General features: G+C 42.6%; 5 protein-coding genes across 9 annotated transcripts in view; 3 read left to right on the forward strand and 2 right to left on the reverse strand.

Moving 5' to 3' along the window:
- Nucleotides 1-1,903: 1,903 nt before the first annotated feature.
- LOC120064603 (translocator protein-like) lies at nt 1,904-3,674 on the forward strand. The gene is made up of 3 exons (XM_039015204.1): nt 1,904-2,079; nt 3,125-3,263; nt 3,495-3,674. Exons 1-3 carry the CDS (start codon nt 1,904-1,906, stop codon nt 3,672-3,674), a joined length of 495 nt encoding a protein of 164 aa, XP_038871132.1.
- A 2,393-nt stretch (nt 3,675-6,067) lies between these two features.
- LOC120064604 (ubiquinol-cytochrome-c reductase complex assembly factor 2-like) lies at nt 6,068-14,247 on the reverse strand. Its single transcript, XM_039015205.1, has 4 exons — nt 13,908-14,247; nt 13,312-13,386; nt 11,748-11,817; nt 6,068-6,303 (listed from the first exon to the last, which is right to left on the reverse strand). The coding sequence occupies exons 1-4, from the start codon at nt 14,043-14,045 to the stop codon at nt 6,194-6,196; spliced, it is 393 nt and encodes a 130-aa protein (XP_038871133.1). The 5' UTR covers nt 14,046-14,247; the 3' UTR covers nt 6,068-6,193.
- Nucleotides 14,248-24,171: 9,924 nt separating this feature from the next.
- Nucleotides 24,172-25,871, forward strand: c20h1orf74 (chromosome 20 C1orf74 homolog). The gene is made up of 2 exons (XM_039015207.1): nt 24,172-24,210; nt 24,525-25,871. The coding sequence occupies exon 2, from the start codon at nt 24,534-24,536 to the stop codon at nt 25,338-25,340; it is 807 nt and encodes a 268-aa protein (XP_038871135.1). The 5' UTR covers nt 24,172-24,210; nt 24,525-24,533; the 3' UTR covers nt 25,341-25,871.
- An 18,010-nt stretch (nt 25,872-43,881) lies between these two features.
- On the reverse strand, nt 43,882-61,327 carry sfi1 (SFI1 centrin binding protein). Of its 4 annotated transcripts, none has more exons than XM_039016199.1 (29): nt 60,911-61,327; nt 59,473-59,544; nt 58,988-59,098; nt 55,818-55,912; nt 55,564-55,681; nt 55,241-55,343; nt 54,273-54,429; nt 53,867-54,028; nt 53,638-53,708; nt 53,228-53,320; nt 52,992-53,089; nt 52,743-52,809; nt 52,525-52,655; nt 49,637-49,718; nt 49,342-49,520; nt 48,748-48,823; nt 48,536-48,631; nt 48,258-48,334; nt 48,041-48,143; nt 47,835-47,931; nt 47,515-47,675; nt 47,330-47,404; nt 46,996-47,070; nt 46,397-46,573; nt 46,049-46,278; nt 45,532-45,832; nt 45,241-45,368; nt 45,037-45,139; nt 43,882-44,458 (listed from the first exon to the last, which is right to left on the reverse strand). In XM_039016199.1, the coding sequence occupies exons 1-29, from the start codon at nt 61,042-61,044 to the stop codon at nt 44,273-44,275; spliced, it is 3,558 nt and encodes a 1,185-aa protein (XP_038872127.1). In that variant the 5' UTR covers nt 61,045-61,327; the 3' UTR covers nt 43,882-44,272. The 4 variants fall into 4 exon arrangements, with proteins under 4 accessions (XP_038872127.1, XP_038872125.1, XP_038872126.1 ...); XM_039016197.1 differs by having other exon boundaries at nt 45,241-45,446; XM_039016198.1 differs by lacking the exon at nt 59,473-59,544 and having other exon boundaries at nt 45,241-45,446.
- A 3,270-nt stretch (nt 61,328-64,597) lies between these two features.
- The window catches only part of LOC120065308 (eukaryotic translation initiation factor 4E transporter-like), a 22,878-nt gene continuing 16,590 nt past the window's right edge, over nt 64,598-70,885 (forward strand). The window contains exons 1-10 of one of the 2 annotated variants that reach the window (XM_039016201.1): nt 64,598-64,889; nt 65,808-65,959; nt 66,049-66,122; nt 66,247-66,371; nt 66,601-66,866; nt 67,127-67,319; nt 67,682-67,875; nt 68,442-68,580; nt 68,971-69,150; nt 69,352-69,662. In XM_039016201.1, coding sequence (XP_038872129.1) covers nt 65,867-65,959; nt 66,049-66,122; nt 66,247-66,371; nt 66,601-66,866; nt 67,127-67,319; nt 67,682-67,875; nt 68,442-68,580; nt 68,971-69,150; nt 69,352-69,662 — 1,575 coding nt within the window. In that variant the 5' untranslated portion in view covers nt 64,598-64,889; nt 65,808-65,866. The remainder of the gene's footprint in view (nt 64,890-65,807; nt 65,960-66,048; nt 66,123-66,246; nt 66,372-66,600; nt 66,867-67,126; nt 67,320-67,681; nt 67,876-68,441; nt 68,581-68,970; nt 69,151-69,351; nt 69,663-70,885) is intronic. The other variant, XM_039016202.1, reaches the window with a different exon arrangement.

The following is a 70,885-nucleotide window of genomic DNA, read 5'->3' on the forward strand; positions in this document are numbered from 1 at the left end:
CAACAAGTCAGTTTGTCAAATGTGTGCCCTGCTTGAGCTGCCCCCGTCAACTGTAAGTGCTGTTGTATTAAAATGGAAACGTTCATGGTTTCCATGGCCAAGCAGCCACACACAAGCCTAAGAACACCATGGGCAATGTCAAGCGTTGGCTGGAGTGGTGTTAACCTTGCCGCCATTGAACTCTGAAAACGCGTTCTCTAGAATGATGAATCACGCTTCACCATCTGGCAGTTCGACGGACGAATCTGGGTTTGGTGGATGCCAAGAGAACGCTACCTGCCTGCCCAAAGGCATCGTGCCAAATGTAAAGTTTGGTGGAGGAGGAATAATGGTCTGGGGCTGTTTTTCATGGTTCGGGTTAGGCCCCTTAGTTCCAGTGAAGGGAAATCTTAATGCTACAGCATACAACGACATTCTAGGTGATTCTGTGCTTTCAACTTTGTGGCAACAGTTTGGGGAAGGCCTTTTCCTGTTTCAGCATGACAATGCCCCCGTACACAAAGCAAGATCCATACAGAAATGGTTTGTCGAGATCGGTGTGGAAGAATTTGACTGGCCTGCACAGAGCCCTGACCTCAACCCCATCAAACACCTTTGGGATGAATTAGAACGCCGACTGCAAGCCAGGCCTAATCGCCCAACATCAGTGCCCGACCTCACTCATTTTCAAAACAAATAAATTTAAACTAGGCAAGTCAGTTAAGAACAAATTCTTATTTACAATAACGGCCCACCAAAAGGCCTCCTGTGGGGACGGGGGCTGGGATTAAAAATAATAAAATAAAAATATAGGACAAAACACACATCATGACAAGAGAGACATCACAACACTACATAAAGATAGGCCTAAGACAATAGCAAGGCAGCAACACATGACAACAACATGGTAGCAACACAACATGGTAGCATTACAAAACATGGTACAAACATTATTGGGCACAGACAACAGCACAAAGGGCAAGAAGGTAGACAACAATACATCACGCAAAGCAGTCACAACTGTCAGTAAGAGTGTCCATGATTGAGTCTTTGAATGAAGAAATTGAGATAAAACTGTCCAGTTTGTTTGTTGCAGCTCGTTCCAGTCGCTAGCTGCAGCGAACTGAAAAGACGAGCGACCCAGGGATGTGTGTCCTTTGGGGACCTTTAACAGAATGTGACTGGCAGAACGGGTGTTGTATGTGGAGAATGAGGGTTGCAGTAGATATCTCAGATGGGGGGAGTGATCCCTAAGAGGGTTTTATAAATAAGCATCAACCAGTGGGTCTTGCGACGGGTATACAGAAACTACCAGTTTACAGAGGAGTAAGCAAGTCCCCACAGCAATGTTCCAACATCTAGTGGAAAGCCTTCCGAGAAGAGTATAGGCTGTTATAGCAACAAAGGGGGGACCAACTCCATACTAATGCCCATGATTTTGGAATAAGATGTTAGACGAGCAGGTGTCCACATACTTTTCACCATGTAGAGTATGTGAAATGGCATTAAACCAATTATGAAGTTTAACAATATTGAAGTTTCCCTTGAAGTTGCAATAATAGACATCAAATTATAGCCTACTTTTGCAAGTGTAATACATTTTACAAAATAATAATTAACAGGTTTAACCAGTATATAATTAAGCAATAAGGCCCGGGGGGGTGTGGCTGTTTATAAGCATGACGCAACGCAACCTGGATAGAGCCCTTAGCCGTAATATATTGGCCATACACCACAAACCCCTGAGGTGCCTTATTGCTATTATAAACTGGTTACCAATGTAATTACAGAAGTAAAAATATATTTTGTCATACCCGCGGTGTACGGTCTGATATACCATGGCTGTCAGCCAATCAAAATTCAGGGCTCGAACCACCCAGTTTATAATGAACTAATCATTAACAGCTCCCTCGCTTCTCCAGACATGTCGTGGCTGCCTATGCTTTGCCTGACTGCCCTGCCTCATCTAGGAGGTCTCTATGGAGGTTACATCACACGCAAGCAGGTGAAGACTTGGTACCCCACTCTCAACAAGCCGCCATGGCGTCCACACAATTCTGCTTTCCCTATAGTGTGGACTACCATCTACACAGGCATGGAGTGAGTGTCAGACAACATACTCTGCTAGGTTGAAAACAATCACCTAAGCCCCTTCTGTGTTATCACATTGTAATTACTGTAAGTCAACCAATATGGTTCAGTAAATCTACACTGATCGATACTGAACAAAAATATAAACGCAACAATTTCAACGACTTTACTGAGTTACAGTTCATATCAGGAAATCAGTAAATTGAAATAAATTAATTAGGCTCTAATCTATGGATTTCACATGATTGGGCAGGGGCACACCCACTTGGGAGCCAGGCCCACCCACTGGGGAGCCAGGTTCAACCAATCAGAATGAGTTTTTCCCCACAAAAGGGCTTTATTACAGACAGAAATACTCCTGAGTTTCATCAGCTGTCCGGGTGCCTGGTCTCAGACGATCCCGCAGGGAAAGAAGCCGGATGTGGAGGTCCTAGGCTGGCGTGGTAACATGTGGTCTGCGGTTGTGAGGCTGGTTGGACGTACTGCCAAATTCTCTAAAACGATATGGTAGAGAAATTAACATTCAATTCTCTGGCAACAGCTCTGGTGGACATTCCTGCAGTCAGCATGCCAATTGCACACTCCCTCAAAACTTGAGACATCTGTGGCATTGTGTTTTGACAAAACTGCACATTTTAGAGTGGCCTTTTATTGTCCCCAGTACAAGTTGCACCTGTGTAATGACCATGCTGTTTAATCAGCTTCTTGATATGCCACACTTCTCAGGTGGATGGCTTATCTTGACAAAGGAGAAATGCTCACTAATAGGGATGTAAACAAATTTGTGCACAAAATGAGAAACAAGATTTTTGTGCGTACGGAACATTTCTGGGATATTTTATTTCAGCTCATGAAACATGGGACCAATCTTTACTTGTTGCGTTTATTTTTGTTCAGGATAGATTCTAGAAAATGTATTTTGTTTCCCAACTGAATCTGTTGGAAATCTGCTCCACGCACTTCATTCAGAAAAACATGTTCCCACTTGTTTTATTAAACGGATCATGAAATATGGAACTGACTTGCATCTTATTTTTGATGATCACCATGATAGGTATGGATCCTACCTGGTGTGGAAGGAGTGTGGGGGGTTCACTGAGGATGCTGTGGCACCTTTGGGACTCTACGCGTTGCAGCTGGCTCTCAACTGGGCCTGGACTCCCATCTTCTTTGGTGCACACAAGTTGAAAATGGTGAGCTCTCAGATAATGCAAAGGTTGTGGGCTCATGGCTTCAGGTTTTGGGATAATGGGGAGTTGATGAATAAAAACAAAAAAAGAGCAGTACACTCAATGAGAATTTTCTATGAATATAATTTTTCCAATAGGTGATCCATAGACACAGTCCATTGTAAAAACCACCTCCATTCTGCTACAGTGAGTGTAACATGACATATGAGCCATTTTGTGTTGTCTCTACCCCAGGCCCTCATCAAGATAGTGATGCTGACTGGTGCTGTTGGAGCCACCATGGCATCCTGGTATCCGGTCAATCGCACTGCCAGCCTGCTCCTGACACACTACCTGGCATGGCTGTGCTTGGCCACCTCCCTCAACTACTGCATCTGGAGAGAGAACCCGGATGAGGATGGAAAGGAGGAGTAGGCAACACTGTATGTGCCGTACTTGGTTTCTCCCAGGTTCTGAAAGATCTCTATTCCTGTTGAAATAACTATGTCAGTTGATATTGGCACCAAAATGTGGTCTTACTGGTTGCATTTATATTAAGATTTTTTGCACTAAAAAAAATGGCTATACTATGTAGTTGTGCCTACAATAGTATGAGGCAACAATGCTCAACATCAGTAATATGATCTTAATTCATTACATTGCAAAATGTTATTGATAATAAAACAATTGTTCAGAAATTGCCATAATACCCCATAAACATCTACCATCATTCCTATACGGTTATCAAAAACTCTTTATATTGCATAGCCTTTGTATTGACAGCTCCAAGGTCTAAACAATTAAGCCATTCGTATGCTACTGCGTTTTGTTTTTTTACATAAAGGTTTATCCCATAAACGAATCTCCATTGAAGAAATTGGTGCTTGGTTTTTGCAAGATTTCAGAAACCATCTTCATTCTTAAATGTATTCCAATATTTCTGTCGAAGCTTACCATGGCTTTGCAGAGAACTGATTTATTGTGCCAACTCTTATTACAAGGAAAGTACATGCCAGCAAAGCCTTAAGTACATCAGATTTGAATTACAATTGCCTGTTGTTAAAAATATATGTTTTATTTGTCCTGAAGATGGATTCTTGAATTTATGAGAAGTCCGCTACACCGCAAACACTGATTTCTATGATTGAACGTATGCTCTCTCTTTGCACTGGTTTGTTTACTTTGCTTTGTTCCAATAAACATATTTACATAAACCTATGTCTGATTTTATAATATGCACTACTTGTAACTCATATCACCTTAAACTCAACCTAGACGTTAATCTACCCAATGCTAGGGCATTTGAGCAACGTCTGCTCCATGTAAAAGGCTGTGTTTGAATAGTATTTAAAAGGCCCAGAGCAGTCAGTGACTTTCCTGTGTATATTTATACATATTCTCAGAGAGGTTGGAATAATACTGTGGATTTGTTAAAATGATAAGGCCAATAAGAAAAGAGTTCCAAACCACTCTGCCAAGAACAGTTTTCCTTTTCCCCCCTCCCCACTCAGACCACTCGGACAGTCCTAGCAAAATTATTGCTTGAGAAATTGCTCTTTGACCATTTTAATTGAAAACCATCACAGTAAGATACCTTACTGTAACCCAGAAATGATTTGATATTGAAATAAAAACTGCTGCATTGAACCTTTTAAAAGGAGCAAACTGAAAAGATTTGGCATGGGTCCTGAGATCCTCAAAAGGTTCTACAGCTGCAACATCGAGAGCATCCTGACTGGTTGCATCACTGCCTGGTACGGCAATTGCTCGGCCTCTGACCACAAAGCACTACAGAGGGTAGTGCGTATAGCCCAGTACATCACTGGGGCTAAGCTGCCTGCCATCCAGGACCTCTACACCAGGCGGTGTCAGAGGAAGGCCCTAAAAATTGTCAAAGACCCCAGCCACAGACTGTTCTCTCTACTACCGCAAGGCAAGCAGTACCGGAGTGCGAAGTCTAGGACAAAAAGGTCAGGTAATCAAATGGCTACCCGGACTATTTGCATTGTGTGCCCCCCCCCACCCCTCTTTTTACGCTGCTGCTACTCTCTTTTTATCATATATGCATAGTCACTTTAACTATACATTCGTGTACATACTACCTCAATTGGGCCGACCAACCAGTGCTCCCGCATATTGGCTAACCGGGCTATCTGCATTGTGTCCCACCCACCACCCGCCAACCCCTCTTTTACGCTACTGCTACTCTCTGTTCATCATATATGCATAGTCACTTTAACCATATTTACAAATACATACTACCTCAATCAGCCTGACTAACCGGTGTCTGTATGTAGCCTCGCTACTTTTATAGCCCCGCTACTGTATATAGCCTGTCTTTTTACTGTTGTTTTATTTCTTTACCTACCTATTGTTCACCTAATACCTTTTTTGCACTATTGGTTAAAGCCTGTAAGTAAGCACTTCACTGTAAGGTCTACTACACCTGTTGTATTCAGTGCACGTGACAAATAAACTTTGATTTGATCAGTTAGTACATCCATTTTTGGACTTATAAATTGATATTGATTCTTGAAGAATATAACTTCTAAATGCCTCATGAGCTTGGTTCAACTGTTGTACCCCATCAGAACCTAAAATATAAGCTTGTCTTACTCAATTTTTGTAAACAAACACTATATAGCCTCAAAACAAGGTTAACTATAAGTTTGATATCATGAATGGTCAGTCCTTGCATCCATAGCTCTGTCTATGAATTTGAGTATAGTTACAGTTCTCCAGCCCCATCCCTCAGCTTTTTACCGGAACAGGGGAGTCCGCTTAATTTTTTCTACCGCTGATTGCCACTTTAAACATTTCAGTCAGACTTTCTGTGTTCAGTAATTTATTCTGTATGTTACAATGGCCCTGCTAAAATGACAAGATAAAACATTATTCTTATTTATTTGGTTATTTCTAAAGTGGCTGAAGGGGAAAGAAAACATACAGAAGTGCTACTTGTTCTCAGGAGCCTTCTCAGGGGTGACATCTTGTTTGGTGGAGAATCGCTCCGTGAGAGTTTTCCACAAGCCCTTCTTCTCCTCATCCATCTTCTGCATGTTACCTGAGGTGGAAGAGTTGAGGGGTTAGAGAGACATCAGAACCAACCATGCATGTTCAGAACAACACCCTGTGGAGTTCCTTTAGCCTGGGTGCCAGCCTCCTGCTGAAAGAGTGCAAAGGGGCCTCTTGTAGAAAAAAAGCTTCTCTGAACATGTTGGTATCCTCAAAGTCCACTAGATGGTGGTATGAGTCAGATTAACACTTCAGGTGTCTAAAACTGACAGAAGCAGACATGAAACATTTTAATACACTATATACACACAAAAGTATGTGGACACCCCTTCAAATTAGTGGATTCAGCTATTTGAGACACATCCGTTGCTGACAGGTGTTTAAAATTGAGCACACAGCTATACAATCTCCATAGACAAACATTAGCAGTAGAATGGCCTTACTGAAGAGCTCAGTGACATTCAACGTGGCACCATCATAGGATGCCACCTTTCAAACAAGTCAGTAGGTAAAATTTCTGCCCTGCTAGACCTGCCCTGGTCAACTGTAAGTGCGGTTATTGTGAAGTGGAAACGTCTAGGAGCAACAACGGCTCAGCCACAAAGTGGTAGGCCACACAAGCTCACCAATCAGGATCGCCGAGTGCTGAAGCATGTAGTGAAGAGTGTAGTCCTTGGTTGCAACACTCACTACCGAGTTGCAAACTGCCCCTGCAAGCAACATCAGCACAAGAACTGTTAATCTGGAGCTTCATGAAATGGGTTTCCATGGCCGAACTGCAGCACACAAGCCTAAGATCACCATGCGCAAGCGTGGACTGGAGTGGTATAAAGCTCACCGCCATTGGACTCTGGAGCAGTGGAAACGTGTTCTCTGGAGTGATGAATCACGCTTCACCATCTGGCAGTCCGACAGACTAATCTGGGTTTGGCGGATGCCAGGAGACCACTACTTGCCCCAATGCATAGTGCCAACTGTAAAGTTTGGTGGAGGAGGAATAATGGTCTGGGGCTGTATTTCATGTTTCGTGCTAGGCCCCTTAGTTCCAGTGAAGGGAAATCTTAATGCTACAGCATACAATCACATTCTAGACAACTCTGTGCTTCCAACTTTGTGGCAACAGTTTGGGGAATGCCCTTTCCTGTTTCAGCATGACAATGCCCCCATGCACAAAGCGAGGTTCATAAACAAATGGTTTATCAAATCAAATTTTATTGGTCACATACACATTTAGCAGATGTTAATGCAAGTGTAGCGAAATGCTTGTGCTTCTAGTTCCGACAGTGCAGTAATATTTATCCAGTAATCTAACAATTCCCCAACAAGTACCTAATACACACAAATCTAAAGGGGTGAATGAGAACATGTACATATAAGTATATGGATGAGCGATGGCCGAGCGGCATAGGCAAGGTGCAGTAGATTGTATAACATACATGTGATATGAGTAATGTAAGATATGTAAACATTATTAAAGTGCCATTGTTTCTACTGTGTAGTGATCCATTTATTAAAGTGTCTAGTGATTGGGTCTCAATGTAGGCAGCAGCCTCTCTATGTTAGTGATGGCTGTTTAGCAGTCTGATAGCCTTGAGATTGAAAAACAACTTCTGTCTCTCTGTCTCAGCTTTGATGCACCTGTACTGACCTCGCCTTCTGTATGATAGCGGCTGTGTGAACAGGCAATGGCTCGGGTGGTTATTGTCCTTGATGATCTTTTTGGCCTTCCTGTGACATCAGGTGCTGTAGGTCATGGAGGGCAGGTAGTTTGCCCCCGGTGACGCGTAATGCAGACCACACCACCCTCTGGAGAGCCTTGTGGTTGTGCAGTGTGACGGCAGTACCAGGCTGTGATACAGCCCAAAAGGATGCTCTCGATTGTGCATCTGTAAAAGTTTGTCAGGGTTTTGGGTGACAAGCCAAATTTCTTCAGCCTCCTGAAGTTGAAGAGGTGCTGTTGCTGTTCACACAGCCGCTAGGTGCTGTTGCACCTTCTTCAACACACTGTCTGTGTGGGTGGACCATTTCAGTTTGTCTGTGATGTGTATGCCCTGGAACTTAAAACTTTCCACATTCTCCACTGCTGTCCCTTCGAGATCGGTGTGGAAGAATTTGACTGGCCTGACCTCAACCCTTATCGGACACCTTTGGGATGAATTGGAACACCGACTGTGAGCCAGGCCTAATCGCCCAACATCAGCGCCCGACCTCACTAATGCTTTTCTGGCTGAATGGAAGCAATTCCCAGCAGCGATGTTCCAACATTTAGTGGAAAGCTTTCCCAGAAAAGTGGAGGCTGTTATAGCAGCAAAGGGGGACCAACTCCATATTAATGCCCATGATTTCTGAATGAGATGTTCGACAACCATGTGTCCACATACTTTTGGTCATGTAGTAGAAGATCTGGTATTATTGAAGAGAAATAGGGAAGTGTGTATGTCCTGAAATGTAATAGCATTTTGATTTGGGTTGGTTAATTTATTGCAATAAAACTAGACCTATTATGTTATATTCATTTAGCTCAGAGATGGGCAGTGATGGGGGCCACAAAATCTGAACTCATCATGAGAGGCCGCAGTGGCTTGCGGGTCTAATTATCCATACCCACATGCAGTCACAGCTGGCCCTAGCATTTGGGGGCCCGAAGTAAAATTTTGTTGGGGGTCTCCAACACCCCTCTTCACAGTGTGGGGATAATTTTTTTAAATAGTTAATTTCCTGCAGTTCTACTACTTTTGCCATAGGGTGGAGAATTTGTCTGCAGTTTTGAACATGATATCTGAGTGAGAGTGACTAACAAAATCAACGCCCTGGTCTGTAATTTGACCATGACTACTACAACTTTAGATTGCTGGCTAGACTAACTTACCAATCTTAAAAATGTTAGCTAATTGAGTGAGTCAGAAACCACGATTCCATCCACAGTTTTTATGCAAGTAAAGTCATACCATATAAAATCAAATAACGACAGAAGGGATGGAAACAGGAAGTTTTGGTACAATTTCATAAATGCCGATAGATAATTTGTTCGTTCAACATGGCGGGATCTTTTTGTGTTGGTAAAATTAATTATGTGAGAAATGGCAATGGAAACGGCTTCATGCGCAAATATTTATATACAGTGGCTTGCGAAAGTATTCACCCCTTGGCATTTTTCCTATTTAGTTGCCTTACAACCTGGAATTAAAATTGATTTTTGGGGGGTTTGTATCATTTGATTTACACAACATACCTACCACTTTGAAGATGCTAAATCTTTTTTATTGTGAAACAAACAAGAAATAAGACAACAAAAAATTGAAAACTTGAGCATGCATAAATATTCACCCCCCCAAAGTCAATACTTTGTAGAGCCACTTTTTGCAGCAATTACAGTTGCAAGTCTCTTGGGGTATGTCTCTATAAGCTTGGCACATCTAGCCAATGGATTGTTGCCCATTCTTCAAGGCAAAACTGCTCCATCTCCTTCTAGTCGGATGGGTTCTGCTGGTGTACAGCAATTTTTAAGTCATACCACAGATTCTCAATTGGATTGAGGTCTGGGCTTTGACTAGGCCATTCCAAGACATTTAAATGTTTCCCCTTCAACCACTCGAGTGTTGCTTTAGCAGTATGCTTAGGGTCATTGTCCTGCTGGAAGGTGAACCTCCGTCCCAGTCTCAAATCTCTGGAAGACAAAAACAGGTTTCCCAAAGAATTTCCCTGTATTTAGCGCCATCCATCATTCCTTCAATTCTGACCAGTTTCCCAGTCCCTGCCAATGAAAAACATCCCCACAGCATGATACTGCCACCACCATGCTTCATTGTGGGAATGGTGTTCTCTGGCTGATGAGAGGTGTTGGGTTTGCACCAAACATAGCATTTTTCTTGATGGCCCAAAAGCTCAATTTTAGTCTCATCTGACCAGAGTTGCTTCTTCCATATTTTTGGGGAGTCTCCCACATGGCTTTTTGCGAACACCAAACATGTTCGCTTATTTTTCTCTTCAAGCAATGGCTTTTTTTCTGGCCACTCTTCCATAAAGCCTAGCTCTGTGGAGTGTACGGCTTAAAGTGGTCCTATGGACAGATACTCCAATCTCCACTGTGGAGCTTTGCAGCTCCTTCAGGGTTATCTTTGGTCTCTTTCATACCTCTCTGATTAATACCATCCTTGCCTGGTCCGTGAGTTTTGGTGGGTGGCCCTCTCTTGACAGGTTTGTTGTGATGCCATATTCTTTCCATTTTTTAATAATGGATTTAATGGTGCTCCATGGTATGTTCAAAGTTTCTGGTATTTTTTTATAACCCAAACCTGATCTGTACTTCTCCACAACTTTGTCCCTGACCTGTTTGGAGAGCTCCTTGGTCTTCATGGTGCCACTTGCTTGGTGGTGCCCCTTGCTTAGTGGTGTTGCAGACTGAGGCCTTTCAGAATAGGTATATATATATATATACAGTATACACATACATACATACTGAGATGACGTGACAGATCATGTGACACTTAAATAAAGTCCACCTGTGTGAAATCTAACTAATTATGTGACTACTGAAGGTAATTGGTTGCACCAGATCTTATTTAGAGGCTTCATAGCAAAGGGGGTGCATACATATGCATGCACCACTTTTCAATTTTTTTTAATTTTTGAAACAAGTAAATGTTTCCATTTCACTCCACCAACTTAAACTATTTTGTGAATGTCCATTACATTAAATCTAAATAAAAATCTATTTAAATTACAGGTTGTAATGCAACAAAATAGGAAAAACACCAAGGCGATTAATACTTTTGCAAGGCACTGTAATAACCATCATATAGAAGTAAACATGTTGCCCATCCCACTACGACTCGGGAAACCTTGTAGTTTATTAGGCTACAGATTAAATAACTTATGAACTTCACTGGGTGGTGATCAGTGCACGGTGATCTTGATGCTTTTTTCAACAAATATTGAGGGTCTGATTCTGGTGACAATTGATGCTTGATTACCGTTTGAAAAAATATATATATTCTTGCTCATTCATAATAACCTCATTATGTAGACTACCCTACACGCACTGTATCTGCGAGCTGATGGCTAGAGCACATGTGCTATGACCAGAGTAGGCACATTTGCTACTACCGACAGTGTGACAGAACTGTCGGTAGAGTTGAAAATATGATGGAAACACATTGAACATTAGATTTTTATTCAGTACATGAAAACTTAAGAGAAAAAGTAGTTTGTGTGCATAACATCATCAGGGACTGATTTGGACGTGCAAGAGGTCGGTTTGGTGGAAAGACCACTGGCGGAAAAATGCGCATATTTTCTTTATTCAGATTTGAGAATATTCGCATGAAAATCTGTCGCCAATTGGATGGAATCCTAGCAAGTGACTGACATAAGAGAAACTGCTTGTGAATTGATCTGCGGAACTACAAAAGCGCAGGCCACCAGTTGCCCATCCCTAATGTATCTGCATGCATAAATAATGAATGTGATGTACTTGGGACTATGTGTCCATACCTGTTGCTAATAGCATTCTACATTCTTCCACTGTGACACCTGTAAAACTGGTATCTCTTGTGCGGGGGAACTGTGAACAGATATTACAGGAGTTAGAGGCAACGATAACCCTCATTGACACACAACTTCATCAATTGGCTTTCTCCAAGATCTTTCATAGCTGCTGCAACTAGCAAATGCACGTGTAATGAACAGACATCGCTCTGTGTATGGTCATTGCTGTGGACTATAGCTCTTGAAAACCTTTCAGCCATTACATTCCCCCACATTTGGCTCTGTTAAACTACAATTCCGACGTTCTGTTTAACGTTTAGAAACGTCAATAATCATCGCTTTCTAAATGGTTTTCAAAAAGTGCTGATTTGCCTCTTATCGTACATGTCAGCGAGAAAGAATCTTTCAGATAAAAAAAATATATATATTTACTCTAGCTGTTTTGCAAAGATCCATACACGTTGTGCCTCCAGTTGATGAACTACACTTCCTATCCAGTTAGCTTACACACAGGTGTTCGGAGCACACTAGATAGCTAATTAGCACAGGTGGCAGCCTATGTCTTTACTCTGTCTATATGAAAGATACGTTCCCATAGTAAGGTGCTGCAGCACCCCCTGAAAAATCTGAATTTAAAAAATATATTTATAAAATTACTGCACTGGGCCTTTACTAGTATTAGCGAACCGATATAAACGTCTGTAGCACAGGCCCCCAAAAAAATTCCGCATCTCCACTTTGGCAAAAAAGGCAGTTGTATATAACAGTATCTTGCAGGAATAAATAGTTGGAATTGTAAGTGTTGTTGCCCTGACACTTTCTCTGCGATTCTGGATACCATTAGAATGACAAAGCACAAACCCCTGTCCTCAAACATTTATATCAAAAGGTGTTATGGGCAAAGACACAAATCACCCCATCAAATTAAATATTTGTCTTGATCAAATAACAAGGAAAACAACCACTTTTTATGCAGTATTAATTTACCATCCTTACAAACCACAATGTAAATGTACATTACTGTATTGTACATAGGTTGGTCATCTAGGTTTGTACCTATAGACTTGCCATCACCATGAAGAAAAACAATGCACAATACAGTAATTCAGTACATTGAGATGTCAAGTGGTCTGTGATGTGGCTCAGTTGGTAGAGCATGGCGCTTGCAATGCTAGGATTGTGGGTTCGATTCCCAGTATGAAAAAGTATGAAATTGTATGCACTCACTACTGTAAATTGCTCTGGAAAAGAGTGTCTACTAAAATGGAAGAAATTAATAGACCATTTCAGTTCATATAGAAATAACTTGCATTTGCTAAGTATTTCAAGAAACTGTAAAACATATCAAGCAAGTACTTTTATATTCCACAAGTACTTTGAGTTTAACGGTTTTGTAAAGAATTATCAGACTGAAGTTACACATGCTGATAAACACTCAAATACATTTAGTTAAAAATAAATTGCACTGGGCCTTTACTAGTCCTGTATTAGCAGACCGATATACACTTCTTCAGCTGAGCAAATGTTTATTTTAATTTGGGGGGGGGATGCAGTATAAGTGAATACTTACTCTTTCTCGGTATACATTAGTGTTGATTCGGGCCAAGCTTTCATATATTTGATCACACTTCTCTGGATCAGAGAGCTGTCAAGAAAGATCAGATCAGTTCATAGGGGGTCCATACAATATAATCTAGAAACTATCCAAATACAGATACTGTTATATGGGATTGTTTTTAAGATTTAGAGGCTCAATCTGTAAAATGACCTGCAATTTCAAAATAAGTGTTTTTGCAAAGGAATAATGCCTTGTTTCAAAATACGTCTAAACCCATCATGTTGATCATAGGTTAGGCTGCATTTCCTCCTCAGTCTCATTCGTCAATTTACCAAACAGTAGCGGGGGTATGATTTTCAAATTAGTTCTGTTTTTGTAAGTGAACCACCCCTCTGTGCTGCTGGCCTCACTGCATGATTGTCGTGTCTCACCACAACTCAATTACATCTCTTGACTATAGCTCTATACTTTGATTTACATTGCTAAACATGTTTGTTTTGCATGCAACTGCAAGGTCGATATGGACGGGTGCCCCATCATCCTAGCTAAAGATAGCTAGCCACATTGGTTGACGTTCTCGTGCGACATTGTAAGTGGATTAGCTCTACCTGTGTGTTTTCACCTTCACGAAAGGCATGGGTTACTCTCTGCCGTAGAAACGTTCCTAAATCACGGCCTTTCTTTGATTCGTCCCGTGGCCATTCTTCGCAGAGTTTCAAGAACCGACGGTACCGTGCTGCAGACATGTTCTGTTATGCAACGCTAAAAACAACACGAATAGATAAAGATATGAATGAGCAACCTGAGTATGGCCTTTATCGGCGACCGTCGTTTTTTTATGCCTGTTGTTAATGCTATCTCACATCCTTGGGACGTTCTTAACCCCTACCCTAAGCATAATTTATCCTTCCCTAACCTTTGCCCTTAACCATTTGAAATGTCGACTTCAATGGGGGGTAGGGACGTCCCAACGATCCCAGATAGCATGGAACCTGGTGTCTTTCGGTGATGGTGTTACATGTCAATTCTTCCCCAAATTGGAAAAACTATAATTTAGCATGAAGGCAAGCGCTCACATTAAACATTTAAGATGAGCGCAGCTGGGAGAAAGGCTATCGGGGCACCGGTTTATGGTGTCGTGGAATGGATCAGTACCGCATGTCGATTTGCTACAGATAGAAATGATTTCAGAAGGTATGGGCCATATGGCTAAACATTCCTATTTCAAATGCAACGTGTTTCACGTATCATGCAGTTGGAGTTTGGGTTGCCAGGAATCTCTCAGATTTTGACCTGATGTCCCCTCAACCAATCACCTAGTGCAAGAACAGGATGGATATCGTGAGAGGTACAGGGCAGGCCATTAACCTCACACCAGAATTCATGTTTGATTACTATTGGTATTACTGTGTAAATGACTTGTATTCTTTCTGTAAAATGTGTAATATTGGTTGTTGCCAGTTGAATGTGGAATTAACAGAAGAATCAATTTATCTCATATTTTATTTTCAGGTGTCTCGGACCAAAATGTCAGTCATAAGGGACAAGATATTGGGCTTGTTTGACATTGCAGGTGACTGCCGACTGACTGATCTGCAAAAGACTTTGCATCATAAATAACATCATGTTATTTTATTTGTAGGTCAGTCAGGTCAATTTACCTATGATACATTAGGGTTTTGGTCCTCTCGAACGTGGCCATTTACTTTATATTTACTGTGTTGGCACAAAATCATTTTTGGTGATAGTCTGGAAACTGGTGTGCCTGCGTATTACATTATTAAAACTGTATGACATTGCTTTCAGTATCTCAACATTGTATGTACTTGTTAACGTAACGCAATAAATAACCATGTAAATAAGTGCTTTGACATTATTTGTATCTTAAAAGTACTAGAGAGAACTTAAACTGAGCTAGGTATGAATTTTTAAAATCATATTGCAATTCTTCTGAATGAATCAGTCAGGACACGCCCACTCAACCATGGTCAAGCAAAGGGTGTGCGCCATGCTCCAGCTGCTGGTATCAACCAATGATGTATATAAACCCTGGATTGCTGATGCTCTGTATTGGCCAATGAGAGCCTTCAAAGCCACCGGTTGGTCATATGGCACTCCCAGAAGGAGCAGTCCTCCAAAGGAATTAATGGAATTCTACAGTATTTCAATTAAATGTTTCATGGACAAAATTACATGAATTTTAAGTATTTTGTTGTTGTGGTATGGAGGTAAGATAATGACATATTTTACATGCTTGTACACTTACACTACCGTTCAAAAGTTTGGGGTCACTTAGAAATGTACTTGTTTTTGAAAGAAAAGCACATGTCTTGTCCATTAAAATAACATCAAATTGATCAGAAATACAGTGTAGACATTAATGTTGTAAATGACTATAGTAGCTGGAAACGGCTGATTTTTTTATCGAATATTACAGAAGCCCATAATCAGCAACCATCACTCCTGTGTTCCAATGGCACGTTATGTTAGCTAATCCAAGTTTATCATTTTAAAAGGCTAATTGATCATTAGAAAACCCTTTGGCAATTATGTTAGCACAGCTGAAAACTGTTGTTCTGATTAAGCAATAGAACTGGCCTTCTTTAGACTAGTTGAGTATCTGGAGCATCAGCATTTGTGGGTTTGTTTACAAGCTCAAAATGGCCAGAAACAAAAAAACTTTCTTCTGAAACTCGTCAGTCTATTCTTGTTCTGAGAAATGAAGGCTATTTCATGCGAGAAATTGCCAAGAAACTTTAGATCTCGTACAACGCTGTGTACTTCTCCCTTCACAGAACAGCGCAAACTGTCTCTAACCAGAATATAAAGAGTGGGAGGCCCCGGTGCACAACTGAGCAAGAGGATAGATACATTAGAGTGTCTAGTTTGAGAAACAGACGCCTCACAAGTCCTCAACTGGCAGCTTCATTAAATAGTATCCGTAAAACACCAGTCTCAACATCAACAGTGAAGAGGTGACTCCGGGATGCTGGCCTTCTAGGCAGCGTTCCTCTGTCCAGTGTCTTCTTTTGCCCATCTTAATCTTTTCTTTTTATTGGCCAGTCTGAGATATGGCTATTTCTTTGAAACTCTGCCTAGAAGGCCAGCATCCCGGAGTCTCCTCGTCACTGTTGAAGGGAGTGGTACACAGCGTTGTACGAGATCTTCAGTTTCTTGGCAATTTCTCGCATGGGATAACCTTCATTTCTCAGAACAAGAATAGACTGACTATTTCAGAAGACAGTCCTTTGTTTCTGGCCATTTTGAGCCTGTAATTGAACCCACAAATGCTGATGCTCCAGATACTCAACTAGTCTAAAGAAAGCCAGTTCTATTGCTTAATCAGAACAACAGTTTTCAGCTGTGCTAACATAATTGCTAAGGGTTGTCTAATGATCAATTAGCCTTTTAAAATGATAAACTAGGGTTAGCTAACACAACGTGCCATTGGAACACAGGATGGCGCCGGAGAAGAAGGCTGACGTTTTACGTGTCCCCAAACGATTGTGTTTTTTTGTTTGTTTATTTGCGTTGTTTGTAACTTATTCTTTTACTTATTTTGTACATAATGTTGCCACTACCGTCTCTTATGACCGAAAATAACTTCTGGACATCAGGACTGCGATTACTCACCACGGACTGGCAGAATACTTTTTTTCATTTAACGAGTCTGACGAGCATGACGCAAATTATATACTGCTTTCTCGGGAACAGGCCCAGATCCCCGTGATTTGCGTGAAGAGGAGGCAGAGAAAAAGGGGCCAGAGGGCGGGCTGCCTAATGAGAATTCGTAGGGGAATAAACCTCCACTTCCTTCCATTCTGCTAGCAAACGTGCAATCTTTAGAGAATAAAATAGATAACATACGCGGAAGATTAAACTACAAACGGGACATTCAAAACTGTAATATTTTATGCTTCACTGAGTCGTGGCTGAACGATGACACTATCAACATACAGCTGGCTGGTTATACGCTGTAAAGGCAGGATAGAACAGCGGCGTCTGGTAAGACAAGGGGCGGCGGACTATGTATTTTTGTAAATAACAGCTGGTGCACGATATCTAAGGAAGTATCACCTGAGGCAAAGTATCTCATGATAAGCTGTAGACCACACTATCTACCTAGAGAGTTTATCTGTATTTTTTGTAGCTGTTTACATACCACCACAGACTGAGGCTGGCACTAAGACAGCATTGAATGAGCAGTTTTCCGCCATAAGCAAACAAGAAAACGCTCACCCAGAGGCGGCGCTCCTAGTAGCCGGGGACTTTAATGCAGGGAAACTTAAATCCATTTCACCAAATTTCTATCAGCATGTTATATGTGCAACCAGACGGGAAAAAAACTCTGTACCGCCTTTACTCCACACACAGAGACGCATACAAAGCTCTCCCTTGACCTCCATTTGCCAAATCTGACCATAATTCTATCCTCCTGATTCCTGCTTACAAGCAAAAATTGAAGCAGGAAACACCAGTGACAAGATCAATAAAAAAGCTACAGGACTGTTTTGCTAGCACAGACTGGAATATGTTCCGAGATTCCTCCGATGGCATTGAGGAGTACACCACATCAGTCATTGGCTTCATCAATAAGTGCATCGATGACGTCGTCCCCACAGTGACAGTATGTAAACTCAGCGAAAAAGAAACTTCCCTTTATCAGGACCCTGTCTTTCAAAGATAATTCGTAAAAATCCAAATAACTTCACAGATCTTCATTGTAAAGGGTTTAAACACTGTTTCCCATGCTTGTTCAATGAACCATAAACAATTAATGAACACGCACCTGTGGAACGGCCGTTAAGACACTAACAGCTTACAGACGGTAGGCAATTAAGGTCACAGTTATGAAAATGTAGGACACTAAAGAGGCCTCTCTACTAACTGAAAAACACCAAAAGAAAGATGCCCAGGGTCCCTGCTCATCTGCATGAACGTGCCTTAAGCATGCTGCAAGGAGGCATGAGGACTGCAGATGTGGCCAAGGCAATAAATTGCAATGTCCGTACTGTGAGACGCCTAAGGCAGAGCTACAGGGAGACAGGACGGACAGCTGATCATCCTCACAGTGGCAGACCACGTGTAACAACACCTGCACAGGATTGGTACATCCGAACAGGTACAGGGTCGCAACAACAACTGCCCGAGTTACACCAGGAACGCACAATCCCTCCATCAGTGCTCAGACTGTCCGCAATAGGCGGAGAGAGGCTGGACTGAGGGCTTGTAGGCCTGTTGTAAGGCAGGTCCTCACCAGACATTACCGGCAACAACATCGTCTATGGGCACAAATCCACCGTCGCTGGACCAGACAGGACTGGAAAAAAGTGCTCTTCACTTACGAGTTGCGATTTTGTCTCACCAGGGGTGGTGGGTCGGATTCTCGGTTATCGTGGAAAGAATGAGCGTTACACCGAGGCCTGTACTATGGAGCGGGATCGATTTTGGAGGTGGAGGGTCCGTCATGGTCTGGGGCGGTGTGTCACAGCATCATCGTACTGAGCTTGTTGTCATTGCAGGCAATCTCAACGCTGTGTGTTACAGGGAAGACATCCTCCTCCCTCATGTGGTACCCTTCCTGCAGACTCATCCTGACATGACCCTCCAGCATGACAATGCCACCAGCCATACTGCTCATTCTGTGCATGATTTCCTCCAAGACAGGAATGTCAGTGTTCTGTCATGGCCAGCGAAGAGCCCGGATCTCAATCCCATTGAGCATGTCTGGGACCTGTTGGATCGGAGGGTGAGGGCTAGGGCCATTCCCCCCAGAAATGTCCGGGAACTTGCAGGTGCCTTGGTGGAAGAGTGGGGTAACATCTCACAGCAAGAACTGTCAAATCTGGTGCAGTCCACGAGGAGGAGATAAAATGTCGTACTTAATGCAGCTGGTGGCCACATCTGATACTGACTGTTACTTTTGATTTTGACCCCCCCCCTTTGTTCAGGGACACATTATTCAATTTCTGCTAGTCACATGTCTGTGGAACTTGTTCAGTTTGTCTCAGTTGTTGAATCTTGTTATGTTCATACAAATATTTGCACTGAAAATAAACGAAGTTGACAGTGAGAGGACTTTTCTTTTTTTGCTGAGTACCTAATACCCTAACCAGAAACCATGGATTACCGGCAACACCTGCACTGAGCTAAAGGCTAGAGCTTACGCTTTCAAGGAACGGGACTCTAACCCTGAAGCTTATATGTGCCCTCCGACGAACCATCAAACAGGCAAAGCGTCAATACAGGACTAAGATCGAATTGTACCACACCGGCTCTAACACTTGTTGGATGTGACAGGGCTTGCAAACCATTACAGAATACAAAGGGAAGCACAGCCGAGAGCTGCCCAGTGACACAAGCCTACCAGATGAGCTAAACTACTTCTATGCTCACTTCGAGGCAAATAACACTGAAACGTGCATGAGAGCACCAGTTGTTCTGGAAGACTGTGTGATCACGCTCTCCGCAATCGATATGAGTACGACCTTTAAACAGGTTTACATTCACAAGGCCGCAGAGCCATACGGATTACCAGGACGTGTACTGCGAGCATGCGCTGACCAACTGGCAAGTGACTTCACTGACATTTTCAACCTCTCCCTGTCTGAGTCTGTAATACCAACATGTTTTAATCAGACCACCATTGTGCCTGTGTCCATGAACACTAAGGTAACCTGCCTGAATAACTACCGACCCGTAGCACTACCGAGCCGTCTGTAGCCATGTAGTGCTTTGAAAGGCTGGTCATGGCTCACATCAACACCATTATCCCAGAAATCCTAGACCCACTCCAATTTGCATACCGCCCCAACAGATCCACAGATGATGCAATCTCTATTGCACTCCACACGGCACAGTACATCACTGGGGCCAAGCTTCCTGCCATCCAGGACCTCTATACCAGGCAGTGTCAGAGGAAGGCACTAAAAATTGTCAAAGACTCCAGCCACCCTACCCTATTCATAGACTGTACTCTGTGCTACCGCACGGCAAGCGGTACCGGAGCGCCAAGTCTAAGTCCAAGAGGCTTCTAAACAGCTTCTACCCCCAAGCCATAAGACTCCTGAACATCTAATCAAATGGCTACCCAGACTATTTGCATTGCCCCCCCTCTCCCCCTCTTTTACACCGCCGGTACTCTCTGTTGTTATCATCTATTTATAGTCACTTTAATAACTCTACCTACATGTACATATTACCTCAACTAACCGGTGCCCACCACATTGACTCTGTACTGGTACCCCACTTATAGTCTCGCTATTGTTATTTTACTGCTACTCTTTAATTACTTGTTACTTTTATTTCTTATTCTTATCCATATTTTTTAAACTGTGTTGTTGGTTACGGGCTCGTAAGTAAGCATTTCACTGTAAGGTCTACACCTTTTGTATTCTGCGCATGTGACTAATTACATTTGATTTGATTTGATCTGATGGTTGCTGATAATGGGCCTCTGATCGCCTATGTAGATATTCCATTAAAAATCAGCCGTTTCCAGCTACAATAGTCATTTACAACATTAACAATGTCTACACTGTATTTCTGACCAATTTGATGTTATGTTAATCGACAAAAAATGTGCTTTTCTTTCAAAAACAAGGACATTTCTAAGTGACCCCAAACTTTTGAACGGTAGTGTATGTCATTATTTTACCTCCATATAGTGGCGACAGTAACATTAGTACTTACAAAAAAAATAAGTTTAAGGAAAATGTCTTTATATATTTTTTTAGCTCACATATCATTAAAAAAGAATGCATTAATGTGTCCGCAATATAATACATGTGGGAAAAAAACAATTTTGACATTAATGAATCCATTTCTATAGCTTCCAAAATATTTTTTACAACAGTGGGGGAGTGCCAAGATGCAGGCACGGTGGCTTCAATACAGTCATCTAGTGTATATATAAATCATTGGTGTCAACAATGCAAGAATAGTGTGAAGACAGATAGGGGAGACTTGTTTGTGGAGATGATTGTGCTGTTAATGGGATTGGAGAGGATGGGAGTGGTGGTAAGCTTTTGCTGGGTTCCCGCCCATGAGGGTGTGGAAGGTAATGAGAAGGCTGATGTGGGCAAAAGGGCTTGATATTTGGCAGAGGTCAATTTATTTGGTTATTCCAAAATTCATAACTTGTTAAAATTTCAAATCATATTTAGCTAAACTTCAAAATAATAAACAATTGAAACAATAAATAATCAATCCAACTTAAGTTAATCAAATCAAAAGAAAAACAAACAATTACCAAAAAATAAACTAAAAAACAAATGCATTCAATCAAATAACTTTTAACAATTATCAGTCCGTCAATTTGTTAGTCAGTCAGTGAGTCATGGTTGGTCAACGTTGTGTTTGTGTCTTTGCGTTGGGGGAAGGGTGGATCTGGCAGTTGCTGGATGAAGGTGGCAGTTGTGGTTGGCCGATGCTGGGTCCAGGGTTGGTCCTGGTGTTGGGGCTAGGACCGGGAAAACCTGGGTTGGTGTTGGGACCGGGTTGGAAATCATGCTGGTGCCAGAGCTGGAAAACCAGGGGTTGGTGTTGGGACAGTGGGCCTGGGAGAAATAGGAACCAGGAACCGGGAAACTGGGGACGGTTCTGGGTCGGGATCTGTAGAGGGGAGGAAAGACATACTGAGGAGCAAGCAGACACACAAGGGAGCCCTAGGACAATGGTGGTACTTCCCTGTGGCCTGCTCGCTCTGGGTGAAGGTGTAATCTTTGGTTCCTTCTCTGAGCCTCGTCTGGTGCTGGGGATGGTGCTGGTTACTGGGATCTGGATTCATGCTGGGGCTGGTGCTGGATCTGCAGAGGGGAGGAAGGACAACCTGTGGAGCAAGCAGACACACAAGGGAGCTCTAAACCGGGAGGTAAATTGTGGCACTCCCCTGTGGTCCGCTCGCTCCAGGGGAAGGTCTGGTGTTTAGTCCCTCCTCCGCACCTTGTCTGATGGTCTGGTACTGGGACTGGCCAATGGGATCTGGATTGGTGCTGGGACTGGTGCTGGATTTGCAGAGGGGAGGAAGGACAACCTGAGGAGCAAGCAGGCACACAAGGGTGCCCTGATGGCACTCCCTGTGTTCTGCTCGCTCTGGGTGAAAGTCTGATGTTTGGTCCCCCCTTCGCCCTCTTGTGTTGGTGGATGGTTCATGATTCTGGGCTGGTGCCGGTTCTGTGAGAGTGATAGTGGGAGGTAGGGATAGGGAGAAATGTTGAGAGAGAAGGGGGGTAGAGAATGTGTCCATCGGCCTTGGCTGGTTCGGGGGGAGTGGTTGGTGGCATGGGGCGTGGAAGAGGAGTGATGCGGCAGTGAGGCTGGACGCTGAAGACTGGAGGACGGGTCTGGGATTTGTCTTGGTCTAGGCGGCTCGGGGGATGGTTTAGATGTGGATGTCCTTCCATCTTGCCAACCCCATACCACCTTCGCCTGGTCCGGGTCTTTGTGGATATCTGTGATGGCGTGATCCCTGAGAAGGATGATGATCCTCCTCCTCAGGGTCGTTCGTTCCACGGTTTGTTGTTGGTAGACCCAGTATGTTCCTTGTCTCCCACAGAAACTGCTTAACGGTGCCGATGAACCTCCACTGCTGGCGGAGCTGGGTGGTGGTGCATTCGCAGGGAGAACCGTTCAGGATGTTCTCTGCTATCAGGAAAGGTAGGGTCAGCAACCTGTTGGGGGAGACAGAGGGAATAAACAGGGCCTAGACCCACCTGGCCACGGTGCACTAAACAAAGAGGTGGTATATGTTTTCAGTGTCAGTGCATCCGTGGGGGCAGCGCTCTGTACGAACTATGTGCCGTCTATACATTCATTTCCTAGTGGGGAGGTACCTACACACTGAAGAAGGATGTAAAGCTGAAATGTCTGTGTACGCTATCCTTGATGCAGTAAAAATGAAAAACATTGAATAATGAAGTAAGCTTTATGCGACATACTGTATTTTGGAGTAGGAACCCATTACACCTCTTTGTTTGTCTGAATTTGCGGGGTTTACGCATCAGCCAAGCTTCTGGGAGAGCGCGATGGTTCTCTTTTGGCTAGTGGGGAGGCAACCATGAACAGCCATCCATGATGCTGTGGTGACTGACATTTAACCATACCTGTTGCGGGTCCACGACTTAGTTGGCTCTCAGGCGCGCGATGGTGTCCTTGGAGCGGGTGTAGGCCATTATGTCCTTGTACTTCCACGATGCTAGCCCAGCCATGGGCAGACCTAACCTGAAGGCAAAATATCTCCGCGTCTTGAACACTGGTGGGGGGTTCCAGCAATTGTGCACAGTGTGGTCGATTTTGCTGAGTCTGAGGGTTCTGAGAATGGGGGTGGCAAAATACTGTTCAAAGTAGCTGGCTTTCCTGTCTTGTGGATGATGGTGACCAAGTTGGATAGTCCCTGTGCCCTAATGATGTTAATAAGATGATGATCTTTGGCAAAGGGAGTGGGATGCTAGTAGTAAGGGGAGGCAATTTTTATTGCATGCACCAGTCAGTAAGGGAAGAGGTGGGGAGTATGGGATGTAGGTTAGAGGAAGTTGTGTGGAGTAGACTACGGTTTAGGCACACAGGTTTGAATGTCACGTTGTGGATGATAGGTCTGTGTGATGAGTGTTTAGTGGAGGAAACGGTGGAGTGTGTGGATATTTTGTGAACAGTATGATGCAGATAGGGAAAGATTGTGTCAAAGGGTTAGAGAGGCTGGTTGGTGTTTGGGTGGTGTAGTGGGGGGAGGGAAGTGGTGTCTAGGGCTCTATTTCAATTTCTTACAGGAACATGAATAATTCAAATAATTTAATGTCGGTAAACCATGACTGGCCTCACACTCCAGTACAGTAGGTGGCGGGGTATGCACCTTAAAAGTTGGATGCGATCCGCCAACCCAATCCCGAAGCAGAAAAAGAAGAACGACCAGAAGTAAGTAACGTTATGCTTTAAAGTTGTCGGTAGATCGATGAATAGATTAACTTTAGGATCAATGAGCTGTAGCCTACTAATGAATTTGTCAAAGTAAATTATATGTGGGAAGTAACTGGAAGGCATGAGCGTGGTTCCAGTTCAGCCATGTATTTCTAGGCTAACTATCATGCTAGCTGGCTACTGTGGTTCCTCCGGCATGCTCGTTTTAGGTGCAAAACTCGTACTAACGCACACTATTCTGATAATATTTTGGTCAGCATGGAGTTTGATTCATCAACATGTAATGTTGCCACATGTTCAAATTTCCCTAGGAGCAGTCCATGGCTTCTTCAGACGTCTTTGTTGCTGCTGCTCGCAAATGTCTACGAGTTGGAAAGAAACGCTTCTCTGCCACTGTGAGTCTGAACCTGGCTACTCAGGTCCTGGCTGTGGACTTGGGCCTGAAGCCCGCTCTGCTATATGACAGTAATACAGCATCTGCAGAGCAGGTCCAACAGTATTTAAACTCACTGCAGGCTGCACAACTTGTGTCTAAATCTCTCCAGACAGTGGTCATCAGTGAGAATTCCTTGATTGTGAACCCATCCCTAACTATAGCAAACCTGGAGGCACTTCTCTTGAGGAGGACTGTGACTGTGGTGGATGTATGTCACTCACTGGAGCAGCCTGCCATCACTGAGCTACAGTGGGGAGCTATCAGGGACATGATTCATGCTTTACTTGCTCATATTAGACAGTTTGGGCAACATTCTGCGATGAGAAATGTCCCTCACCGAATTGAAAAGAGTCATTGTGAGGCATGGAATCTGTGTACTCTATTCGGGATTCTATTGGGCTACCCCTCCACATACTGGTTTGACCAGAGCAGGAGCTTTGAGAACTGCCTAGCTATGTCTCCGCTGGTGGTGACCAAGGCTGTGGCATCCTGGCAGGGTGGTGGTTCTGGAGTTAAGGGTCACAGGTGTTGCCTGTATTCCTTCAGCACCCCAGAGATGTTGCAGGCAGAGACTCTGTCAGTGATGGCTAGCTGGACTACACAGCTTCAGGAACGATTTCAGCAGCAGACAGTCTTCTCTGGACTCAGTGTAACCAGATCAACTGTCACCTTACCTTCTGTGGCTCTATGATTATAATAGGACTTTGTGGATGGATATTGTATGGAAAATGTGACGGTATTTGTATTTTGAATATTGTCTGTAAAACAATTGATAAGCAAACATTGAAGAAGCACTTGTTCATGTTTCCAAACTGATTTACATAATCAGTTTGTAAACATAATTTATTTAAAATATAAATGCATTTGTGAGGGAAGTTTACACCAATGACTACATCAAGCTTGTGGCTACAAACTTGTTGGATGCATTGCATTTTGTTTTGGTTGTGTTTCAGATTGTTTTGCCCATTTTGGGGTTACTTATTGTAAATAAGAAACTATGTTTCAGAACACTCCTACATGAATGTGTATGCTGCCATGATTAGGAGTAATCATGAATAAATTGTAAATGATGAGAGAAATTAAGAGGCACAAAGATCATGATCTTTATTCCTGATTTTGGGGGTATTTAATTTTTTATTTAACTAGGCAAGTCAGTTAAGAACAAATTCTTATTTACAATGATGGCCTAAACCCTAACCCGGACTACACTGGGCAAATTGTGCACCGCCCTATGGGACTCCCAATCACGGCCGGTTGTGATACAGCCTGGAATCGAACCAGGCTCTGTAGTGACACCTCTAGCACTGAGATGCAGTGCCTTGGACCGCTGTGCCACTCGGGAGCCCAAAATAGTATAATATGATCATCATTATTCATGATTATCTGTAATCATGGTAGAATCCACATTAGTGTTCAGAAACATATTATTTTTTACCGTAAGTGACTCCAAAATGACTATACATTATTCGCCATTCACTTCCTATTGGGCAAAACAATCTGACACACAACCAAAACAAACTGCATATGCATCCAACAAGTTTGTAGAGTCACAAGCTTGATGTAGTCATTGTGTGCTAGGAATATGGGACCAAGTACTTATTACTTTTTCAAATGGGTGGACTAGATGCATAGAAGGCCTTCATTTCTAAACAATAAAACATGTATGAAAATACCCTCAAATTAAAGGTGACATTGTATACTGTCGGCTCATATGAAACATTTGATCTCAAATCCAAAATGCTGGAGAAAAGAGCCAAATAGAGAGAGGAGTGTTTATACTATTTAGCTAAAATGATGTACAGGCTAAAGGCGTCCCGTATGCTTCTCAGCCTAAACAGTTCGGTAGAGTTCGTGTCTAGATTGACATTTTGTGACAGTGTTTGTTTGTTTTGGACTTCGGTGAGTTTTTTTGTTTGGGCACACAATTATTTTCTGGAAGCAAGCCGAATTTCTGTGCTGAAGTCTACGCCCCTTCGTCGGTGATTGGTCAACAGTAAGGATTCTTCAAAGTCTTTGTTGTCATTCAAAACGATGCAACTCGTTTTCATGCACATTTTTTCATTGAATAATACTGCACCTGACTTGTAATTAGTTAGATGTAAAATTGTGTGACTAATCTCTTTGGCAAAAACGTAAAAATTTAAGATTTCTTGACTTATAGATTAATTCTGACTATTTTGAGGAAGTGTATACTGGCTACGTCTCAAAATGTACAATGAGTACTTTTGACGCTTTTATTTCTCTTTTCAAGCAGTCTTAAGGAAGTATGTGAGCGCACTCGTTCGAGTAGCCAAGTTCGGCTAGGCGCCAGCCGAACTGAAGTATGCTGACAATTTAAGTGGAAAGTAGAATAATAACCATTAATTTCTATGGATGATTGTTACTTCCATCAATATGGTGGGTGCTAACTTCAGAATAGTGCCCTGTCAGCCATAAAGCATATCCTCCGTTACTTGTGGGGTTTCCCATAATGTCATAGAAACAAGTTTCCATCTCTCCAGCCCAACGTCCTGAGGCTGATTGCATTGCTGCCTGGATGACCAAGAGGTAGAGCCCATTGAGTAGTTCAGTTGTCAGTGTCTATGGATCAGTGACTGGAGTCCTAGTAAGGCCATCGTCTGTCTCTGGTCAGTCGGGCTGAATGACTGACAGTACCTCCCCACAACGAGCCCGGACTCTGAACTCTGCCAGGTGGTCGGCCCTGGTAGGCCTGTTGTTCAAGATGGCCACTGGGATCTTCTAGTCAGCTGCTGCCAGTAGGAATCTGTACCCAGAATACACTTTGAAAAAAACAAGGATATAACAGTGAAACTACACAGATGTCTTAGAGAACTTGAAGATGTATCTACAAGACAAAAATAGTCAAACTGCAACAAACGGTTGACTACTGAAGAGGTATGGTCTCTGGACTCTAGCAATATATAATAACACCTTATTTATGCCCACCTGCAAAGAAGATCCCGCAATTATGGCTGCATCAGACCCCACCAGTCTGTCATGTACAAACTACTGTATCTCGGTTCACTGTCCCCCCCCCGCCCCCCCAAATAATGTCACGTCTTGCTTCAATATGCCCCCACAGTCCTTACAGGGAGGCACTCTGAAGTGGAGGACCTGTTCGTCCTCAATGAAGTATCCCTGTCTGGAGCTACACCACCAGCCTGTGCTACCCACCCAGGGTTCAGTGCTGCGAAACACTTCTAGAGCTCTTCTCTAGCAGACATTGCACCACAGCTCAGACATAACACCCTGAGAGGGACACAGACAGATGGACAGACACACACAGGTAAATCACTGTGTTGCTCTTCAATTTGATGAGAATTTTTTGACAAGGTTAATTGGAGGAAAACCGATAAGAAGCATACAACCGCAACAGGCATAAAGTACACATTGAAAGGAGCTAATACAATTCAGTGTCATGTAACGTACCTTATAATGACACGAGGTACAGCAGAGCTTTCGTTTCAGCACCATGGAGTGAATCCTTACCACCGCTACACCTGGCTGTCAGCGAAGCCTTGAATAGCAGCAAAACAGTTAATTCGGCCACATTTACTGCCTTTAAAAAAGATATGGCTGACTTGCTTAATTTCCACTAACAATTGAGATGTTGTCCCCTTATGCCATAGTTTGTACGAGCGGATAAGAGGCAATCCGTCATTTCGATTAAGACAATGAGTGAGCTAGGACAGACGTAATCAATATAACTATTTGTTCTGCACTTTGGAAATGTACAGCGACAGAATTCAGAACATGGGCCGTTCTTACAGTGTACTCCCTGTACACCAAGTAAGAACCATAGGATAAATAAAGGGGGCATATAAGCAGACAATGAAATCTCTTACAATATTAGATGATTACATTTCTCTAAAACAGGCTATTGGTTACATGTGCACCACCAAGTCAGGACAGTAGGCTAAGTTATGAGGGGAAAGGGACCAAATTATTAGGGTGAGGCACATGGGCTACTAACAGCTTACTACACAACATACACTTAGTATTATTTTCTTAGCTACAGTATACATATCTCCCTGGCATATTGTCATTTATGCAGCAGCATACAAGACATTTTTGGACTCACCTTGTTGTGCTGTGCTCACTTGAACAGGCGGATGGTGTGGCGGTCCTTCTTGTGGACAAATTCTGTCATCAAAGTTTGGCATTCTTTGGATTTATGGTGGTTTCAAGACAACTGGGAAATCAGGAAAAAATCAAGGTTGAATCATGACATCAGTTATCTTCAGGTCGGAGCACTAGAAAGAGGCCGAGTTCCCGACTTGAAATTCCGATTTGGATGACCGTTCAAAACTTATTTTCCCAGACGGAGCAAATTTTTTCCCAGAGTTCCCAGTTGTCTTGAAGTCTGAGATTTCCCAGTTCTGAGTTTCCAGTTGTTTTGAAGGTGGCAGAAGTCATGCTGGATTGACAGCATGGCCAATGTATTCAACCTTTTCTGGCCCATGCTGTGCTGCGAGTGAATGTTTTTCCTTTTAAGCTTGGAAGAGACCGTTAAACCTAGACTTGAACCAAACACACTCTCCACTGAATAGCAGGCTGGTGATTGCTTTGCAAAGCTTGCAGTTAGACACGGATTCCTTCCAAACCACTCATTGTTGAATTTGCGATTTCCAACTTATGTAATGTTTATGGCCGATGAGCACCGATGTGTTTTATCTATAATTTCTCTTCATATGACAAGGATTGAAAAGGATTTGCCAGTAGATTGTCGACTTGATCCAAGATGACTGCTTTCTAGCTTGCTAGCTAAGATTTTGAAGGTATGATGTTGTCATGATCAGTCCAATCAAAGCTATGATAGATATAACGTGATTTGACGTAATTTTATCTGTGGCCAATGCCCTCGAGCCTTCTTGGATGGGCACCTCTAATGTAAATCTATGGCAGCACTCAAGGGGCTTGAATTTTCGAGCTCTCCCCGTAGATTTTGCGGTGACATAGTTTCCCCATGAGTGACAGAACACCTAGCCAATCACAGCGCATCTGGAGAACATTACCAACCCCTACACTCCGTATTTTCCGCTGGCTGCCCTAACACCACAGAAAGCACTGAGCTAGGCTGAAACACCTGCATTTTGGAGCTGCTTTACTCAAGAAGGCAAATAAGAGACCATGTTTGTATGCGGCTTTATTAACTAAATTTATATATATTTTTTTTTACATTGTTTGAAAACAGATGTGACACATATTAATACCAAAATAACATGCAAAACAGGCACACACAAAAAAAACTTTTATAGGGTTAGTGTTCCCACATGGCCATATCTCCATGTTATAGCGCTTGTTTACAGAAGACAGATGGAAGACAGAGGTGCTAATTACAGGGGTTAAAGCAACAACAACAAAAAATATCCCATGAAAAACTTAAGTAGATCTCAGATTGATTGTCTGGGGCCAAGTTAACCTCCCCTTTCATTTCAGAAAGTCATGACCATCATGCTTTTAGGGAAAGATTATCATTTTAAACTGTGAGTTTGACCAATTCCAGTCCAGACATTGGTAAAATGATTTTAACATATTGTTAATGCATATAGACTATGCATGGTCTATATTATCAGATGTGCTATTAGCAATAAGCATTATCACCTGTAACCCAACTGATGAAGATAGTGGCTATAAAATGTACTTGTGATGGGTAGGTTTACTCATAACCTGCAGTCCCAGCAGTTATATACATGGGGCAGGCAGGTTAGGGTCATGAAATATTGTGTGGATGAAGGGCAGGTTGAATAAAAAGAAAACAATACCTTAAAAGGTCCATAAATGTATCATTCTTGTGCAATGTATATCTATAGGCTACATGGAGTTTTTTTCTTTCATTATTTTATCCTATCTGGCATTAGTGTGTAAGCCTAATAGCTTTAGGGCCTAACTATACGCGCGCCAAATAGCCTACATGCCAAATGCTTTTGGGAACGGGCAGAAAATGTTAATGTTGATCCATGGAGGCAAAAAGGACAATGTCGGAGTTTAATTCAATAAGAGAAAAGCTGTGAAATGGAGAGTTGAAAATAAAGAGAAGGGAGGGCCAGAAAAGCAATGTTTGGGAAAGATTTGGTGAAGTGGTAAAAGAAGATGATAGCAGTGCCGAAAAGCTTCCCCCTGCCAGAATTCTCCCCCCTAGTGATGGGTCGTTCGCGAACGAGTTGGCTCAAAAATTAAGATATAGAATTAACTAATTAAAAGAACGAAAAAAGAAATAAAATAATATTGGCCTAAATGCTCAAGCGCACACATTCGTTCTGACTGTCTGCTCAGACTAACAGCCTCACCTGCTGTTCCTGTCAATCAGACACACAGTGCCAACCAATGAACCAAAGATGCATGAGGGAGGGCCGAGCCAACTCACTCAGTCACACACTTACTCACTTAGCAGCCGAGGAAGGACAGCTGTGAAAACAACAGCTGGAAAATGAGTCGGAAGCACAGTAGCATTTGGATGCATTTTAATAATGTAGACAATGTTAGAGCACAGTGTAGAATTTGCCAAAACAAAATCTCATATAAAGCCGGTTCTATGCATAACCTACACCGGCATATGTGAACTGTGCACCCAACTGTGAAGCTAGCTGTAGCGGAGCTACGAGAAACTAGCGGGCCTGCTAGTGATAGTGGTGGAGACAGCATCTCCACACGTGGATGTATCCACTCAGTCAAGTAGGCCTACTCCGCGACCCACAGCAACGCAGTGTTCTATGGACCAGTTTATGCCAAACAAGGCCAAATTGATATTGCATTGGCTAAAATGATTGCCACTGATTTCCAGCCATTTTCGATTGTGGAGGACAGAGGTTTTAGAAATTATAGTAATAGTCTTAATACAATGTACACAATTCCAAGCAGGAACAACCTTTCACAATCATTTATTCCACAACCGTACGAGAGCACACAGGCTTCAGTGCGGAAAGAGTCCAAAAAGCTACTGCAGTTTGCCTTATCACTGACTGCTGGACATCAAGGGTAACCACTTCTTACATGTCGGTTACATGTCACTTCATTGAAGATTTTTCGTCTAGCTGTTTTGAGTTCAGCGACAGACACACCTCAGAGAACTTGGCAGAGGAACTGTTGAGAGTGGCCAGAGAATGGCAAGTAGATGGAAAAGTGGTCTTAGCTCCACAATGAAATAGGGTGCAGGCCAGGCAGCAAGCTGTTAGCCAGCCTGCCAGCTTAGTGGAGTCTGCCACTAGCACAGTCAGTGTAGTCAGCTCAGCTATCCCCATTGAGACCGTGTCTGTGCCTCGACCTAGGTTGGGCAAAACTAAACATGGCGGTGTTCGCCTTAGCAATCTCACTAGGATAAAGACCTCCTCCATTCCTGCCATTATTGAAAGAGATCGTGATACCTCACATCTCAAAATAGGGCTACTTAATGTTAGATCCCTCACTTCAAAGGCAGTTATAGTCAATGAACTAATCACTGATCATAATCTTATTATGTATAAGTATTTGACCCCTCTGCAAAACATGACTTAGTACTTGGTGGCAAAACCCTTGTTGGCAATTACAGAGGTCAGACGTTTCTTGTAGTTGGCCACAAGGTTTGCACACATCTTAGGAGGGATTTTGTCCCACTCCTCTTTGCCGATCTTCTCCAAGTCATTAAGGTTTCGAGGCTGACGTTTGGCAACTCGAACCTTCAGCTCCCTCCACAGATTTTCTATGGGATTAAGGTCTGGAGAATGGCTAGGCCACTCCAGGACCTTAATGTGCTTCTTCTTGAGCCACTCCTTTTTTGCCTTGGCCGTGTGTTTTGGGTCATTGTCATGCTGGAATACCCATCCACGACCCATTTTCAATGCCCTGGCTGAGGGAAGGAGGTTCTCACCCAAGATTTGATGGTACATGGCCCTGTCCATCGTCCCTTTGATGCGGTGAAGTTGTCCTGTCCCCTTAGCAGAAAAACACCCCCAAAGCATAATGTTTCCACCTCCATGTTTGAGAGTGGGGATGGTGATCTTGGGGTCATAGGCAGCATTCCTCCTCCTCCAAATACAGCGAGTTGAGTTGATGCCAAAGAGCTCCATTTTGGTCTCATCTGACCACAACACTTTCACCCAGTTGTCCTCTGAATCATTCAGATGTTCATTGGCAAACTTCAGACGGGCATGTATATGTGCTTTCTTGAGCAGGGGGACCTTGCGGGCGCTGCAGGATTTCAGTCCTTCACGGCATAGTGTGTTACCAATTGTTTTCTTGGTGACTATGGTCCCAGCTGCCTTGAGATCATTGACAAGATCCTCCCGTGTAGTTCTGGGCTGATTCCTCACCGTTCTCATGATCATTGCAACTCCACGAGGTGAGATCTTGCATGGAGCCCCAGGCCGAGGGAGATTGACAGTTATTTTGTGTTTCTTCCATTTGCGAATAATCGCACCAACTGTTGTCACCTTCTCACCAAGCTGCTTGGCGATGGTCTTGTAGCCCATTCCAGCCTTGTGTAGGTCTACAATCTTGTCCCTGACATCCTTGGAGAGCTCTTTGGTCTTGGCCATGGTGGAGAGTTTGGAATCTGATTGATTGATTGCTTCTGTGGACAGGTGTCTTTTATACAGGTAACAAACTGAGATTAGGAGCACTCCCTTTTAAGAGTGTGCTCCTAATCTCAGCTCGTTACCTGTATAAAAGACACCTGGGAGACAGAAATCTTTCTGATTGAGAGGTGGTCAAATACTTATTTCCCTCATTAAAATGCAAATCAATTTATAACATTTTTGACATGTGTTTTTCTGGATTTTTTTGTTGTTATTCTGTCTCTCACTGTTCAAATAAACCTACCATTAAAATTATAGACTGATAATTTCTTTGTCAGTGAGCAAACGTACAAAATCAGCAGGGGATCAAATACTTTTTTCCCTCACTGTATATATATCTTGGTATATATATATTTTTATTGTAATTTCTATTATTATTATCATTATTGTGTTTTGTGGTTGAGGGGTGGGGGTGGGGGTGGGGGGAGGTTGAGGTATAATTTTGAGGGCAAAGGGACCTATTGGGGAGGGGATTCTTGATGGTGTCATAGTTTTGTTTATTATATTATTATACATTTATTTTTTTCTTATTTTTTTTCTATTATAACAGTTTTCTGTGATTATGGATATGCACTCATGTTATATATAAACTTTCTTTTTCGCACAGAGTACACTTTTTTTGTTTTTATTATTGTTATTATTATTTTATTATTACTACTGTACCTACATTCTTAAAAACTAAAACAGAAAAAGTGTTAAAAAAAATGTAGGATGTGTTTTAAATGTCACTGGAAATAATTGCATCTGCAATCTAGATGAAAGAATAGTAAATTCTCAGCAACTTCTCAGTCATGAAATCACTTTTGATGGCATCCAGCACTTCGGACTTGGAAGGAATGTTATATACCAAACTTTCATAGCACAATGGCACAAACCAAAATGATCATCGAAATCCAGTCTGAAATCTCAAATTAATGGTGGAGATCTTATAATAACTCTATGCCTTCTCTTACCCAGCCACGTTTCATCTTCAATGCCCTTGCTGATGGAAGGAGGTTTTCACTCAAAATCTCACGATACATTCATTCTTTCCTTTACACGGATCAGTCGTCCTGGTCCCTTTGCAGAAAAACAGCCCCAAAGCATGATGTTTCCACCCCCATGCTTCACAGTAGGTATGGTGTTCTTTGGATGCAACTCAGCATTGTTTGTCCTCCAAACACGACGAGTTGAGTTTTTACCAAAAAGTTATATTTTGGTTTCATCTGACCATATGACATTCTCCCAATCTTCTTCTGGATCCGCCAAATGCTCTCTAGCAAACTTCAGACGGGCCTGGACATGTACTGGCTTAAGCAGGGGGACACGTCTGGCACTGCAGGATTTGAGTCCCTGGCGGCGTAGTGTGTTACTGATGGTAGGCTTTGTTACTTTGGTCCCAGCTCTCTGCAGGTCATTCACTAGGTCCCCCCGTGTGGTTCTGGGATTTTTGCTCACCGTTCTCGTGATCATTTTGACCCCACGGGGTGAGATCTTGCGTGGAGCCCCAGATCGAGGGAGATTATCAGTGGTCTTGTATGTCTTCCATTTCCTAATAATTGCTCCCACAGTTGATTTCTTCAAACCAAGCTGCTTACCTATTGCAGATTCAGTCTTCCCAGCCTGGTGCAGGTCTACAATTTTGTTTCTGGTGTCCTTTGACAGCTTTTTGGTCTTGGCCATAGTGGAGTTTGGAGTGTGACTGTTTGAGGTTGTGGACAGGTGTCTTTTATACTGATAACAAGTTCAAACAGGTGCCATTAATACAGGTAATGAGTGGAGGACAGAGGAGCCTCTTAAAGAAGAAGTTACAGGTCTGTGAGAGCCAGAAATCTTGCTTGTTTGTAGGTGACCAAATACTTATTTTCCACCATAATTTGCAAATAAATTCATTAAAAATCCTACAATGTGATTTTCTGGATTTTTTTTCCTCATTTTGTCTGTCATAGTTGAAGTGTACCTATGATGAAAATTACAGGCCTCTCTCATCTTTTTAAGTGGGAGAACTTGCACAATTGGTGGCTGACTAAATACTTTTTTGCCCCACTGTATATGCCTTGTTAGGGAGATTATGTCATCAAAAAAGTGTGTTATTGCTGACAATACTGTGTTTATATGATGAAACATCTTCACTATTTACTTAAAATGACAGAATAAGGGCCATAAATATTCAAGTGTACGTCATCAGAAACATTCAACTCCAATTCCAGTTAACTACATAATGATATTACATGTCATTAGACTTGGTTAGGTGCACATCTAATGTTCTTCTATGTTCATCCTTCATACTGTATGAATTTTTTTTCCCACGATATGTTTAGAATTGTGATTGAAAAAATGCTTATTGTCATGTTATGACTAGTATTTATTACCTCACCCACAAGCATTTGTGGGGCTGCAGAGTTTTAAACTCTGAATGATGGAGAAGGAAAGAGGACTTTTTGTCTGTAGACCTCGCAACAGCAACCGCCACCACACAATTGTTTCTTCGCCACAGAGCTGTGACCTGCAATATGCAAATGAAACACATTTAGAAGAGTCATTGTCCGCTTAAACACGAACTGAAAACAAACTATCACAATCCTTTAACATTTGAAAAAAAAAACATACCTGGCCTGCAGCCTCATTGTCTTGGAGTGATGTTGCCTCATCCCTGCTTTCATATTTCTTGTGGTGTGCCTTCCCTGCTTTTTACCCTTCTTCTTTGGCTCAGGTAATTGTCTGGGAGGCTGGAAATACTTTGACCTGGCCTTGTGAGGTGAGTCTTTTCTTTGTCTCTTGGCCCACTGCTCCTCTTCCTGGTCCAACGACTTGTTGCGGTAGGGGGATTTAGTGAACAGTGATTCTGGCAGGTTATGTTTTATTATGTGCTCCCTATACCTTCCTTGGAGGGTGGCATGCATTTTCAAAATGAATTCAGCTGGATGGAGGAATTTCTTCTTTTGCAAAATGGAATGCTTCAGGATCCAGAACCACTGTTCCACATAGCAGTTGGTGTCCTGTGATTTCACTGATTGCAATGTTGTTGGTCACATTACAATATCTTGTATGGTCACCCAGCAGTATCCCACTCCATAGGGGGGAAATGGCCATGTAAGTGTCCATTAGAACATCGATTATCCCAGGGCAGAAAAACCTATTTTCAGGCCCTGTCTGTTTCTCCTCCAGAAGACTCTGCGAATGTTTAAGAACTGACATGAATTCACGTGTGAAGGGAGATTGTCCACATATTGTTTTGTTTTTTGCTGACATTGCACTTTCTTCATAGCCGTCATCTCTCATCACGTCCTCCACTTTCACCTTCTCTGACTTCATAATATTCTCATCTAAATGCTTTTGTGATTCATCTACAAGATGACTTTTATGTTGTGATTTGAAAAGCACACACGTGTCTAAAGACATTGAGTGCCTTGAAGAAAGAGGTGCTGTTGAGCAACAAGGCAAAGCAAAAAGTTGCATACTCTTTGAGCCCTTTGTCATTTATTTTCTTCCCAAATCCCTGGGCGACAAACTAAAGGGTGTGCAATGTGTAGGCCCACTGAGTGTACATTCTGCACCTTGTTTGAAGTCAGTAGGTCACATGACCAAGGAGCTATTGAAATTGGAAAGTTTTAAAAATTTATGTAAATACGTGTGAGATGGAAATGGACAAACTTAAAGGGTGTGCAATATAGAAGGATAGTCAGTGGACATTCTGAACCTTGTTTGAAGTCAGTAGGTCACATGACCAAGGAGCTATTGAAATGTTTAATTTGGAAAAATTCATGTAAAATCGAGTGAGATGAAAATGGACAAACTAAAGGGTGTGCAATGTGTAGGCTTACTGAGTGGACATTCTGCACCTTGTTTGAAGTCAGTAGGTCACATGACCAAGGACCTATTGAAATTCGAATGTAAAAAAAAGTTTGTACTTTGTTTACACTCCCTAACTAATTCAACTAGGAATACAAAATCACATTTCCACATGTTTATTAGCTTTGGAAAGCAAATTAATGTCCAAATCGTGAAAATAAGACCCGTGCAATGTTGTGCGCAAGTTTTCTAACATAATGACACGTATTTGGAGTCTGTGGCTCAAGTGGTTTGAAAGCTATTGAGGTTTGAAAGCGCGAATATCCAACTTGAAACTGTCTTTACCTCGGTTATCCACCAATGCCCTGGACCTCACTTTATCACGAACCACATCAAACGGCCTATGCACCCATGCTCCTCTTGCGAACGTTGGATAAAGAGTAACAGCAAAGAAGCTTTGGATGTTTGGAATGCGCGCAGTGGATTCATCTAAAATGCAGCGATCCTAGCTTTGGACATGGGGTCAATGAAGTTTACCATTGTTGTGTGTGAGCATTGAAGGTGGAGTGGGACCAGAGGATTTATTGAGGGTGGAGAGTGCACTGGAGGAAGGGGGGTCCACAGCGGAGCGGAGGCCACCAGAGGCGAGTGACGGGAGACACGGTGGTGAGGACGATGGAGTAGCACCTGGGGACGGGTGCTCCATGGCGACAGAGAGGCCACCGGAGGCAGTGCAGTGAGAGGCGAATTACAAGTGGATCGGGAATTCAATGAGGCCTTTGGGAAGAAGGGCTTACCTTTTGTGCACTTAAATGTTCGAAGCCTACTACCGAAGATCGATGAGATACGCCTGTTGGTTTGCAAATCAGAGGTGGGTGTCTTATGTTTTACTGAGACATGGTTGGATTAATCTGTTTGTGACTCAGAAATTGAGATAGGTAATTACTCTGTTGTCAGGAAGGATCGGGATCGGAACGGTGGGGGGATATGTGCGTTTGTAAAATTAGACATTGCTTTTAACAGAGAGAGTTGTACATGAGCAAATGTATGAATATGTTAACAAACAAGGTCTAATTTATGATTTTCAGTCGGGTTTTAGAAAAACATACTCCACTGATTCATGTCTACTTTACTTGACTGACTTCATCAGGAAAGAGATTGATGAGGGAAATCTCTGTGGAATGGTACTGCTTGACCTACAGAAGGCCTTTGATATAGTTAACCACTGTCTCCTAATCTCCAAACTGGAGGCTCTGGGGTTAAGCAGTATCCCTCTAGGCTGGGTAAAGTCCTGTTTATCAGGAAGGGAGCAAGTAGTAGAGGTTAATGGTTCACTGTCTCAGGCAAAACCAATGAGTTGTGGCGTTCCGCAGGGGAGCGTCCTTGGGCCTCTGCTGTTTTTATTGTATATTAACGATATGAAATATGCTTGTTCTTGCCGTCTTTTTCTTTATGCGGATGACACTACACTTCTGGTGTCTCACAAAAGTAAAACTATGTTGAAGAGCATACTTAGCACAGAGCTTACTAACATTAGCAAATGGCTTGGAGATAATAAGCTATCTCTGCACTTAGGGAAAACTGAGGCAATCATTTTGGGATCCAGACCTAAATTGAGTAGGTCCTCTGAAATCAGAGTGGAATTAGGGGGCGAGGTGCTGACTACTAAAACCTCTGTTAGCTACCTGAGATGTATCCTTGATGGAAGCTTGGGAGATGTGAGCATGGCCAATAAAGTGCTAGGGAAGGTTAATGCCAGGACTACGTTTTTGGCTAGAAAGTCCAAGCTGCTTGATTAGGACTCCATGAAAGTGCTAGCTACTGCCCTCATTCAATGCCATTTTGACTACGCTAGTACTTCCTGGTTTGGGGGCTTATCTAAACGTATGAAGGGGAAGCTCCAGATAGCCCAGAATAAGCTGATCAGGGTAGTATTGAAGGTGAGTCCACATACACACATAGGCAGGAGCTGCTTTCAGGAACTAAACTGGCTGCCTGTTGAGGCTAGGGTGTCCCAGATTAGACTAGGTTTGGTTTACATGAGTATTTATGGTCCTGCGCCCACATATCTAAGTGATTACTTACCCCGTGTTAGGGATGCACACAATCACAGCAGCAGATCAGGTGTTGCTGATGTGTGCTTATACAGGTTCAGGAATAATGCTGGGAATGGTACTTTCTTGTATACTGGAGCCAAAGAATGGAATGAGTTGCTTCTGCCCATAAAAACAACATCCTCTCTGGGCAGCTTTAAAAATAAAGTTTTTTTTATTTATGTCTTCTGTGCCCATATGAATAACCCCTATGATGTAACTGCAAAGATGAGATAGATGTTCTTCTTCTCTGTTTTTGTTTTATTATTTCACTGCCATACTGTGTTTAACTGTGTTCGATCTTGCCTAGCCATCTTGTCTCAAGAGGACCACAATGGAAGTAAGTCCCAGACTTTATTGTGTGTTATCCTCAATGATTTAATCATGCATGTATGGCTTTTTCAAGTTTTATGTGTGCTTGTTTTTTTAAATGGTCGAATTGATAAACTAAACTAAAAGGAAAAGCAGGATGGGATGGGGGATTGAGGGATGGGTAGAGAGAACAGTAGAGGGCTCTGAACACTATTATTGCTGAAATAACCACTTCCTTTTGTGACTAGAGTCTAATACTTCCTGTGGCACACATCAGAGGGCATGATAGGTCACCAAATATTATTCTGAAGTGTGCCAGGCCTTGCAGTCCCAAGATAGAAAGGGGGGAGAATTTCGGCAGGCAAGAAAATGGCCTTGACGTGCCCCCCCCCCCCCCCCCCCCCTCTCTAATTTCCTTAATTTTGTGGCTAGAGTCAAATACTTTCTGTGGAACACAATACTGGTCAACATGAGCTACCCAAATTATTCTGAAGTGTGCCAGGCCTTGCAATCCCAAGATAGGAGGGGGGGGGGGGGGGTTAGGTAGGCAAGAGAATAGCCCTACTGAAATCCCCGACACCCCCTTCTAATTTCTGTAATTTTGTGGCTAAAGTCAAGTACTTTCTGTGGCACACACTACGGGTCAAGATGAGCTACCAAAATTATTGTAGCTAATTATTATAGTGTGCCAGGCCTTGCAGTCCTGAACCCCCCCCCCCCCCCCCCCCTTCTAATTTCCTTAATTTTGGGACTAGAGTCAAATACATTCTATAGAACAAATTTCACGTCAGGATAGGCAACCAAAATTAATAACTAATGTATGTGTGTGTGTGTGTGTGTGTGTTATATTAAACATAGGGGGAGTAAAATGTAGGCAAGCAATAAACATTTCAGAACAACTACTAGTCGAATAAGACATGGGAGAGATGACGAATTTTGGCAAAGAGATTTATTTATAGACTAATACACTTCAAACAAATAGCCAAACCGAAAACTGCAGACATTACTAGTGCCTCACCCGCGATCAAAATTACATAAAAAACTAAATGAAACGCGATCAGAAATCTCAACTAGTAAGCAAGTCGCAGCAATGAAGAATTGAGTGTGTGCGCGTTCACGCAAGGGGGGGGGGGTTCTGGCAGGGGGGACCTTTTCAGCACAACACTGGTTCCAATCCCTGAGCAGACAAGGTGAAAAATCTGTCGATGTATCCTTGAGCAAGGCAGTTAACCCTAATTGCTCCTGTAAATCGCTCTGGATAAGAGTGTCTGCTAAATTAAGTAAATGTAAATCAAACTATTGCACGAGCGGTAGAACTTTCTAAGTTTGAGATCTGTAAAACAGTTTCCAATATCTCACACCTCCAGTTTTTGGATGGTGTAATAAAAAAAATCTAGTGTAATAAATTGGTGAAAATCACTGCACTGTTGAATTCATAGAATGCTGAAAAATAAAGTAAACTCAGCAAAAAAAGAAACGTCCTCTCACTGGCAACTGCGTTTATTTTCAGTAAACTTAACGTGTACATATTTGTATGAACATAACAAGATTCAACAACTGAGACATGAACTGAACAAGTTCCACAGACATGTGACTAACAGAAATTGAATAATGTGTCCCTCAAAATCAAAAGTAACAGTCAGTATCTGGTGTGGCCACCAGCTGAATTAAGTACTGCAGTGCATCTCCTCCTCGTGGACTGCACCAGATTTGCCAGTTCTTGCTGTGAGATGTTACCCCACACATCCACCAAGGCACCTGCAAGTTCCTGGACATTTCTGGGGTGAATGGCCCTAGCCCTCACCCTCCGATCCAACAGGTCCCAGACGTGCTCAATGGGATTGAGATCCGGGCTCTTCACTGGCCATGGCAGAACACTGACATTCCTGTCTTGCAGGAAATCACGCACAGAACGAGCAGTATGGCTGGTGGCATTGTCATGCTGGAGGGTCATGTCAGGAAGGGTACCACATGAGGGAGGAGGATGTCTTCCCTGTAACGCACAGCGTTGAGATTGCCTGCAATGACAACAAGCTCAGTCCGATGATGCTGTGACACACCGCCCCAGACCATGACGGACCCTCCACCTCCAAATCGATTCCACTCCAGAGTACAGGTCTCGGTGTAACGCTCATTCCTTCGGCGATAAACGTGAATCCAACCATCACCCCTGGTGAGACAAAACCGCGACTCGTCAGTGAAGAGCACTTTTTGCCAGTCCTGTCTGGTCCAGCAACGGTGGGTTTGTGCCCATAGGTGACGTTGTTGCCGGTAATGTCTGGTGAGGACCTGCCTTACAACAGGCCTACAAGCCCTCAGTCCAGCCTCTTTCAGCCTATTGCGGACAGTCTGAGCATTGATGGAGGGATTGTGCGTTCCTGGTGTAACTCGGGCAGTTGTTGTTGCCATCCTGTACCTGTCCCGCAGGTGTGATGTTCGGATGTACCGTTCCTGTGCAGGTGTTGTTACACGTGGTCTGCCACTGCGAGGACGATCAGCTATCCGTCCGATCTCCCTGTAGCGCTGTCTAAGGCGTCTCACAGTACGGACATTGCAATTTATTGCCCTGGCCACATCTGCAGTCCTCATGCCTCCTTGCAGCATGCCTAAGGCACGTTCACACAGATGAGCAGGGATTTGGGCATTTGTTTTTTGGTGTTTTTCACAGTCAGTAGAAAGGCCTCTTTTTTTTAGTGTCCTAAGTTTTCATAACTGTGACATTAATTGCCTATCGTCTGTAAGCTGTTAGTGTCTTAACGACCGTTCCACAGGTGCATGTTCATTAATTGTTTATGGTTCATTGAACAAGCATGGGAAACAGTGTTTAAACCCTTTACAATGAAGATCTGTGAAGTTATTTGAATTTTTACGAATTATCTTTGGAAGACAGGGTCCTGAAAAAGGGACATTTATTTTTTTGCTGAGTTTATATACAGTGCATTCATAAAGTATTCAAAGAGATTTTTGGTCACTGGCCTACACACAACACCCCATAATGTCAAAGTGGAATGATGTTTTATTTTGTTTTATTTTTTTAACAAATTAACAAGAAATGAAAAGCTGAAATGTCTTGAGTCAATAAGTATTCAACCCCTTTGTTATGATATGCCTAAATAAGTTCAGGTGTAAGAATTTGCTTAACAAGTCACATGGACTAACTCTGTGTGGAATAATAGTGTTTAACATACCTCGCAAAGAAGGGTGTCTATTGGTAGATGAGTAAAAAAATAAAGCAGACATCCGTTTGAGCATAGTGAAGTTATTAATTACACTTTGGATGGTGTATCAATACACCCAGTCACTACAAAGATACAGGTGCCCTTCCTAACTCAGTTGCCGGAGAGGAAGAAAACTGCTCAGGGAATTCACCATGAGGCCAATGTTGACTTTAAAATAATTCCCGAGTTTAATGGTTGTGATAGGGGAAAACTGAGGATGGATCAACATTGTAGTTACTCCGCAATACTAACATAATTGATAGAGTGAAAAGAAGGAAGCTTCAACAGAATAAAAATATTCCAAAACATGCATCCGGTTTGCATCAAGGCACTAAAGTAATACTACAAAAAATGTGAAAAAGCAATTCACTTTTTGTCCTGAATACAAAGTGTTATGTTTAAGTCTATGCTAGGTAAAGTTCCGCCTTATCTCAGCTCACTGGTCACAATAACACCCACCCGTAGCACGTGCTCCAGCAGGTATATCGCACTGGTCACCCCCAAAGCCAACACCTCCTTTGGCCCCCTTTCCTTCCAGTTCTCTGCTGCCAATGACTGGAACGAATTGCAAAAATCGCTGAAGCTGGAGACTTATATTTCCCTCACTAACTTTAAACATCAGCTATCTGATCGCTGCAGCTGTACGTAGCCCATCTGTAAATAGCCCACCCAATCTACCTACCTCATCCCCATACTGTTTTTATTTACTTTTCTGCTCTTTTGCACACCAGTATTTCTACTTACACATCATCATCTGCTCATCTATCACTCCAGTGTTAATTTGCTAAATTATAATTACTTTGCTACTATGGCCTATTTATTGCCTTACCTCCTCACGCCATTTGCACACACTGTATATAGACTTTCTTTTGTTTCTATTGTGTTATTGACTGTACGCTTGTTGATTCCATGTGTAACTCTGTGTTGTTGTGTTGCACTGCTTTGCTTTATCTTGGCCAGGTCGCAGTTGTAAATGAGAACTTGTTCTCAACTAGCTTACCTGGTTAAGGTGAAATTTAAAAAAAATCAATTATGGTAAAATGTTGCACAATCCAGGTGTGGAAAGCTCTTAGAGACGTACCCAGAAAGACTCACAGCTGTAATCGCTGCCAAAGGTGATTCTAACATACTGACTCAGGGGGTTGAACACTTATTTAATCAAGATACTGTATATTAGTTTATTTTTCATACCTTTTTACAAATGTTAAATTGTGTAGATCGTTGACAAAAAAAACATCAATTTTAATCCCACTTTAACGCAACAAAATGTGGAAAAAGTCAAGGGGTGTGAATACTTTCTGAAGGCAGTATTTTATTAAATCATTTAAAAACACAACATATGATGTAATTCACAGTATACAGTAAAATAAAGGCCATTACAACTTAGTCAAATCAAACATAAATCTTACACAGCTGTCTTGCCATGCCATTCTTTCTTAGTCAAACCGATTTTCACCAAGATTAGGATAATAAATTCAAAAGCTACAATTGAAGAATTTCCATGAATAATTCTGTTCTTATGGTTTTATACTATAAAAACAACCAGTAGAGAATGACATGTCAAAAATATGGACAGGTGTAGTCTCATCAGAAGTCCTTGTGCTCCTTTATATAGGTCTATAGTGCTCCTCCTCCTCCTCCTGACTCATGGCACTGGGACGGCCCTGGTCATGTCACCTAGTGTGGAGTGATGAGCAGTAGCTCTGGAGGCCTACTGAGAATGGCCTGTCCCAGACCCTGTCCTGTGGCCGTGCTGCTTTGGAGGAGAACACTCTCTATCCTGTGGATCCTGGCAGCGTGGAGGATCATCACAGGCTTCTGCTCTGCCAGCTCAGATGACAGCCTGCCAATACGCTCCTCTAGCTGTAAATGACGACAACACAAAGAGCATGAAATTAATCTGGAATGACCACAAAATAACAGGAAAAATTGTTGCATGATATGGCATGGTTATTATGTGCTTGACCTGTTGTAACTTTTGAATGTTCTTGTTTTCATAGCTGAAGATTTATGGCTCAAATGAAATGATACCTCCAGAGGAATGCGTGCTAAATCAAAGCCATCCATTTAGTTAAGTGGATAGGAAACACATGAAAAAAATATTGCTTCTTGTTTTCTTCAAGGACTGGTGAACAGCCGGTAAAACGACAATTGTTTTTGTTTATAAATCGTTATTTGCGCTGCCATTGTGGCCTGGTCGTCACTAGTTACCACAGCCACAAAGTCATGAACCCAGCATACTTCTAAAATGTCTCTTCTTAAAATGTGATTTTAAACCTAACCTTAACACCATTGCTAACCATATGACTAACCTTAAATTTGCTTTTTGGTCTTAATTTTTGTTTTTATGAATTTATACAATATAGCCAATTGTGGCTGTGGTAACTAGTGGAAACCTTGTGGCCCTTGCATATACTGTATCAATGACCACAGCGTCTTACCTGCTCCAACTCTTTGCGGATAGTGTAACTCTCCTCAGTTTCTCCCTCACTTCCACTCGTCTGCAGCCAGCTTCTCAACACTTCTTCAAGTCTTCGCCACGACCTACACACACACACACACACACACACACACACACTTAAATCCACCAGAATGTATAAATGAGATCTATCAGAAATGTTCATCACAGAGCTGTGAGTCCTTACTGAAGTAGCTTGCGGTCCTGTTGGAAGCGCAGCATGTCCAGACGGATGTTGAGCAGCTCTCTGGTCCAGGCTAAAGTGGGATCCACATTCTCCTCCTCAGTTAACACATCTTCTCCATCAGACTCTGGCTGTTGATGTAAGGTGGAGAACTCATTGGGGGGCAGTAGTGAGGAGTCACTTTCCCATGAGCCACTAGGCTGCCTCACCTAAAAAACAGATATTCTATAAAGAAATCTAATTGAAAACACAGTAAAATGACTTTACATGTGTTTTTGGAATATAGTAACTTACCTTAGTTTGAGTGTGGGTGGCCATGAATGAGGAAGGGGGCAGGAGTAAGTCCTGGCCTAGTGATTCATGATGTGGGGCCGTTGGGAAACTGAGATGGGGAGCTGGGTGTGCCCGTATGGGAGAGATGGGGATGGAGGCTGCAGCAGGGTAAAGGTTCGCTGTCACTGGGACCTTGGTTTGATGTGGAAGAGGACTGGGTCTTTGATGTAGAGGAGCTGTAGGTGGGAGCAGCTCTTTGACCGGGGAGTCAAGCAGATCTCTAGGCCGCCGTGGCTGCAGTCTAGAAGCACGCACCGCCACCCTGCACACAGTTATAGAGCTGCTGTAAGACTGAGCATAAGAATTAGAGACATAGTTTCCCAGGCACACATTAAGCCTTGTTCTGGACAAAAAAAGTGATTTGTATGGGGATTCTCCATTGAGCATTCTTTTTAGTCCAGGACTCTTAATTGGTATCTGGAAAACCCTCCCATAATGTTTAGGGCCTGATGTTTGCATAGTAACTGTGCCCACTTACAGGTGGTTGAGGATGCCGTCTCCTGCTCTCTGCCCCACTATGCCACTCTGGGTATGTGTACGGCTGTGGGTGCGGCACTCTGGGTCAGGGCTGGGTAAACAGAAGGTCACACTCTTCTTGGGGGGCACTGCTGTCGCTCTAGGCGGTCTCGCCCTGTGTGGTCCACTCAGGGCCCGCTGTTTCCACTGCATGGCACAACGCAGCACCACCCTTTGGAGACGCCGCAAGCTCTGTAGATCACAGACAAGACGGACTTGATCCAGTTCCACACAGAGACACACAGACATTCAGGCAGGCAGGCAGACATACTATCAGATAATCAAACACAGCAAGTGCTCACACACACACCTGCTCCTGGCTGTGCAGTGCTATGTTGGTGCTGAAGCTGCCCATATGAGCGGCGTGTGTGAGGACGTGGGCCACTCCTTCCCTCAGCAGCTGATCTCTATAGAACTGGGCAGCCTGGGCCAGCCTTTCCTGCTTTCTGTCCTGCTCTGTGACCCACAGCCTCCAGGCCTCCAGCACCTGGATCAGAACACACCAAGGGATCAGACGTCTCATTCAGTATGTCTGATGAGTCTTCACTCTTCTATATGTTTCCACTATTCACCGGGGGGCGTCTCATTCATTATGTCTATAGAGTCTACTGTATGTTTTCACTTCCATTTCCTTTATTCTAGCTGTGGCCTGGATATCATCAATGAGAACTTTACACGCGCCAGCCTGGTCACAGATCTGATTGTGCAGTCTTGCGAACTCCAATGGTCATTGGCAAGACAGCACAAAAAGATCGGGACCCAGGCTATACTTCCACAGGGTCAACAGTAGTCATGCAGGAGACATAATTCCTCCACTACAGACAAACAGAGAGAGGGGGATAATATCTCCTGTGTTTTAAGTTGGGCTGAAAGCCAGCTGCCAGTGAAGTATGTGTGTCCAGGTATTACCTTGGCCTGGAGACTGAGGGACCAATGCCAGAGGGCCAGTTCTGTCTGCTCAGCCTCTCTCCTTCTGTGCTGCAGCTGTGCAGGCCAGGACCAGAGGAGAACAGCACACTTAGATAACAGCCAGGAGTTCACCAAGACAATCAGAGGGTTACAGACTTACCATTGAAAGTTTATATAATAATCTGGCCTTTCTTTAAGACAGTAAACATCAGAAAATATTTTTTTCCAATTCCATCAATGTATTTAAAAGTGACTTGAACAAAAGTTCACGCAAATCTTGTCAAGGAGGCCTTTAATATTTGAAATAAGCATGTTAAAACAGCAATAAGTTCACCACAATTTTCCAGTGTGCAAAGAAGAGCTGGCATGTCTTCTGTCTCAGCAGCAAGTGGCCTCTCCCTTTCATCACCTAGAGAAGGACCACATAAACAACACAATACTAACACAAACCTACCTAGGATCAGAAAGTATCAAATAGCACACTGCAGACTCACAGGACCAAATGCAGTATCCATCTACCTTGTAGCTCTGCTGATGCTGCTGGTACATAGTCCATGATCTGAATGTTCTGCAGAGAAGAGAGTGGTGGTGGAGCCTTATGGCTTTCTCCATGCCTATACTGTCCTCCACAACCTCTCTGCTTCGCTCCCTCCATCTCCTGAAAGTCGCCTCCTGCCGCACTGAGACATAAGAAATGATGGCAATAGACTTGACATGTCAATGGAGGCTTTATTCAATGTGCCGGGAGAATGATCTAACAGAAAATAGCATTGAATAATAAACAATTTGTCTCCAGCTGCTTCACTAAGAATTGGAGCCATGGTAAAGTATTTCTCTACCTTTATCCATGTGAGTCTGAGCCTTGCTCACTGCCTCTCTCTGCTGGTGACAGTTTGACACTGCACAAGATGTGGCTTTCCTCCATCCCAACAGCACCTACAGGAAAATAAATTAGGCACATTTGTGGGTGAGCAGTAGTTATAGCTACGGAATCAGTCTTGGTAACATATGAAGCAGTAGATAGGTCTTACAGCAGCTCCAATACCTTAACCTGAACGCAGTGCTGGTAGTGGTTCTCTGCTGTCTTCTCTCTGCTGCTGGCTACTGCCAACAGGGCTACATTCTCCTTCCACACACGCAGAATCCTCCTGGGAACACATAATACAAGTGTCAGTTAGAAATATTGCAAAATCAATATTACAAGTAAGAGATTGTGGATAAAGAGGTATATATAGAGACTGTGACTCTATTTAGGTTGATACCTGAGGAAGTGTTTCTGATGTTGACTGTAGCGCTCCTCTACATGCTCATAGACCTGCTGTCTTTGGAGGTGATGCTCCTACGGGTGATAGGCAAAGAGATTACAGCACGTACCACAGGATACACACAAACCAACAAAGCGGAGCCCATTCCGTGTGCACCAAGCAGGTCAGAAGATGCATGATGACCAAATTAAATGTTGCTGTGCCAGTTTACAAAGCACACCAATATAAGTGTAGACTTGTGTCATTTATTACAGTTAATGTTAGGTCTGCTGTACCTTCCAGGCCTGTAAAGTGTGTTTGAGAAGTCTGTGTTCATAGTAACTGTCCATCTGATCCAGCCTGCTGTTCTTCTCTGTTCTGTGCTGGACATACTGACACATCAGACAGACAGACAGAGACAGACAGACACAATGTGGGATAATTACTCTGGACAAACCAAACATTACAGCATGGCTAATGGTAGATTATGTATGGCAAGATGCTGTACCTCACTCCAGCCACTCAGGGCGTGTCTCACACAACGCACATCACCATGTCGACCTGCCTGCTCCTCTCGTTTTCGCCTTATGAGATACATACGAAAAAACACAAATATACAAACCAAACACACATATACATGAAGGACTAAGGCAAAATCTCAAAGGGTCTTCAACTGTCAATCAAATCCAGTTAAGAATAATCTCCTGTTAAGAAAGCTCAATCTGTAATAGTTAGGACTGAAAACATCCTATATCATGTATACCGTATATGTCGGAGTACCTTTTAATGTGTATATCAAACAATATTTCTGTCATGTAATACTGTGTATAAAAGTACCATGCATGTAAAATATATGAATAATGTATATGTAAAAAAATAGCTGTAAAAAAAAAGTTTTAAAAAAGGACCTTTGTCCTCCAGAGGGGGGTGGGGGATGGGCCCGCAAAAAAAATGAAGAATAACCTCACACTTGCCTACTTCTTTCTGAACAGGTTGGTCCCAAACAGTCAGCGTCAGGTCATTCAAGTAAAATACAATCAAAGTTGTAAGATATCATCGTGATCCTCGCTGATATTTCAGTGAACTGCCGGTGGTATAGTACCTGTCCCGGATCACAGTGACATTGTCCTTCCACTGGCTGAGTGTGTTGTGGACTAGAGTACGGCGGTACAGTGTGTCAGAGGCTCTCTGCTTCTCCCTCTCCTCCTGTTGTTGCCTCGCCCTCCGCTGCCAGTGGTCCCAGGCTCTCATCAAACACGACCTCTCCTCATGCAGCAAGGCCTAAAGGGCAAGACAGGTGGGCCCTCTTCGGCTATTTGTCTGTACCATGACGGTGTGTTGTATGTATATCTTTGAGTGGTATGTTTGTGTGCGTGTATTGTGACTGTGTATTTTACCATCCTCTCAGCCAGTCTCTGCTCCTTCCTCTCCTCTGAACGTCCCCACCAGGTATAGAAGGCCCAAGTGTACTGATGCTGCCTACAGAGGGTTAGAGTGGGTCACACACTAACACAAACGTCATGCTCACAAATCTAACTGTATGTTGTTCATAATTATAAACTGGGTGGTTCGAGCCCTGAATGCTGATTGGGTGACAGCCATGGTATATCAGACCGTATACCACGGGTATGACAAAACATTTATTTTTACTGCTCTAATTACACTGGAAACCAGTTTATAATAGCAATAAGGCACCTTGGGGGTGTGGTACTCCAGGCACTCCGCTTTGCATCGTGCATTAGGACAGCCCTTACCCGTGGTATATTGGCCATATACCCCCTCGGGCCTTATTGCTTAAATGTAGCCCAGGGGCCTTAGTCACATTGGGGGGAATTCAGACCTGAGTTACACTTAATTCTCTCTACAGGTATTCTGACCTTAGAAAGCGCTGTCCATTTAGTTGTGTTAGGCTTTGAAACAACATCCACAACAACCACGTTTTACAGTGTTTCAACCTGCTGTTGAACTTCTTTCTTCAATTTGATCATCACAGTGAGGTGAGTTTTAAAAGTACTATAGGCCTACTGTTCTGATGTGTTTGATGTGATTTCCAAAGGCATTTGCATTGATTTCAGAGTGGTTAGAGGGACAATAGAGCCCTGAGTACCAGTCCATTAGGACCTGATGGAGGGACAATAGAGCCCAAGGTCCCAGGCCATTAGGACCTGATGGAGGGACAATAAAGCCCTGAGTACCAGGCCATTAGGACCTGATGGAGGGACAATAGAGCCCTTAGTACCAGGCCATTAGGACCTGATGACGGGACAATAAAGCCCTGAGTACCAGGCCATTAGGACCTGATGGAGGGACAATAGAGCCCTTAGTACCAGGCCATTAGGACCTGATGACGGGACAATAGAGCCCTGAGTACCAGGCCATTAGGACCTGATGGAGGGACAATAAAGCCCTGAGTACCAGGCCATTAGGACCTGATGGAGGGACAATAGAGCCCTGAGTACCAGGCCATTAGGACCCCGTGGTAGTTAGCAAGTATGCTACCAAAGCATGTCCAGAGTGCATTAAAGGAGATTACCGTGACACAGCGGTCACATGGAATTTTACTGTGGCCGTGACTCATGACTGCCTATGTGGTGGTAATATGGTCACCGCAACAGCCCTAGGTCTAGCGAACCTGTCGGTTCCAAGTGGAAAAACATCTAGGCCTACATTCCTTTTTCAGATAGAAATAACAGCATTCTCCATGCACTGTAATTTATTAATTAATAAGAGCTATTGATACTTAGGTGCCCATAGAATATGTATGCCTATTTTCACAATTCTATATGTATTGTGATTTGATACTGCGATTTTATTGCGAGTTGATGCTCCAAACATATTGCTCTGTATGTTTGCTGCAGAGGCACAAGAGAGAGCATAAAAAATAGTTTTTATCAGTCATGGGAATAAAGGTGCTGAAAACATGTTGGCTCAATATTTAAAAAGAAAATGGAGAACAAGCTATAGGATGGAAAATACCAGAGTTTTGGAGCTGGTACAGCTGATTAGCGCTAGCTACAGCAACCACCAACAAAAAAATTAATATATATCAAGATATGTAACTGTTTAAATGTTTTCCCCCATCACTATTGATAAGAGCTAGGTAAATGAGTAATATGTTTGGGAAGGGGATTGTACATACAAATAGCAATTGTTTGAGGATTTTTCCTTCTGATTGCTGGAGACTAATGTGAAACCAGTCATGGAAGCAAACTGAAAAGCATAATAACATGACAGGCATTTCCGCCCCTTTCCCACAGTGAAGTATAAAATGCTGTGACTTTATGCATAATTTCAATAGTATGACCTAAGCATTGCACAATGACAGTCGCACTCTCTAATGTTTTAATTATATGCCTCAACTTTCTGTTTCCTACTATTCTATCATGTTAAATATTAGCCACTATCAGTATTGACCGTCAGTTTGCCACACATATTCAAATGCCGATTTACTGTTCCCTTCAGTTGGTACAGTTCGTATCATTCCATTTCAGTACATTGTTTAATTTACCTTATTTGCTTCCTCTGTAAACACTGCCACGTCCGTGTGGTTGTTGCTGAAGAACACTAATAATATTTGATCATATTTAAAGTAAAAAAAATGTTGGCTAATTAAATCATTATGGAGCACAGCCCAAGCCATAACAGTTTGAACCTGACGCATGGTGCAATGCTTGGCCGTGTCATCACACAGTTCCATGGTCAGCGCGGGCAACAGGCCAGGGTATACTACTACTGTACACTGTTCTCCCTATTATAATTCTATGTATATTCATCTTCCAACATTACCATGGGTTGAAGAACTGAATGTGGCGTTTTTATATTTTGTGCCTGAAGGCTCTCCAAACCCTATTTTTCCATTAAGTAGCCTAGGGTCCATAAAAACTTCCTTAATCATAGATATTGTGTTCTAAAACTGAGATAAATATGCATATGTTCTAATAACTATCTTTCATCTCCATTCTGAACGCATTCTAATGTTGTGCCAATCAAATTCAAATGAAAGTTACCAGTATAAAAAGGGATTGCTTTAGAGAAATTAACAGAAAAACCAATTGAAGAAACACTCCTGATCAAATTGGTATGCCACCCAGTGTGAGTTTTCTAGGGTTGATTTAAATGTATTCAATGCGTGCAAGAGAGCAACACCAAAACGCGTAAAAACGGCATACATTTCCTAAGTCTAAATCGGCCACAAAGCATCTTATAGTAGTAGTGCTGATCTAGGATCAGACAAGTGACACCTGATCCTAGATCATCACTAGGTCAGAAACAGGATGGAACTCACTGATTATGGAGTTGTGCCAGCTCTGTCCTCTCCCTATGCTGTCTCCTCTGGCAGGTAAACTCAACCCATGAGTCAAGACACTGTGGAAAGATGTGGTCAGCAAACCAGGCCTCAGCACGACGCTCCAGCCCCTAAAACCACACACAGTCCACACAATGCCAATGAGTGGAATGTAAGAGGGTGTGTGTGTGTGTGCACATGTGTACGGGTGGGTGTACCTGCATGTGTCTGTGTTCAACAAGCTGCTCTCTCCAGTGGCGCAAGCAATTGCTCTGCAGTGAAGTGCTGTCAAAAGATGGCATTAATGAGATCAGAAAAACATGTATCATAGAAATAGCATTACTAATATGAGAAAGTGTATCATCAATTCATAACTGTGTGTGTGAGTGTGTGTGTGTGTGTGTGTGTGTGTGTGTGTGTGTGTGTGTGTGTGTGATGTATGTGTATGTATGTATATGTGTGTGTACCTGTAGTGGGTCAGTGCCATCTGCATCTGCATCTGAAGTCCCTGATCTTCAGCTTCCTCAAGACGTTGCTGCCAGAGTCTCCAATATCTGCATGTTACCTACAGAAAACACACACAGAAATGTTGTTTGAAAAACATGAATTGGGTGTCATACTTACTCTGTACTGTTAGAACAATTGTAATGATACTAATGCTGGGTGACTTCATGGATATTAGCTACAGTATAATAACACTTACAGTGTGATGATGATGCTGGACAGCGATGTTCTTGTTGAGACGATAAGTTTTGCTCCGAGTGACATTGAGGGTCAGACTTCTCAATCCAGTGTGCTGTAGTAGACAGACCAAGTTGGAGTGAGAGAATTAAGGAATACTCTATGGCAGTGGTTCCCAACTCCAGTTCCTAAGTACCCCCAACAGTACATATTTTTATTGTAGCCCCGGACATGCACATCTGATTCAACTTGTCAATTAATCATCAAGCCCTCAATGAGTTGAATGAGGTGTGTTTGTTCAGGGCTACAATGAAACGGTGTACTGTTGGGAGTACTGGAGGACCAGGGTTGGGAAACACTGCTCTAGGGTACAGTAACCAGTCTCTATGGATGTCCATAAACATTCATCAGATCAGTGCTCCTCCATCTTACCAGTAGATGGCGGTGTTGGTGTTGACTTGCAGCCTGGTCTCTTTCAGACTCCTGCATGCACATCCTCCTGTCTGCACAGGAGCTCAGGAAATGTTCAAATAAATTCAGAGAAGTATGATGTTGCAGTAGATGAGAAAAGTCGAGAATTGCCTTATGCTGTTCTTGCAGTAGTGTGTGACTCCACACCAGGCCCTGGTGTTTTACAATGAGTGTGTGTGTAGTAGGATACAGTGTCTCCAGCGCTCCAGTGCCCTGCGCTGTGTGCTGCGTTGTGCCAGTCTATAAGAAGCCTGCCCTCTCTCCACCTCTCTCTGTCTGCTCTGTAGTCCACTTTTCCACACAAACCAATACCTCCTGACCAACTGGAGTTGCCAGGCTCGCACCGCAACATCTGAAACACAGGAGGTAAACAATTATATAAGAATAATGACAACAGAAGTAGTGTTTTTCACTGGAAGTTCTCGAGGATTTGAGAGTTTGGTGTTTGTTTTTGAGACCATTTAAAATGATCAAAATTTGTCAATATACGGTATGTTTCTGAAAAAGTGTGAGTTTAATCCTAGACCATGAATGTCCAATGATTGTGACAGAAGACCAACAGTACATATGATAAAGAGATTAATAGAAGATGGGACCTTGTGGTTTCCTCTTAGTTTGGCGGAGGTGAACATAGCTGATCCAGCCACAAAGCGCCTTTCTTTGCATCCCATGAATGTAGTGCAGTGAAGACTTGGACTCCCTCTCTCTCCAACTACAGGCGAGCATGTACACTTCTCTCCACTGAAGCCATGCCTAAGACACAACAAACATACATGCTCAAATCCTTAAGAGTCTGTTGACGCACCCATGCGGCAATCTAAGTAATTTAATTGAAAAAATCCCCATCAAAATCCGTCAGTTTAAACTAGAGATGTACGTTTTTTTGCATGGGCTGCATCTCAATCCACTGCATCCGCCTCTGTCGGCCTTCCGCATCTGTGTTGGAAGGTGGCCGAGCTACAGCGGTGATTGTCAGACCATGAGACATCCTGAAAATCGGTCTTCTCACAAAAATAGTTTGGCCTAGAAACTATTTGGACCACTCTATGGAAAGCGGAGACTAACAATGGCGTTCTCCATTTTGCTCTACGAACTCCACGTGACTTGTCTGAAGGTAAGCCATACAAATTAATGGAAGTATGGAGATTTGAGTTTGTGCCAACAAAAATAAAGGGTTAAATATGTGCCAAAAAAACGAATATTGCCTTAGCTTTCTTATATGGCCTAGATATAGGACGGACACTTCAAAACCTTGTTTCTTATTATTTATTTTTTTACTGTCTTTGCCATTTTTGAATGTGTTATTCAATGCGTTTCTATGGGTTATAGTTATAAAGGCCAAATTTGATATTTTATCAAATAATTTAACATATTCTTTTAATACCTAAAGGGGTCCTAAAATTCAAAATGAAATAGCTAAATGATCCATGGTATGACCATCTTAAAACAATTCCCCCCCACCCCCGGCTTAGATGTTAGTCCAATAAAATGTAACATTTTAATTCACCAACACCTGGGGAATGGTACAGATATGTGTGGGATGTATAAGATGTGCTCTACTCACTCTGCCCTGTAGCATCAGAGCCCAGTGCTGCAGTGCTTGGTCCTCCATAACACAGGCATCATATCTCCTCTGCAGCCCAGTCTGCCACACAGTCCACATCCAACTGTATTGGGGAGAACACACATAAGCATTAACACAGGCTGCCCCCTCCCCTTTCACTTACATTTAATCAAATGGTCAATCATATATAAATCCGTCACGCAATGACTGTGTATGCCGGAAGTTCACTAACCTCCGAGTGACTTAGTCAGTGTATTGTTCCTGATTCAAAGTAATCCAAAAATAAATAAACAAAATAGCATTTATCAGTCATAATGCCTCACCGTAGAGCTGTGAGTTTCCGGAACTGAAGAGCAGATTCTTGCATCCTGTGTTTCATCCTCCTCATCTCGATGTATACTTCCCAGCTGTCCCAGGCCACACGCTGACACCACCTCTCAGCTGGCATACAGGAGAAACTCTAATTACTGCTGTGACTCATAACATGCCCTGCCAGCCACTACTGCTGGGGTCCATCATTTTCCAGAGGGAGACATTCACCTAGATTAATACCAAAACCACACAAGCCAGTCCATACCAAAACATGTTGCTTTTTGGAATATCCTCCTCTCCTCCTTCTGTAAAGACACACACCTCTGCCAGCCATGGAACACCTGGTTATACAGATAATACCTACAACACAGGAAAGACAGCATCATCAGTTTCCACATTGGCCAAACTATTGTTGGCTGCCATACAGCGCCTTCGGAAAGTATTCATACCCCTTGACTAGGGAGGTTGCAGTGCCACACAGGCAGTCATGACCTCAGTAAAATTCCATGTAACTATTGAGTCAAGGTAAGCTCCTTTTATGTACTCTGGACTTGCTTTGGTACTACCCAACTTGCTAACGACCATCAGGTCCTATTGGCCTGGTACTCAGGGCTCTAACATTGATGCAAAAATCACATCAAACACTTCTCATCAAAACAGTAGACCTATCATACTTTTAAAACTCACCTCACTATGATGATCAATTTGAAGAAAGAAGTTCAACAGCAGGTTGAAACGGTGTATAACATGGTTGCTGTGGATGTTGTTTCAAAGCCTAATACAACCAAATGGACAGCGCTTTCTAACGTGATGATTCAGGCAAAACACCCATAGGTATATTAGAGCTTTTGCATATGCATAGGCTTATGAGCCCAAGGACCCCCCCCCCCCCCCCCCCCCAAAACGGAAATAAAAATTATGATTGTTCCATTATACAATACATAGCCTACCACATATTACATATGGCAGAAAAACATAAAACAAAACTGATTTAAGATGTCTTTGGTACATAATTGGTCTAGCCTTTGAGTGTGGACTGTATTATTATGCATACTGGATGGACTGGTTACCTTATGCTACGCTCCAACATTTTTATCCATGAGTCTGGGAGAGAACGTATAGCCCTAGGCGGTGCTGTTGGTTCATTGATTGTGCAGGGCGACTTACAGTTAGTCTACAATTAGTGAATTTGTATTTTGAATAGCCTAGTAATAGGGATTTTATTATATTTTCATAATTAATTGGGTGACACATTACCTTTAGCTATACAGAATATAGAATCCTCTCTCCTTCATTCCTTTCTCGAGCGTACAGACGGGCTGTCAACAGTTTAGTGAAATATGTTTTGTTGCAAAAACATGTTACTAACGATGTTCCCAAACAGATTTCACTTGGTTTCCCAAATTAAGCACTGGGTAGCTGTAGGAACAAGGTTGAAGAGGCCATGGCAAACAGAGTTTGGGCAGAGTATCACCTGTCAGGCAGCGAGAGCATGCTCCTCGAACAGTGGTTGATACATGGAGTGAAATAAGTGTTGTTATATTTCTCAGCTGCTCATATTAAGCACATGCTCCCGCTATAAAACCCAAGTAGCCTACAAAACGGACAGGTGGGAAAGCGCGCGGCTTCCATTTGCTATTTGAGTGCATTCAAATTACATTACATTTTTTCCCCTGCCCCTTTGATAATGGGCTATTCTAAATCAGAACAAATTTCATGACTGCCACAGCCCTACACTTTTCCACATTGTGTTGTGTTACAGCCTGAATTCAAATGGATTTTAAAAAACTCACCCATACACACACAATTCCCCATAATGACAAAGTGAAAACATGTTACATGTTTATAGAAATGTTTGCTAATTTGTTGAAAATGAAATACAGAAATGTCTCATTTACATAAGTATTCACACTCCTTTTCTATGACATGCCAAATTGAGCTCAGTGCATCCAATTTCCTTTGATCATCCTTGAGATATACGGGTGAAGGAGTCAACCTGTGGCCAATTCAATTGTTTGGACATGATTTAGAAAGAAACACACATGTCTATATAAGGTACCACAGTTGTCAGAACAGAAACTATACCATGAAGTCCAAGGAACTGTCCATAGATCTCCGAGATAGAATTGTGATGAGGCATATCTGGGGAAGGGTATAAAACATTTTGAGTGTTGAAAGTTTACAATCGCACAGTGGTTTCCATTGTTAGGGAATTAAAAAAAGATGGAACTACCTAGACTCTGCCTAGAGCTGGCTGTAAAACCAAACTGAGCAACCGGGCAAGAAGGACCTTGGTCAGGGAGGTGACCAAGAACCCAATGACGGAACTTCAGAGTTCCTTGGCTGAGATGGGAGAACCTGCTAGAAGGACAACAGTCTCTACAGCACTTCACCAATCTGGGCTTTATGGGAGCATGGCCAGACGGGAGCCACTCCTGAGGAAAAGGGAAGGGCTTGCACACCTGTAGTTTGCAAAAAGGCTCATGAAAGACTCAGATCATAAGGCAAAATATTCTGTGGTTTGATGAGACAAAAATGTTACTATTTGGCCTGAATGCAAAGTGCTATGTCTGGAGAAAACCAGGCACAGCCCATCACCGTCTAACATCATTCCTACCGTTAAGCATGGTGGTGGCAGCATCATGCTATGGGGATACTTTTCAGTGGCAGGGACTGTGAGACTAAAGATAGAGGGAACAATGAATTCCAAATACAGGCACATCCTTGATGAGAAACTGCTAAAGAGTACAAATGACCTTAGACTGGGGCAAAGATTTACATTTCAACAAGACAATGACCCCAAGCATGCAGCCAAAGCAATGCTGGAATGGCTTCACAACAAGAATGTTAAAGTCCTTGAGTGGCCCAGAATTGAATTGCATTGAAAATCTGTGGAAAGACATGACGATTGCTGTTCACCACCGCTCTCCATCTACCTTAACAGAGCTTGAGAATCTGCAAGGAAGACTGGGATACAATCCCCAAATCCAGATGTGCAAAGCTGACAGACATAACAAAGACGACTCAAAGCTGTAATCACTGCCAAAGGTGCTTCTACAAAGTATTGACTCGTGGTGTGAATATTTATGTAAATGAGTTCAGTATTTAATTTTCAATAAATTTGCAAAAAATTCTAAAAGCATATTTTTAAGGTTGTCATTATGGGGTATTGTGTGTAGATGTGTGAGAATAATTTTTAAAATCCATTTTGAATTCAGTCTAGCACAACAAAATGTGGAATAAGTCAAGGGGTATGAATACGTTCTGAACACACTGTACATCACAGCAGGCAAAGCTGGTTGCAATGACGTCATTACAACCAGATTTTAAGGTTGTAATAACGTAATTTCAACCAACAGACTTTGTCCGTAAGTACTGATGGGCATGTATTGTCACCCCACAACTGAGCAGCAGCGGTTAGAGACAGACACTGACCTGTAATGGCAATCTGCCCTCACTGTGAGGCTCCACTCCCTCCTGGCTGTCCACCACTCATCCTTCCAGCCCCCCTGAGCCCGCTGTAGCACCACTCTGCGATGGTGAGACCTAGAGATTGGAGAAGGTAATAATCTTCCAGTTAGAGAATTCAGGCTACACACAGTAGATATATTCACAGCATCAGTGCCTGACTTGGGCAGGAGCTCACCAGAGCGGAGTACCAGCACATTAAATGTTCTACAGCTTAAGCTCCTGTTCCTCTTATAGAATATTAGCTAAAAAGTATTTTGGCGCTCCTGCACCTAATTGTAAACAGTACATCCACCCAAAATGAGTACCCACAACTATTTCAGTCCAAGTCAAGTACTGCATAGCATCAAGAGCTTTACTAATGTTATTTTCCCACTATTTGACATTGTAATCCATTAAATTCAAGCAGTGATGTAATCTGGCTATTCCTCCACAGGACTGAGAAAGTGCACCTGGCTTTGTAAGGATGAACACGTCCAAAGGTCTTCTGCATCCATAGTTTGAGAAACTTCCGTGCAAGGTGCCTAGAAGACAGAGTTTGATCTCAGGGATGGACAACTCGAGTCATGGAAGGGCGTTGTGTGTGCAGGCTTTTATTCCAGCCCAGCACTAAACATACCTTAAATATACAGTGGGGAGAACAAGTATTTGATACACTGCCGATTTTGCAGGTTTTCCTACTTACAAAGCATGTAGAGGTCTGTAATTTTTATCATAGGTACACTTCAACTGTGAGAGACGGAATCTAAAACAAAAATCCAGAAAATCACATTGTATGATTTTTAAGTAATTAATCAGCATTTTATTGCATGACATAAGTATTTGATACATCATAAAAGCAGAACTTAATATTTGGTACAGAAACCTTTGTTTGCAATTACAGAGATCATATGTTTCCTGTAGTTCTTGACCAGGTTTGCACACACTGCAGCAGGGGTTTTGGCCCACTCCTCCATACAGACCTTCTCCAGATCCTTCAGGTTTCGGGGCTGTCGCTGGGCAATAAAAATTACAGACCTCTACATGCTTTGTAAGTAGGAAAACCTGCAAAATCGGCAGTGTATCAAATACTTGTTCTCCCCACTGTACTTTACAAAAATATAAACTTAAGGTGCAACAATTTCAACGATTTTAGTGAGTTACAGTTCATATAAGAAAATCAGTCAATTTAAATTAATTAATTAGGCCCCAATTTATGGATTTCACATTTACGGGCAGGGGCGCAACCATTGGTGGGCATAGGTCCACCCACTTGGGCGCCAGGCCCATCCACTGGGAAACCAGGCCCAGTCAAGACAGAAATACTCCTCAGTTTTAGCAGCTGCCCAGGTGACTGGTCTCAGACAATCCCGCAGGTGAAGACACTGGATGTGGAGGTCCTGGGCTGGTGTAGTTACACTTGGTCTGCAATTGTGAGGCCGGTTGTTCCTGCAGTCAGCATGCCAATTGCACGCTCCCTCAAAACATCTGTGGCATTGTGTTGTGACACAAAACTGCACATTTTAGAGTGGCCTTTTATTATTTCCAACACAAGGTGCACCTGTGTAATGATCATGCTATTTTAACAGCTTCCTGTCAGGTGGATGGATTATCTTGGCAAAGGAAAAATATTCACTAACAGGGATGTAAACAAACTTGTGCACAACATTTTTGAGAAATAAGCTTTTTGTGTGTATGAAAAATTTCAAGAAACTTTTATTTCAGCTCATGAAACATGGGACCAACACTTTACATTTTGTGTTTATATTTTTGCTCAGTATAATCAGATGTGTTAGTGCTGGGATTAAACAAAAGTCAACACAGACTAACGTTATAGCCTTCCAGTTCTAGTCATGGTCGATTGAATAATTACATCTGGCCAATTGGTTTATTTGAGGGGCTACTTCTCACCTTATTCTCAACTCCTTGAGTCTTCCACCTCGGTTCCAGGTGTATCCGACTTTATAACAAGATATAACATTGCGTGAAGTTATTTTTGCACCAGTTATATTTGACTTTTGGGTTCCTCTACCTCTGGAAGTCATTGCCACAACAGTTGTCGAGTTAACCACCTGAGAAAGCTAGCTACTACCACTGACCGTCAATCAGAAGATTGGAAACTTCTTCAACTTCGTTAGCTGAACACACTGGCATTCTCTTCATATGAATAACGTACCATGCATGATATTTTCTTCATTCCCTAACCAGTCTCAAGTCGACAACGCAAATTGAACCGTTACAACCGCCATAGAAAACGCAAACAGTGTTTTGTTCAGTGAGGTATACGAACGGTTTTGTTTGTTAAATCCAACTGTCGCGCATACATTTTTCCACTGTGAATAGGAGGAAATAACTAAGTACTTCCGGGTAACGGATCTGTGGGAATGCAAAATAGCAGTCCCGTCCTCTATACGTAGTAAATTAATAATTAGGTCGAAAATTATTGAACATTTGCAAAATTATAGTTATCATACAAAGAATAATGAAAAGTATTTCTATAAGATATTATGTTGTTTTTTAATAGTAAACTCTGTTTATTGTCTGTGTAGTCCTATCATTTATTGTACCGTACACAATTTCTGTATGTTATTTATTTTATTTTATTGTGTGTGTAGTCCTATCATTTATTGCACCGTACACAATTTCTGTATGTTATTTATTTTTTATTAACAACAAATCAATACAGGAAGTACATGTGGGAACACAAGTATATATAAATAATATACAATGGACAATTGGTCTAGGGTGTACAATATCACATTACACAAGGATCTTAAGGGACATACATACACTCATTATTCTAACAGATTTTTTGTTAGTAGAGTATTTAATTGTCTTAAAATTCAGTTCAACTTCTTTTTGTAAGGTAAGAAAATTTGTTTTTTGTTTGTAAATTTACATTTGTGAATATGAAATTTGGCCAAAATTTACTCAGGAGCACTTGTAGCTTCCAAATCCACATATTTACACCCAGAGGAGCGTCACTGCGCATGTTGCACCCCTTAGAAGTTAGTTTCTCACCTAATCACCTGCTAACAGTAGAAATTTGGCATCCCATTATAAGGCAAGCCAAGAGTGCAAGTCTGGTATGGAATGGTGTTTTATTTTACACTGGAAATTAACAGAGTAAGCTAAAATAGTTCATTTATTCCTTTGTAATTAAGATGTAGTCCTGAATTAGTCAGTCAGCAGAAATTAAAGTTACAATACAAAAGTTCAGACTGGACTCTGGTTTTATGGACACAATCAATATTTTTTCCTGCACAGTGCTATATTGTACCATATAGTCTCCAGGGATATAGGATCCAGGGTCACCATGCAAACTTTTTGTATTTGTGTTTTTATAAGTTTTTGCAAATGTATTAAAAATAAAAAACAGATATACCTTATTTACATAAGTATTCAGACCCTTCGCTACGAGACTCGAAATTGAGCTCAGGTGCATCTTGTTTCCATTGATCGTCCTTGAGATGTTTCTACCACTTGATTAAAGTCCACCTGTGGTAAATTAAATTAATTGGACATGATTTTGAAACGCACACACCTGTCTATATAAGGTCCTACAGTTGACAGTGCATGTCAGAGCAAAAACCATGTCATGAGGTCGAAGGAATTGTCCTTAGAGCTCCGAGACAGGATTGTGTCGAGGCACATATCTGGGAAAGGGTACCAAAAATTGTCTGCAGCATTGAAGGTCCCCAAGAACACAGTGGCTTCCATCATTCTTAAATTGATGAAGTTTGGAACCACCAAGTTTGGAACCAAGAACTCGAGGGAGAAGGGCCTCGGTCAGGGAGAGGACCAAGAACCCGATGGTGAATCATGGTGGGAGCATCATGCTGTGGGGATGTTTTCTCAGGGACTGAGAGACTAGTTAGGATTGAGGGAAAGATGAATGGAGCAAAGTACAGAGAGATCCTTGATGAAGACCTGCGCCAGAGCACTCAGGACTTCAGACTGGGGTGAAGGTTCACCTTCCAACAGGACAATGACCCTAAGCACACAGCCAAGACAACGCAGGAGTGGCCTCGGGACAAGTCTCTGAATGTCCCGGAGTGGCCCGGACTTGAACCCGATCGAACATCTCTGGAAAGACCTGAAAAAATGTGCAGCGACGCTCCCCATCCAACCTGACAGAGTTTGAGAGGATCTGCAGAGAAGAATGGGAGAAACTCATGCGTGCCAAGCTTGTAGCGTCATACCCAAGAAGACTAGAGGCTGTAATCACTGTCAAAGGTGCTTCAACAAAGTACTGAGTAAAGGGTCGGCATACTTATGTAAATGTGATATTTCAGTTTTAAATGTTTTATGCATTTGCAAAAAAAAAAAAAAAAAAAAAAACAGTTTTTGCTTTGTCATTATGGGGTATTGTGTGTAGATTGATGGGGGGGAAACAATTTAATTTAATCCATAGAGTAAGGCTGTAACGTAACAAAATGTGGAAAAAGTGAAGAGCTCTGAATGCACTGTATAACCAATATGAAAAACACTATAGAATTAAGCTGATTGGCCACTCTTTAAGTGCCGCAAAATGAGAAGCGACACTCATTGGGGTGTAAACTGTGGATTTGGAAACTCGAAATGCTCCTGAGTAGAATGGACGCCCCGCCCCCTTTACTGCGACACAACGTTCAGGCAATTATGTATGTCCAATATGAAGAACATACTGCATTCAAGCTCATTTCACTTTTTTTATATTGTTAAACAAAATTCTAAGTCTGCTAACATTTCCTAATAACATTTGACCATTTCTATAAAAAAAATTACCATATTCATTGCGGGACTTTTGTTTTGAAGGGAAATCGCCGAGGTCACGGCCTTTGTTCATGCTTATTCTTGCGGTTTTCTCAGCTGTGTATATTTTGCAGTTGCACCACGCACACCCTTTCATCAGTTGAGGCTCATTGTCCGTCCAATCATGAAGTTTCTTCTTCCGTAGAGGTGAAGTTGAAACCAGTGGGATGAGCGAGTTTTACAGACATCATGTTGAAGTAGGCCAGCTTTGTGGGATCAAGTTCATTAATTTTTAACAAAACGTTTGGTGCTTCTGTCATACCCTTTAAAATAAATAAAGATGCTGATCTTTATGGTGGCACCCTTGTTATTAAGTGACGGCGTGCTGTCTTACAAACTTACTCTGTGCAAACCAACAATGACCATATAAACAAAACACGTACGTTCAGTTCAGGGTACTGTAAAGCACAGATAATCTTGCCTTAACATGACAGGGTACTGGTATAATTTACTAAGAAATAAAAATGTGGATGTGTTGAGTACCCTTTGGTTGGCCAGGCCTACATGTCAAATTAGCAATCAAGGAAAGGGCTAGTTGTTTTAAAAAAAAGCATTGAAAGTGTGAAAATGATCAGCTTTCATCGCTCTGCTTTGGAATGATAACAATTAGCTGACCATACAGAATGCCTGATATGAAATGACTCACTCATAAAAGACAAGCAGCCGTTTATATTTTATCTAAATACATATACATTCTTTTCATAGCCAAAATAGACATAGTCAAAGACAGTAATGGTTTTAAGAAATTATTTATTATATTTCGAAATAGTTGAGCAAGGCATTAGTGATGGGCACTATATAATCAAGCCTACGAAGAACTCGTTCCGAACTAAGCGGTGATGAACGTAAATTCGCTGCTACGACGAAACATATACCGAAGACAAGTTTACTTCGACAATATAAGACGCCAGTAAACTTTTGGATTTGTGTTCGTAGAAATATCACGGGCGTTGGCTCTTTGCTGACAAAACTACCCTAGTTAATTGTAAGAAAAAGTGCACTTATTGGAAGGCTTTATCCCTAGCTGGCTAACTAGCCGTAGAGCTAGGTTAGCTAGCTAACATCTTTTGGCTTCATACGTTTTCTGAACAGAATTGTAAGTGAATGGGTACCTTTACATATAAGTATCTGCAACTTTATTAAGAGTGAATTATGTTGGTGGGTTTGTTAACGTTACTTGACTGTGCTCGGCATTTATCAATTGAATTTGAGACTAACGCTTTAGTTGGGTAACTTGGCTATCAAATTATCCCACAACAAGTCGGCGTTCAGGCTAGCTTGGTCAACTAAACAAAGTTTTGGGCTCTAAGTATGCTAACTAGTTGGCCAACTACATAACGTTAGTTAGCTACCAAGTAAACCAAACACGACGCCAACGGTCGTGTAACTTTAAACTAGATAGGTAGCTAGTTAACGTTTAGCCAATTGTTAGCCATTCATCGAATATTTGACGCCGGTTGTCTGAGTATCAGCGTATTCATATCATCTGCCAGTGCACCTTTCAATTAGCTAGCTAACGGTAGTTACACATTTTAGTGAGTCAGCTTACATTTGCCTGACTCTTAGTAATTTAGATGGATAACGTTACTTCCAGTTGATTGACTGCGTGTTAACTTTCAATTATTTAGCTTGCTAGCTAATGATCGCCAATTTCCTAGTATGCGAACGTTAGTTGGCTACCTAATTGCCATCATTAGCTAACTTGGTAACGTTAATCGTCACTTCGCTATGCCGCTCAGGTATGGATGGATGACTTGTTGCCAGACCAGTTTAGTTTTGCAATTTCGTCTTGTCTGCGTTTAACTCCAAGAAAGACGATGTATTTCTCGAATGTAGCTAGTAGTGAAATAGGCTTGTTCTTTGCATGTTGATATTTACTATTTTCTTGTAATTACTACGCAACCTACATTTAAAATAATGCCAGAATGGTGTTTGAATATTCCGATTTTTATCTTTTGGTAGATATAGTAGGCCTGTATGGGTTATTTCATAACAAAATGTTATTCTTTAACAGGTATACTACTAAGATCTTAAAACAGAAGTTATATATTGGTTTGGCTCCCCGACGGAGTCATGGAAAGGGGTGCTTGTGTAGAGGTGCAGGAGAACGGTGACACCGAGGTGGTCAAGGAATCAACTGGCCCATCCCCTTACAGATATACCAAGGTATTTTGGCGATGCATGGCTAATATAAATGGATAGCTGCGCACCTAGCAGCACAACTTTGTGAGTAAACATAATTTGTCTTCTTACAGGAGGAGCTTTTGGAGATAAAATATTTCCCAATCTCTAATGAAAGGCCAGACTGTCTTTTGGAAAAATTTGACAGGTGAGTGTTTCTTAGATTGTCACACTTTGGAATAATTTGACACACAACACTTGTCGTTCTATGCCAACTGTTGAGTTGTTCCCTCTGGTTTAACTGTTGTTTTTTTGTGGTGGGGGGTGTCCAGTGATGGTGTGTGGGACCCTGAGAAGTGGCATGCTTCGCTGTACCCCACCTCGGAGTGCAACTCTCCTGTGGATGGATATAAGGACTTTGTGGATGATAGGATCCCTCTGAAACGTAGAATTGCAGGTAAATGAGTAATGTAGTATATCATTTTCATAGCTGATATTCAAATGACTGTGACATACACATATTTAAAACATACTCCATAAGGGTTTGAGGGAATTTGAGCTCAAATTTGTACAGCTGTCCTTAGACATGCCACCTTGCTTACTCTTACTATTCTTTGTAGAATAAGCCATGAAGCATTAGTGTTAATGTTGAATGCTAACTGTTTTTTTTGTAACACTGTTCTCAGATCCCCGTGAGCGACTAAAGGAGGATGACCTGGATGTGGTGCTCAGCCCACAGCGTCGTAGCTTCGGAGGGGGGTGCGTTGGCAACGCTTTGCCTGCACCCACCCGCCGCCCTGTTAGCCCCCTGGAGAATAAGGAGAATGATAGTCTCCGGCTGGGTGTGGCGCGGCGCATCGGCAGTGGGCGCATCATGGCGGCCCGAGGGTTCGAAAGGGAGAGGGAACCCCGCGTGGAGAAGGAGCGAGACTTCAAGGATAAGAGGTTCAGGGTTAGTGTCTGCTGCTTCCTGATCTGCATTCAATTCAAACAGAATGACCCTAAAGGGACAAATAGTTATCTGTATGTACCGATACACAAAATGGTTATTTCTTGTGCCTCAATGGGAGGCTTACTTCCTGCAGTAATAAATCTAAATGACAATCGTCAGGAGCTGTGTACACATTCCACTCTTTGCTCTCTTTAAAGATTTCCCATGGTATTTAGCAGCTTGTTAGATTTGGCGTATACCAGTTCTTCCCTTTCCTGCAGCGTGACTTTGGGGACAAGCGTGTGTTCAGTGAGAGGAGAAGGAATGACCTGGAGGAGGAGCCGGAGTGGTTCTCAGGGGGCCCAACCAGCCAATCAGAGACCATTGAGCTCATTGGCTTTGATGACAAGATCCTGGAGGAGGACAAGCGCAGACCCAAACGCTCCAGGAAGAGGACAGACGCCGTGAGAGAAGGCAAGTCGTGCTGCATCATATCACCATTGGAGATCATGGGAGTTGGTGTTCCCCAAAAAGGTTGTCTGTTTACAGCAAGGGTGTCAAACATATCTGGCGTGCGGGTGGTTTGAGTAAAACATTTTTTTTTAAAGAACTGTTTACTTTAAAAAGCATGTGTAGTGGGTGATATCTGATGCAACTTTCTTTTTTTTTTTAATTTTCGGTTGTACGTCAGGTTTAATATTGTAGTTTTCATCAATGTAATTGTCTAACTTCAGTAGCCATTCAGCTATCAGATTATCTTAAACCAGCAAGCTACCCTTATGGTCTGTTTGCTATGTGTTTATTCATTGTCGTGTTTGCATTAATGTGTTCAACAGTGGAATGTAACGGTGGGCTAGCAGAGGAGCAAGTCGTGAGAGATTCTCACTCTACAGCAGACCAGGAGGTCCCTCACCCAGAGGTCCTACCAGAGCAGACATCAGGAGACTTTGACTTCAATGAGTTCTTCAACCTGGAGAAGACCATGCCAGGACTGGCCTCTGTAAGTCCTGGGCAGCACTGCATGTTTAAGGTGTGTGTTTGGGGGCTATAAGGTGTGCACTGTGTGTTATACATCAACTCTAAATGTACCATGCATTGGTCTGTAGTTGGCTACACATGGTCTTCTCATACACTGGAGGTTAGTAGTTTCATGGCTTTATCACTTGGGACTTTCCTTTGTCTGTTTGGATGGATGATGGTGGCATTGTCATCCTGTCAAGGACATTGTACTTTCTAACATATTTTTTTGCAGTGAAAGGTTGTTGTGAGGGACCCAACCGGTTTTTCCTCCAGTGTGGTGGTTTTGTTAGGGTTCAGTCTAATGCAAATGTATGCCCATGTGTTCCAGTTTATTACGTCACTTATTAGAATACCTTGCAAATTATTAGCAAAGGAAGCTCATTTCCCTATTTTATAGATATAGGATAGGGAAATAAAGCACAGATTCAATGAATGAAGGGTATACTACTGACAAAAAGTTCAAGTGGGGACATGGACAGAGCCCTAAATGTAAGTGTCACACCCACCCACCCTTTAGCAGTCTGTCACTCTGGACTACCAGCTTGCCTCTGACCGGCCTCTGTCCCTATGTTGCAGATGATAGAGGATGTTCTGGGTGAGGGCCCTGTGTCGGCCAGCCGTTTCAGCCGGTGGTTCTCCAGTAACCTGAGTCCTTCAGGCAGCCGCTCCTCCAGCCTGCGCTCCACCCCCCACGAGGAGCTGGAGAGACTGGCCGGTAAGGAAGGGTCACACGTCTAACCTGGTCCCAGATCTGTTTGCTGTATTGCCGACTCCTGTGGTCATTGGCATGACAATGACATAGGAGTTGGCAAGACTGCACAAACTGATCTGGGACCAGGCAAGAACATCTAGAATTCATCCCCGGGGAGGGGGGGAAACTTCATGGTTCTCTTAGTTATGCCTTCTGTTCAATTTTTATTATAGAAACATAATTGAATAACAATATGAAATGTATTACTTTTTTTACATATTGAGGACTAACACACATTTGTTCTGGCCACAGATTAAGCCTAGCCCTGAAATAAACACAAATAAATGTAATTTGTCCAGGAAACTGCACCCTGTTGTCAAAATTTGGGAAATTATTGGTTTACCCCTCCCTCAGGGCTGGACCCCCGCTGTACGTCCCCTAGCCAGGGGGGCCCTGTCCCCTACTTCACCCCCATCCAGTCAGTGGAGCGTAGGGACAAGGTGGACATCCTGGAGCTGTTACACAAGGCCAAGATAGACTTGAAACCCCTCCTCTCCAGCCTCAATGTTAACAAGCAACGGCTACAGCAGAGCAGTGAGTCATCCTTTACATAACCACTACCTAAATTCCACCATGTCAACTACATCAGCTGCAAGTCTACTACAAAATTTGTCTTGTAAAAAATGGTTAGGTCATGTGGCTAGTTCAGCATTTATGACGAGAGTAATGGTTTGTAGGTTTTGGTGCATTGGTATGATGTGCATGTTTACATTGCCCTTCTGCCTTGTCCCCCAGCTCACTCGGGCGTAGTTCTCTCTTTGGAGGAGGTAGAGGGGGGCCTGAAGGGGCTGAAAGTGGGCTCTGAGCTGCACCACCAGATGCCTCGAAAGGCCCACCAGCAACAGGGAGGCAGCACCAGCAGTGGCACACCCTTCATGGCTGAGCACCTGGAGCAGGCTCTAACAGGCGGTGTAGGCCCCAGTGCAGGGCCCCCGTGTTCACGGGCCAGAGACCCTGACATGGCCGCCTTCAACAAGTTGGTCAGCAGCATGAAGGCAAGTGGAACACTGCCCAGCCACCCCAAAGAAAACCAGGTGAACAGCAACGTAAGTGTGCTACTCTCGGCTAATCTTTAAAAAGCACTGACTGTCCTGTTGGCATGCTGCCTCTCAGGTCAAGCTGGATGTTTAAGCCTTGACTGCTTTGAGCTGCTTCAGGTAACCTAGAGTATGGTAAACTGACCCACGTATGTTTTGCTGTGTGTGGCCTTTTACAGCCCATGTAAGTGCTACATGTAGGTTTTCAAAAGCAAGTGATGCATGAAAGCTAACATCCTAACCATTAAATCAAACCACCAAAGTCGGTATGTCTGGAACAGTGATGGGTATAAATTTGTATAGGGAAGTTCGAAGACTTCCTCTTTCGAGGGGCGTTCTGGATTCACCTGAACCTCTATGCACTAACATGACAATCAAAGGATTGCATACATATTTTCTTTACATTAACCCTTAACATTATCCTTCATATCAAATTTGACTGGATTATCATTGTCCTGTTACGTGTGTGTGGTTTTGTGCCCTGGTGAATGTCTGTTACTTTAATCTATGGACATGGAGGTATATCTACATTCAGGACTTTCATTGCCTCTGGCTGAGCCATATTTTGCTCTTCTCCATCCCAATGGGAAAATGTTCAGATCGGACTATCAATTGTTGCTTTTTGTAGCAAATAGGTTAATCTGCCGTGACTAATGTTAGAATTGTCATGTCAAAAAGATGTTATAGGGTGGGTTGCACCAACATGGAATAACTATTAAACTGGGTTAAAACAAGTTTTAGCTATTAATCTTGTTGCACCACAATTAAATCCTTCCTCTAATCTAAGTTAAATTTTCACTTTAAACCTAGATACATTTTTAGCCTGTTGGTCAATGAAAAAAAAAAAAAAAAATAGAAACTTAGATTGGAGATTATTTCTGAACTGCCACTTGAGATGGTTTAACTGATAAAATTGCAGCATATCAACTGTGTAGAGACTAAAAAGAGTTCCTCAGAGAATAGAGACCAGTTGAATCCCGTTGCATTTTAGGATAATTGACTCGTTATTCTGTGGGCTATTTATGTGCCCATTTTGTACAACAGTTGAATTGGGTTTTATGATATGCCCAGCCTTGGTACGAATGATGTTATGCAACATGCTGTAACGGGCCTGATAACGGTAACATATTAGTGAAGTAGCATTAATGTTAGTTTTAACGTGCATTGATATTTACCAGTTATTTATGCTTACTAAATATTGGTGGGTCAAATTGTCCATCATAGGGGTTATG

The sequence above is a fragment of the Salvelinus namaycush genome, chromosome 20 (assembly GCF_016432855.1).
Source record: "Salvelinus namaycush isolate Seneca chromosome 20, SaNama_1.0, whole genome shotgun sequence".
Lineage (NCBI taxonomy): Eukaryota > Metazoa > Chordata > Actinopteri > Salmoniformes > Salmonidae > Salvelinus > Salvelinus namaycush.

Coding starts and splice junctions, on each gene's coding strand:
- sfi1 (XM_039016197.1), bottom strand. CDS start 61,044: ATGACTTCCAGAGGTAGAGGAACCCAAAAGTCAAATATAACTGGTGCA. Junction 55,913..58,987: donor AGGGCAGATTGCCATTACAG/GTCAGTGTCTGT, acceptor CCTGTGTTGTAG/GTATTATCTGTATAACCAGG. Junction 45,447..45,531: donor CCACCCACACTCAAACTAAG/GTAAGTTACTAT, acceptor TCTGTTTTTTAG/GTGAGGCAGCCTAGTGGCTC.
- LOC120064604 (XM_039015205.1), bottom strand. CDS start 14,045: ATGTCTGCAGCACGGTACCGTCGGTTCTTGAAACTCTGCGAAGAATGG. Junction 11,818..13,311: donor CTAATGTATACCGAGAAAGA/GTAAGTATTCAC, acceptor ATCTGTTCACAG/TTCCCCCGCACAAGAGATAC. Junction 6,304..11,747: donor TAGAATGCTATTAGCAACAG/GTATGGACACAT, acceptor CTTCCACCTCAG/GTAACATGCAGAAGATGGAT.
- LOC120064603 (XM_039015204.1), top strand. CDS start 1,904: ATGTCGTGGCTGCCTATGCTTTGCCTGACTGCCCTGCCTCATCTAGGA. Junction 2,080..3,124: donor ACCATCTACACAGGCATGGA/GTGAGTGTCAGA, acceptor TCACCATGATAG/GTATGGATCCTACCTGGTGT. Junction 3,264..3,494: donor GTGCACACAAGTTGAAAATG/GTGAGCTCTCAG, acceptor TCTCTACCCCAG/GCCCTCATCAAGATAGTGAT.
- c20h1orf74 (XM_039015207.1), top strand. CDS start 24,534: ATGGCTTCTTCAGACGTCTTTGTTGCTGCTGCTCGCAAATGTCTACGA.